Source organism: Jaculus jaculus, chromosome 3 (genome assembly GCF_020740685.1).
Source record: "Jaculus jaculus isolate mJacJac1 chromosome 3, mJacJac1.mat.Y.cur, whole genome shotgun sequence".
Taxonomy (NCBI): domain Eukaryota; kingdom Metazoa; phylum Chordata; class Mammalia; order Rodentia; family Dipodidae; genus Jaculus; species Jaculus jaculus.
In genome coordinates this window covers 176100755-176160830 of record NC_059104.1, presented here as the reverse complement: position 1 = coordinate 176160830, position 60076 = coordinate 176100755, and the positions used below count along the sequence as shown (strand labels likewise).

At 44.5% G+C, this 60076-nt stretch overlaps 1 protein-coding gene across 2 annotated transcripts; it reads left to right on the top strand.

Moving 5' to 3' along the window:
* The first annotated feature begins 41402 nt into the window (after nt 1-41402).
* Nucleotides 41403-57291, top strand: Tmem41b (transmembrane protein 41B). Of its 2 annotated transcripts, XM_004650877.2 has the most exons (7): nt 41403-41670; nt 45854-45971; nt 47819-47947; nt 51079-51172; nt 52087-52191; nt 54403-54541; nt 56100-57291. In XM_004650877.2, the coding sequence occupies exons 1-7, from the start codon at nt 41550-41552 to the stop codon at nt 56267-56269; spliced, it is 876 nt and encodes a 291-aa protein (XP_004650934.1). In that variant the 5' UTR covers nt 41403-41549; the 3' UTR covers nt 56270-57291. The 2 variants fall into 2 exon arrangements, 1 of the variants encoding a protein (XP_004650934.1); XR_006636240.1 differs by lacking the exons at nt 54403-54541; nt 56100-57291 and having other exon boundaries at nt 51072-51172; nt 52087-52105.
* The last annotated feature ends 2785 nt before the right edge of the window (nt 57292-60076 follow it).

The following is a 60076-nucleotide window of genomic DNA, read 5'->3' as shown; positions in this document are numbered from 1 at the left end:
AGTGTATTGTTGGGGGCGGGCTTATGGGCTTTATAGCCAGTTTCCCCATGCCAGTGTTTGGCACACCCTCCTGTTGCTGTGGTCCATCTTATGTTGGCCAGGGGGTGATGTCCACCTTCTGCTCATGCCATCGTTTTCCCCTACCATCGTGAAGATTCCCCTCGAGCCTGTAAGCCAAAATAAATCTCTTTTTCCCAGAAGCTACTCTTATTGGGTGATTTCTACCAGCAAGGCGAACCGGACTGCAACACATATATATATATATTTTTCACTGCTTACTATCTGGGTCTTAAATTCAATCTTTGTAAGAGAAAATTGGATTAGTCTGGTTAATTATTGTCATTCCTATTGAATCATCATTTACCAACAGGACAGTTGGCCTATGACTGGACTTGCTTAGGTCAGCTGGACGTGTCAAAGGTGACACAGTGCTGTGGTAGAGAACAAAGATGTAGCTCAGCTGGTGGCATGCTTGCCTAGCGTACACAAAGCTCTAGGTTGGATCCCCAGCACTGAGTGAGAACCAGGTGTGGGGACACATCCCTGTCATCTGGACATTCAGGAGGTAGAGGCAGCAGGATCTGAAGTTCAAGGTCATTTTAAGCTATATAGAAAGTTCCAGGCCAATCTAGGTTACATGAAACCGTCACAAAAAGTGAACTCAAATGGGGCTGTGAGAAGTGAGGGGCTCTAGCACCGAGAGTATCATGATTAGCACCTTGGCCTGATCCAAGGAGCGGCAAAGGGGACTAAAGCTGGGATGTGACAACGATGGCTGTGCCAGGATGAATCACTGAGATTTCTTTCAGAAGGACAGTACTTCTGTACTGTTCAGATTCCTTTCGTAATCTCTCTACCTTTTTTTTTGTTTTTTTTTGGCTTTTCGAGGTAGGGTCTAGCCCAGGCTGACCTGGATATCACTATGGAGTCTCAGGGTGGCCTCAAATTCAAAGCAATCCTCCTACCTCTACCTCCCAAGTGCTGGGATTAAAGGTGTGCACCACCACTCCTGGCTTTTCTTTTCTTTTATTTCTTTACTTTTCTTTACTATGTCACTATGTAGTCTGGTTTACGTGGGTTCTAGAGACTCAACCTGCACCAAGCCTTGCCTTTAAATAAAATATTTTTTTAAGTTTATTTATTTATTATTTGAGAGAGAAAAAGATACAGAGAGGAAGGGAGGGAGGGAAAGAGAGGGAGAGAATGGGCATGCCAGGACCTCTAGCCATTGCAAACAGACTCCAGACACATGTGCCACCTTGTGCATCTGGCTTACGTAACTACTAAGGAATCAAACATGGGTCCTTAGGTTTTGCAGGCAAGCGCCTTAACCACTAAGCAATCTCTCCAGCCCTCAACAACATATTTTTTAAAAAGAGGAAAAAAATATTTTACAGCTGGAGAGATAATAAAGCCAGATACACAAAGTGGTGTTTGCATCAGAAATTTGTTAACAGTGGCAAAAGGCCCTGGCACAACCATTCCATCCCCTTTCTCTCTCTCTCCCTTTATCTCTCTTTGATTAAGTAAAATTTTTTATTTTATTTTATTTATTTGAAGGAAGAGAGAGAATGGGTACACCAGGACCTCCAGCTCCTGCAAAGGGATTCCAGATGCATGCACCCCTTTGAACATCTGGCTCCACGTGATTACTGGGGAACTGGACTGGGGTCCTTAGGCTCTTAAGGCAAATGTCTTACCAGCTAAGCCATTGCTCCAGCCTTTAAATTTTTTTTAATTAGAGGAATACTTATTTAACGACACTTCAAAGTTTAAAGAACATTATCCCTCAGAAATGTAAGCTGCTAAGAAACCTTCTGGCAGGCAATTATGGTCAAGATAATTGGAGAAGTCGCTATTCAACTAGGAACAGAAATTCAACATAGAGAAGAGAAATTCACTTGACCCTGACTAGGAAGTTGAGCTACTTTTTACATACAAGGAGCACACAGGAGCATGAGTGAAGCCCAAATTCTTTTTCTCCTGTTTGCTTGCCCCACTGAAACATAAACCCATTTAGTAGCCATGGCTTCAAAGCATGTACTGCAAGATGACTAGATAGTATGTACTGTAAAAACGGAGGTGATATTGGAAAGAAAGACTTGACTTTTAGTATGTCATTAGTTGTGAGTTAATCATGGGAGAGGGCTCAGCCATACTAAACTGTCTTCTGTTCAAATGAATCTGTTTGCAGAGTGGCAAGGGCGAAAGTCTTTCTGTTGGCATAGGTTTTTTTTTTTTTTTTATTGAGGAGGAGGAATGCATGGAAATAGCCACAGTTCTTTCAGAACTAATTCTGTTTCTCAATAAGAAGCTGCATTCCTCTTTGAGCCAATCAATGGGTCTTGCCATTGTCTCCAAGCTGAACACTTCCACTGGCCGCCAGTTCCAGGGATGCAGGAAATATTTTGCTCTCTGCTGATTGTACTCCTGCAAAGTTGCAACAATGCCACCCCTCCTGGAAGGTAACTTGTCCAGCACCTACATCCTCAGCTACTAAGTGTACGGTGCAGCCAGTAATCATGACTCCAGCTTCCAGGACTTGCTCCTGAGCATTTGAACCCTTAAGTGATGGCAGTGAGCATGGGTGGATATTGAGCATTTTCCTCTGGTGGGGAAACCAGCCCTTTCTGCTTTCTCTAAGTTCTCCCTGCAGCTTTGCTGGAGATAACTACAACAATCTGTACCAAGCTACCTGGGTCCCAATTACAGTTCAAGGTTCGATCCTGTTGCAGATATCAAAACAAATTTATTTTTATTTATTTGAGAGAGAGGCAGATAGAGAGAAAGAATTTTTTTGTTTTGTTTTGTTTTTCGAGGTAGGGTCTCACTCTAGCCCCAGGCTGACCTGGAATTCACTATATAGTCTCAGGGTGGCCTTGAACTCATGGCGATCCTCCTACCTCTGCCTCCCGAGTGATGGGATTAAAGGCGTGTGCTACCACACCCGGCGAAAGAATAATTTTTGTTTTGTTTTGTTTTTCAAGGTAGACCTGGAATTTACCATGTATGTACTTCCAGGGTGGCTTTGAACTCTTAGTGATCCTCCTACCTCTGCCTCCTGAGTGCTGGGGTTAAAGGTGTCCGCCACCACGCCTGGTTTAAATTTAAAAAAAAAAATTTAAGTTTTTAAAATATTTTATTTTGGGGCTGGAGAGGTGGCTCAGGGGTTAAAGGCATTTACTTTCAAAACCCAATGGCAGCCAAAGGAAGGACAGGATTCCTTAAAATGAGCTCTTCTGGTCACAAAATGGCTTGGATATCCATGACCTTGCAGTGCCTGGTACTACCCATACAAGACTAGTATAATAGGAGGAAAAGATGATGATGGCAAAATAAAACAGAGACTAAGAGGGGGAGCGGATATGATGGAGATTGGAGTTGTGAAGGGGAAAGTGGGGGGGATTATCCTGGTTTATTGTCTATAATTATGGGACTTGTCAACAATAATAATAATAATAAACCTGATGGCTTGGCCTGGGTTCAATTCCCCAGTACCCACATAAAACCAGATGCACAAAGTGGCACATGCATTTGGAGTTTGTTTACAGTGGATCGAGGCCCTGGTGCACCCATACACACTCTATCTCTGCTTGGTTTTCTCTGTCTCTCTCTCTCTCTCTCTCTCTTATAAACAAATAAAAATAAATAATTTTATATAAAAGGGTTTTGAGCTGGGGAAATGGCTTAGCAGTTAAGACACTTGCCTGTAAAGCCAAAGGACTTGGGTTCGATTCCCCAGGACTCATGTAAGCCAAATGCTCAAGGAGGCACATGGGTCTGGAGTTCATTTGCTGCAGCTGGAGGCCCTGGTGTGCCCATTCTCTTTCTCCATCTCTGCTTCTCTCTCTCTCTTAAATAAATAAATGTTTTGCCTGGTGTGGTGGTACAGGCCTTTAATCCTAGCACTTGGGAGGCAGAGGTAGGAAGATCACCATGAGTTCCAGGCCACCCTGAGAAGATGGTGGATTCCAGATCAATGTATGCTAGAGTGAAACTCTACCTTGAAAAAAAAAAACGAAAACAAAAAAATACTAAAGTTCTTTTAAAGGTTGTAAAAATTTTTAGAGAACAAAAAAGAAGCAATATTTGCACATGGTTTCTAAGTAGTGCCAGTCAGCTGAGGGCTGAAAGGATGGCGTTCTGACGGTTGGCTCCTCCCTCCACATTCAGGCCCACTGCCCCTAAATATAAAACTGTTAGAAGATCGTGGGACTTTTAATCTATTTTCAGCTTTATCTATTTTTCCCTTTATGAAATCACTGACTGGATTAAGAAAGACTTGGACATTGAGCTGACATTCACAAAGTATGGAGAGTTTACAAGGAAACATTTGCACCATTTTAGCCTTGACAGCCATGCCTAACATGCCTGTCATTACTGCAAACCGGGTGTGGACACCAGTAATCCCAGCACTTGGGACAGGGAAGCAGGAGGATCAGGAGTTCAACTTGAGATTCAGCCTCATAAAAGGAAACAAAACCAACAAAGGCACAAACATTACTCACTGCCCAGCCATTGTTCTCATCAATAGCTTCCTCACTTTCACACAGCTAGTAAATGATGGCCTGAATTGATTACCAAAAGCTTCCTGGAAATCTATACGTGTCCCAATTCTGAATGCCACTTATGTCAGAATGTTTTATATATTATTTTTATTGACAACGTCCATAATTGTAAACAATATCCCATGGTAATTCCCTCCCTCTCCCCACTTTCCCCTTTGAAACTCCACTCTCCATCATATCCCCTCCCCCTCTCAGTCTCTCTTTTATATTGATGTCATGATCTTTCCTCCTATCATAATGGTCTTGTGTAGGTAGTGTCAGGCACTGTGAGGTCATGGATATCCAGGCCATTTTGTGACTGGAGGAGCACGTTGTCAGGAGTCCTATCCTTTCCTAGGCTCTTACATTCTTTCTGCCACCTCTTCCACAATGGACCCTGAGCCTTGGAAGGTGTGATAGAGATACTGCAGTGCTGAGCACTCCTGTCACTTCTTCTTAGCACCATGATGCCTTCTGAGTCATCCCAAGGTCACTGCCATCTGAAAATAGAAGGTTCTCTACCAAAAGTGAGAGCAGCATTGATATATGGGTATGAACATTAAGAGGCCTTACTGGGCAGTTTAGTAAGAACAGTATATATTTTTAGCCAGACAGAACATTATACCCCTAGGGCTCATGACTACCCCTGTTGTAGGTTTTCAGTATCAAGTATGTATTCCCTCCCATGGAGCCAGCCTCCAGTCAAATTAGAGGGCTGTTGTTTTCTCCCATAACAAACGTGCCATTATTGCACCAGTTGGCTCATTTGGTCTGGCTGGCCAAATATAAGGCTTGCAGTGTCCACTGTTGGGTATCTTCACTGGTGATTTCTTGCTCTCCCATTAAATTGCAAGCAGCGTAGCCTTTTCCATCTTTCTGTCAGCTGGTCTACATGGAGGAGGTTTTCTGCTCAGCTCCAGCAGGGTTTCTCAGTGACCATGCAGCCCAAGTATGTGGAGTCTTCAGCAATAGGGTCTTACCATCTATTTCTTGTGGGAAACCAAAGGCCTCGGCAATGTTATGTCAGAATTTTGAAGAGCTCCAGAGAGAGACAAAGAGAGGAAAAGTGAAAGAGATTGAGGAGAAGGCAGATAGAGAATGGGCATGCAAGCACCTCCAGCCACTGCAAATGAACTCCAGATGCATGTTCCACTGTGGTGGTGTGATTCAGGTGTCCCCCATAAACTTAGGTGTTGTGAATGCTAGCTCCCCAGCTGATGGATATTTGGGAATTAATGCCTCCTGGAGGGAGTGTACTGTTGGGGACAGGCTTATGGGCTTTATAGCCAGTTTCCCCATGCCAGTGTTTGGCACACCCTCCTGTTGCTGTAGTCCACCTTATGTTGACCAGGGGGTGATGTCCACCCTCTGCTCATGCCATCATTTTCCCCTGCCATCATGAAGCTTCCCCTCGAGCCTGTAAGCCAAAATAAATCTCTTTTTCCCAGAAGCTGCTCTTGGTTGGGTGATTTCTAACAGCAATGCGAACCCGACTACAACAGTAAAGTGGTACCGAGGAGTGGGGTTGCTGCTAGGCACCTGACTGTGTGTGGCTTCGGCCTTTTGGAGCTGATTTTCAAGAGGAATGTGGAAGGAGTTGAAACTTTGGCCTAAGAGATGCCTTGCAGTGCTGTAACTACAGCTTGATGGACTGTTCTGGTCTGAGCTGCAAGACCCGAATGCAGTAAGAACTATGGACTGTGAGGTTTGGCTCATGAGGGTGAGAAAGAGCTGTGCTTGGACTGGGCTGGCAGTTTGTGTGAGAAGCTTGCTCTTATGCCCGTGTCCTGAGAAGTTGTGCAGGGTTGCTTTGCATAGAAACGAACTGGTGTGTGCAGAGGGATATGGCACAGAAAGAAAAACCTTTGGGTGAACTGTTGCCCATTCAACTGCAACTGAGAGATTACAACCTTTGAGACTAGGCTAGCTGACCAGCACTGGGGCAACAAGAATGTACTCTTTTGAAAGGGCCTGAGTGCTCAAGGAGTGTCCTGTTCTTCAAAGTCTGCTTTATTCCCCCCTGGATTAACAAATTGGCACCCTACCTGTTATCGTGGAGTATAAGAAATGTTGGAAAGAGGGTCATTGAGTTTGCAACACGGTCTTGTGTTTTGGAAATGGCCATGGGCAGTGTGAAGCGGGTTTGCTGGTTGCCTGCATAGAGAGACCCCATGGGGCCATGAGGATGAACCGTGGCTTGCAGTGGAGACCCAGTGGAGATGCCGGGACCATGAGATGGCTGCCGAGGAGCTGCCGGCCCCAATGAAGTATTCCAGGACTGTGAGTAGCCTAGCTGGAGGGGTGGAATTGGAACTCCAGAGACTTGTTGCTGGTTAGAATTATCGGACTTGGAGATTTGTCACTGGCTAGAGTTGCTGGACTTGAAGCTACAGAGTTTGATGTTGCCCTGGTTGTTTTAAATCTTGTGTTGGTTGAATGTTTCTTTGCTATGCTCAATGCCATCTAATGCAGTGTGAATATTTATTCTGTGCCATTATGGGTTTTTTGAGATTATTTTTGGTATTACGGCTCAGTTAAAAGATCTTGAACTATGGGGATGTATGAACATCATTGGGATTGATAAAAACTATGGGAACTTTTAAAATGAGATGAATGCATTGCATTTTACATCATGTATGATTATCAGTTTATGGGGGCCAGGGGCAGAATGTGGTGGTTTGATTCAGGTGTCCCCCATAAACTTAGGTGTTGTGAATGCTAGCTCCCCAGCTGATGGATATTTGGGAATTAATGCCTCCTGGAGGGAGTGTATTGTTGGGGACGGGCTTATGGGCTTTATAGCCAGTTTCCTCATGCACACCCTCCTGTTGCTGTAGTCCACCTTATGTTGGCCAGGGAGTGATGTCCACCCTCTGCTCATGCCATCGTTTTCCCCTGCCATCATGAAGCTTCCCCTCGAGCCTATAAGCCAAAATAAATCTCTTTTTCCCAGAAGCTGCTCTTGGTTGGGTGATTTCTAACAGCAATGCGAACCGGACTGCAACATCCACCTTCTACATCTGGCTTATGTGGTTCCTGGGGAATTGAACTTGGGTCCTTAGACTTCACAGGCAAGCGACTTAATCGGTAAGCCATCTCTCCAACCCTCCAGGTTTTTTTTCTAAATTATTTTTATTTATTTGAGAGAGTCAGAGAGAGAGAGACAGAGACAGAGAGAATGGGCACGCTAGGGCCTCCAGCCACTGCAAACAAACTCCAGATGGATGAGCCACCTTGTGCATCTGGCTTATGTGAGGCCTGGAGAGTCATACGAGGATCCTTTGGGTTCACTGTCACACACACACTTGGGAGACAGAGGTAGGAGAATCACTGTTTGTTCAAGGCCACCCTAAGACTACATAGTGAATTTCAGGTTACCTGGGCTGGAGTGAAACCCTACATCGACGACCCCCTGAAAAAAAAATCATAGCAGGGTTGGAGAGATAGCTCAGTGATTAAGGCACTTGCTGGAGAGCCTAATGACCTGGGTTTGATTCCCCAGTACCTATGTAAAGCCAAATGCACAAGGTGGTGCATGCATCTGCAGTTGGTTTGCAGTGGCTGGAGTCTCTGACGCACCTATTCTCTCTATTTCTCTAGCTGGCTCTTTCTCTCTCTCAAAATAATAATAATAATAATAGCAGCCAAGAGTGGTGGTACTGGCCAATGCCTTTAATCCCAGCACTTGGGAGGCTGAGGTAGGAGGATGGCTGTGGGCTCCAGGCCACCAGAGACTACATAGGGAATTACGGGTCAGCAAGAGCTAGAGAGAGAGAGACCCTACCTCAAAAAACAAAAACAAATAAAAATACTTGTGCCGGGAATGCTTGTTTGTGAGTCCCTTAATTATTGTGCCTTTGATCATCTAACCAGTCTTTGAGGCCTCCTCTTTTTTTTTTTTTTTTTTTCCTCGAGGTAGAGTTTCACTCTAGCTCAGGCTGACCTGGAATTCACTATGTAGTTTCAGGGTGGCCTCTAACTCATGGTGATCCTCCTACCTCTGCCTCCCGAGTGCTGGGATTAAAGGTGCCACCACGCTCGGCTTCTTCTTTTCTAAATATATTTATTTATTTATTTGAGAGAAGGAGAATGGGCACACCAGGGCCTCCATCCAGCCACTGCAAAAGAACTCCAGATGCATGCGCTCCCTTGTGCATCTGGCTTACGGGGGGGGGGGGGGTGCTGGAGAGTCGAACCCGAACCGGGATCCTCTGGCTTTGCAGGCAAAACGCCTTAACCACTAAACCCATCTCTCCAGCCCGTTTCTTTTTCTCTCCTTCTCTTTTTGACAGTGTCATGTAGCCCAGGCTGGCCTGTCGGGCCCCTTCCACGAGTCCTGACTGCAGCCTCAGCTCCCCGCGGTGGGGAGGCGCTCTCCCCGACCCCAGCCCCGAGCCCCGAGCCCCGAGCCCCGAGCCCCGAGCCCCGAGCCCCGAGCCCCGAGCCCCGAGCCCCGAGCCCCGGGCGGCGTCGCTCGGCGGCTCCCCGCGCTGACTCGGCTCTTCCGGCCCGCGGCGTCGCGGTCATGGCGGCGCGTCACGGCCCAGGAACGCCGGAACCGCCGGCGTCGGGGCCCCGGCAAACAGGGCTGCATCCGGCGCCCGGCGTGACTCAGCCGCCCGCGGCGCATCACCTCCTGCCCTGACCCCGGCGGCCGCCCGCGGACCCTTCTGGAAGGCCGCGACGGGACCCGGCAGCTGGCGAGAGATGGACTCCGAGCTCCGGCGCCTGGGCCCTGGGCGGCTCTTCTGCGCGCACTGAGCCTTCGCGGCCTCCGTAGGGACCATAGGCGGGCAGGAAAGCTCCGAAATGACGCTTGCTCTTGGGTCACCCCAGAGTCATCTCATCGGCCCCGATTCGCACTTGGTACCTGCATGAAATAGGAGCCACATGTTGATATTGCTGGCATAACCTGGCACGTTGTAGGGATTCAGCGATCACTTATTTTGTGGTTACACCTATCTAAACGTCTGTTAGGGGCTGGGAAGATGGCTCAGCGGTTAAATGGAGTTACACCAATCTAAATGTCTTTTAGGGGCTGGGAAGGTGGCTCAGCAGTTAAAGGCGCTTGCTTTCAAGTGTCCTAGACTAATTTCTCCCTGTTGGTGGCCACTATGGCTTGCACTCTGTCTTGAACATCTCACTACAGAGTCATCTCAGAGATTTCCCAATTCCTCTTGTTGCATGCCCAATCCACTCCTTCACAAGTGACCAGGTTTTTATTTAAAACAAAAGTTGTTTTTTTAATTTTTTGAGGTAGAGTCTCATTCTGTAACGGGGAAAATGGGGTTCTGGACTGCTTCTTGGAACCCACAAGCCCTGAGTTCATATCTGCAAACTAATCAAAGAATTGGCAATTCCAGATTCAAGAGAATGATTTTTTAAATACCACATTTTATTCAGGTTTTACAAAGGAGTGCAGAAACATGAAGGCTGGGAAGTAAGGGGAGATAAAGTGGGGAGAAGTATACCATGTAAAGACCAAAAGCCCAGGTGGGCCACGTGTAGCTCAGGAGTCCAAGTGACTAGATAGGGATCTGGGAAAAAAGCCTGGGAAGAAAAGAGAAAAGAAAGTTCAAGAAGCTCCTGCCTTGTGGGGAGCTGGAGGGGATAAAGAACCCATGTAGAGAGTAAGGGCTGGGGGTCTCTCCCACCTGACCCTGGTCTAGGGCCTAGGCTGAGCCCCTCCAGGCTGGGTCAGGTCTTGAGCTTGGACAGAGCCAGTGGAGGGAAAACTCACCCACAGCTGGATGTTCCCATGTGATCAGAGAAAGCCTCTGCCCTCCCCTTGCAAAGGTATTTATAACCTTAGGGTGGGCTGTCTTTTGGCCCAGGTGAACCAGAAGGCCAGCTGCTTGGTTAGGGCTAGGGCCTGTCTCAGGAAGAGACTAGCTCTGGCACCAAGTTCTGGGGGCTGAACTTGACCACAGAGTTTAAATCCTATGAAAGACGTTCCTCCTAAGTGGGCTCCTGACTGTGGAAAAGCAGCCTACGGATCTAGGCAAAAGATAAGTCAGATGATCTTGGATTTTTTAGCAAGGGCAAACTTTCCTGCCCTTTTTATCATCAGGGGTTCAGTCACCCTAACTCTATGCGCCCCCTCAACTCTAGGTCAGGCTGACCTGGAATTCACTATGTAGGTCATTCCAGTGGAGTGAGCAGGCTTTTTGTTCATCTTTAACTTAATTTTTACTTATTTGCAAGCAGGGAGAGAGCGAGAGAATGGGCACCCTGGGGCCTCTTGCCACTGAAAATCCCAGCACTCAGGAAGCAGAGGCAGGAGGATTATTGAAGAAATAACATCTTTCTAATGTTCCTAGCTTATATTAATTTACATGGAGTATAATCACTGTATCTATAAGTTACATAAATATGGGCTGGATCTATGGCTTAGCAGTTAAACAGGCGCTTGCCTACAAAGCCAAAGGACCCAGGTTCAATGCCTCAGGACCCACATCAGCCCAATGCACGATGTGGTGTATGCATCTGGAATTTGCAGCTGCTGGAGGCATTGGCATGCCCAATCTCTCTATCTACCTCTTTTTCTCTATCTTAAATAAATAAGAATAATTAGAAAAGGCAATGTAAATGCTCCTAGGACTTCCAGTGAAGCGACAGACGTCGCACTTCCCTCTGAAGCTGCAGCAGGGGAGGTTCCTCTGATGGTAGTGAACAAGCCCGACCCCTTTGGACAATATGTAACTACGTTATCTCAGGAAATACAGTAGCCTTTAGCTCATCTTATTTCACAGAACCCTACCATAATGGATATAAATGTCTCCCCTCTCCAAGCACAGGAAAATTGTAAGAAGTCTTTAACTCCAATACAGTCTGATTCAGGGCCTCTGGCATTAGCTAGCAGAAGTTCACAGGTGAATAAAGGCTCTCTCCCTGTCTGATGTGGATTTTGCCTGATTACTCACTGACTCATTTAATTATAACAGGATAGCTGTGAGTTCAAGGCCAGCCTGGGACTACAGAGTGAGTTCCAGGTTATCCTGGCTACAGTGGGTCCTTACCTTGGAAATAAATAAATAAATAAAATAAAAATAAAAATTTAGCAGCACTTGGTGGCACATGCCTTTGATCCCAGCCCTCTGGAGGTAGAGGCAGGAAGAGCAATGTGAGTTGGAGGCCACCCTGATACTACATCGTGGATTGCAGGTCAGCCTGCACTAGAAAACAAACATCATCACCACCACCACCAACAACAACAACATGACTGTGGAGGGTGGAGGTGGAGAACTGACTTAACAGTTACGGCACATGCCTGCAAAGCTGAAGGACTCAGGTTCATTTCTCCAGTATCCACATAAAGCCAGATGCACAAGGTGACCCACATGTCTGGAGTTCATTTACAGTGGCTAGAGGACCTGGCGTGCCCATTCCCCCCAATCTTTTCTCAAATAAATAAATAAAGATTGAAAAGAAAGTAAAAGAGGGACTAGTTGGAAAGAAAAAAGATTACAACAGTAATAGGAGACAGAGGGGAAAAAAAGGGCAGTGGGATCAATGTGATCATATATATGTGTGTGTGTGTGTGTGTAAATATATGTGTTTATATATATGTATATGTATTTATATATATACACACACACACAGTTTGACTCCTGAATGATTATAAGAGATGCACTGCCATTCTTGGCAAAAAAATAATTCAACTGGGCATGGTGGTGCACTCCTTTAATCCCAGCACTCGGGAAGCAGAGTTCGAGGCCACCCTAAGACTACATAGTGAATTTCAGGACAGCCTGGGCTAGAGTGACACCCTACCTTGAAAAAAAAAAAGGTTTTTCCCCTTCTATATGCCCAGGGGTAGTCATGAGCTCTAGGGGTGTAATGCCTGCTGATGTCTGGCTAAATATACATATTATGTTCACCAAACTGCCCCGAGAGCACTTCTCTTAATGTTCACATCCATATATTAATGCTACTCTCACTTTTGGTTAGAGAAGCTTCTCTTTTCAGCTGATGGTGACCTTGGGATGACTCACAAGGCACCATGGTGCTGAGAAGAAGTGACAGAGGAATGCTCAGCACCTAAACATCTTTATCACACCTTCCAAGGCTCAGGGTCCATTGCGGAAGAGGTGGCAAAAAGAATGTAAGAGCCAAAGGAAGGGTAGGACTCCTTATAATGTGCTCCTCCAGACACAAAATGGCCTGGATATCCATGACCTCATAGTGCCTGACACTACCTACATAAGCCCATCATAACAGGAGGAAAAGACCATGACATCAAAATGAAAGAGACACTGATTGAGAAGGGGGGCGGGGTATGATGGAGAGTGGAGTTTCAAAGGGGAAAGTGGGGGGATGGAAGGATTATCATGGGTCTTTGTTTACAATTATGGAAGTTGCCAATAAAAAATTTTAAAGAAGGAAAGAAAGAAAGAAAGATGGAAGAAAGAGGCCTGGAGAGATAGTTAAGCAGTTAAAGTCACTTGCTTACAAAGCCTGACAGCCCAGGTTCAATTCCCTAGTATCCACATAAAGCCAGATGCACAAAATGGCACATGCACTTGGAGTTTATTTGCAGTGCTAGGAGGCTCTCGTGCACCCATACTCTCTCTCTCTCTACCTCTTTCTCTGTCTCTCTCAAATAAATAAATAAATGAAAGAAGGAAAAAGGGAAAAAAGAAAAGAAAGGATAAGAAGAAATAAAGGGCTGGGGAAATGGCTTAGGGGTTAAAGGCACTTGCTTCGTAAAGCATGATATTCCAGGTTCAATTCCCCAGTACATGTAAAACCAGACGCAAAATGTGGCACATGCATCTGGAGTTCGTTTGTAGCACCAAGAGGTCCTGGTACATCTATATTCTCTCAGTTTCAAAATAAATAAACATATAAAAGAAAAGGGGCTGGAGGCATGGCTTAGTGGTTAAGGTGTTTGCCTGCAAAGCCAAAGGACCCTGGTTTGATTCCCCACAACCCACGTAAGCCAGATGCACAAGGTGGTACATGCGTCTGGAATTCATTTGCAGTGTCTGGAGGCCCTGGCACACCCATTTTCTCAGTCTTGCTCTCTCTCTCTTTCCCTCTTTCTCTGACTCTCTCAAATAAATTAAAAAAAAAAAAACTTTTAAAAAAATCTATTTTGTTGTTGGTTTTGGTTCTTTCAAAATCTCGCTCTAGCCCAGGCTGACCTGGAAGCTCATACTGACTCATACAATAAAAGTAAACACATTGATTAATGAGCTAGAAATCCGTGGGTAGAATATTAGTTTCAGGACTGGATCAATGTCACTACAATTCTTTTTCTGTTTTGCTTTCCTTTGAGTTGACCTCATTCCCAGGCTCTATGTGTGATAACAAAGATGGTGACCAGCAAGGCCAGGCTCCATTCTACCAGCTTACTACCCAAGAAGAATGAACCTCTGTTGTAGCAGCTCCAGGTAAGACTGTCACTGGCCCCGGGTTGGGTCGTGCATGCATGCCTAACCATGTGTCCAAGTGGTTTGGTGGTACTTTTTAAAAAAATTTTTATTTATTTATTTGAGAGTGACAGACAGAGAAAGAAAGAGGCAGAGAGAGGAGAGTGGGCGCCCCAGGGCTCCCAGCCACTGCAAACGAACTCCAGACGCATGCGCCCCCCTGTGCATCTGGCTAACGTGGGTCCTGGGGAATCGAGCCTTGAACCAGGGTCCTTAGGCTTCACAGGTAAGCGCTCAACAGCTAAGCCATCTCTCCAGCCCTGGTGGTACTTTTTGTTGTTGTCTTTTCTTCGAGGTAGGGTCTCATTCTACCCCAGGCTGACCTGGAATTTCCTATGTAGTCTCAGGGTGCCCTCGAACTCATGGTGATCCTTCTACCTCTGCCTCCCATGTGCTGGGATTAAAGGCGTGCACCACCTCCCGTGCTTTGGGGTTACTTTGACCAGAGCTACAGCTGTGGCCTGGGTCAAACCTATCCGAACACTATGGATTGAAACAGGGAAGGAAAATGATAGACTTAAACAAGGAATGCTGGGTGGGCAAAATGGAAGCCCCTCACATACACTTTCACTGCGTGGAGGAGTCCATGACTCAACAGTCTGATCCAGGTTTTAAGTAGATGTTGCAGGTGACTGTGTGACCTGCCAGCATGAATATTGTCCTCCTAGGGTTCATTACGCGGGGTTATGCTTTTTCTGGTTTGGTTCCAACGATCACACTGTTCTTCAGAGCAATTTTGTATTGAAACATTGCACTCAGGGGAAATGGCTCACACGTCTTGGCTGGAGTCCTGGGTGGCCTGGGGCCAGGTAAGAGAAAGGACTGGTGTCTGCTGCCACAAAAGGGACATGGATGTCAACTGCAATGGCTCTGGGCAGGTTCTATCAGCTAGTGGGAGCTCACCATGAATAATAGCATAAACTGGGTGTGGTGGCACCCACCTTTAGTCACAGCACGCGGGAGGCAGCAGTAGGAGGAGCTCAAATCCACCCTGAGAATACATAGTGAATTCCAGGTCAGCCTGAGCTAGAGACCCATCTTCAAAACAAAGCAAAACAAAAGGCCAGGCGTGGTGGCACACGCCTTTGATATCAGCACTTGAGAGGCAGAGGCAGGAGAATTGCCATGATTTCAAGGCCACTTTGAGATTACATAATGAATTTCAGGTCAGCCTAAACTAGAGTGAGACCCTGTCTCAAAAAAACAGAAAAAAAAAAAAAAGAAAGAAAAAGAGAGGAAGGAAGGAAAGAAGGGAAGAGGGGGATGGAAGAAAGAAAGACAGTGGCAAAGATAACTTGTGGAAAATCAGGAGACTGGGAAAAGTAATCCTGATTGGATGTAAGGCTCTAGGCAGAAATTTATGCACTGGATCTGAAGCTGAAGTTTCAAAAATGAGGCTGAAGGTCAGTTATCTGATAGACCTGGGAGCTAAGTTCAGACTACCAACTCTCTTAATAGAAAAAAACCCAGACTTGCCTCTAGGCAGAATTTTGTTCAGTGCCTAGATGGAGACTCCACCTATAAGTGGCATTGGGTGTTCCCTGGTCAGGGAAAGGAGAGAGGCAGAACTGGCTCTGTTAGAGCCTGACAAACTCAAAACTGTAGGAGAGGGCTAGAGAGATGCCTTAGTGGTTAAGGCACTTGCCTATGAAGTCTAAGGACCCCGTTATGATTCCCCACAGCCCACGTAAGCCAGATGCACATACCAGTACATGTGTCTGGAGTCATTTGCAGGGCTAGAGGCCCTCATGTGCCTATTCTCTGTACATCTATCTTCCTTTCTTCCTTCCTTCCTTTCTATTTGTGAGAGAGAGAGAGAATTGGTACAACAGGGCATCCGCATCCAAACTTTGTGCTCTTTGTTCTTTTTTTTTTCTGGTTCTATAATATTTTATTTATTCATTTGAAAAGCGTCTGGCTTACATGGGACCTGAAGAGCCATACACGGGTCCTTAGGCTTTGCAGGAATGTGCCTTAACCACTAAGCCATCTCTCCAGCCCTCTCTCATGCTTTTTCTAATAAATAAATAATAAAATAAGTATTTGCAAAAAAAATCTGTACCTAAGTTTATGGAGGACACCGAAATCAAACCAACATAGTGGCACACACTTTTTTTTTTTTTTTTTTTTTGGTTTTTCGAGGTAGGGTCTCTCTCTAGCCCACTATGCAATCTCAGGGTGGCCTCGTACACTTGGTGATCCTCCTACTTCTGCCTCCTTAGTGCAGGGATTAAAGGCGTGTGACACCATGCCCAGCTGGTACACATCTTTAATCCCAGCATTTGGGAGGCAGAGGTAGGAGGATCACTGTGACTTCAAGGCCACTCTGAGACTACATAGTAAATTCTAGGTCAGTCTGGTCTAGATCGAGACCCTACCTCAAAAAACCAATCAATAACTAAATTAAATTAAATTAAAAATTCCACAAAGAATTCAGAAATATTCAATCTAGGAATTAGAAGTTTTCTTTCCACAAAGCTGGAGAGATGGCTTAGCAGTTAAGGTGTTTGCCTGCAAAGCCTAATGACCTAACCCTGGTCGCTCCCCCAGTGCTTATGTAAAGCCAGATGCATAAGGTGGTGCATGCATTTGGACTTTGTTTGCAGCGACTGGAGGCCTAGCATGCCCATTCTCTCTGTCTCTTTACTATCTATCTCTGCTTGTAAATAAATAAATTAAAAAAATTTTTTTGTTAAGTAAGTTTTCCACAAAGCTACCTACCAGAGGTAACCAGCAAAGGGCCTTTCTCATAGCAGGAAATCCTGCTCTTAACAAAACAAAGGACTTGAAATACCTCACAACCGGCTCTCATAGGCAAAGCCATGCTCAGGTTCCCTGAAGAGTCAAAGGTGGGCGGCCGCTGGGAGAAGTGCACAGAAATGCGCAGGTGGAAAAGGTCAAGGGTTTAAAGAGCTTTCCATTTCTCACTCACGTTTTCTGCACAGGGGCTTCGTTTGCCTGAGGCCTCTGGGGTGCTTGACTAAATGGGTGGCTAGTGTTTTACTTCTGTGGCTAAATAAATTCTGGAAGGTTGGTTAATTGTTAATAGGTGGCAGGCAGCTTTCTTTTTGAAAAAGAACTAGGACAGGCATGGTGATGCACGCCTTTAATCCCAGCACTCAGGACGCAGGGGTAGGAGGACCTTTGAGAGCTCAAGGCCACCCTGAGACTACATAGTGAATTCCAGGTCAGCCTGGGCTAGAGTGAGACCCTACCTCAAAAAAAAAAAAAAAAAAGAGTTAGGCAGGAGAGTTGGCTTAGTGGTTAAGGCACTTGCCTGATAAGGACCCAGGTTCAGTTCCCTAGGACCCATGAAAGCCAGATGCATAAGGTGACACATACATCTGGCTAGAAGCCCTGGCACACCCATTCTCTATCTACTTCTTTCAAGTAAATAATAAATCAACTGCAAATGAATTTCAGAAGCATGATTCACTTTGTGCATCTGGCTTTATGTGGGTACTGCGGAACTGAACCCGGGTTGTTGAGCTTTGCAGCCAAGCACCTTAAGCACTAAATCATCTCTCCAGCCCATTTTATTTTATTTTATTTATTTTATTGTGGGGGAAGGGGCTTCAAGGTAGGGTCTTGCTCTATCCCAAGCTAATCTGGAATTTACTATGTAATGTGGGGTGGCCTTGAACTCACAGCAATCCTCTTATTTTTGCCTCTGCTGGGATTAAAGGCATATGCTAGTATGCCAGGTTCATTTTATTTAGTTATTTTTATTTATTTATTTATTTATTTATTTATTTTTAGCTGTTTTTAAATTCTTTCTTTCTCTTTTGATTTTTCGAAGTCAGGTCTCACTCTAGCCCAGGCTGACCTGGAATTCACTATGTAGTCTCAGGGTGGCCTCAAACTCACAGTGATCCTCTTACCTCTGCCTCCGGAGTGCTGGGATTAAAGGCATGTGCCACCATGCCTGGTTTATTTCTTTATTTGGGGAGAAAGAGAGACAATGGACACACCAGGGCCTCCTGCTGCTGCAAATGAACTCCGGATGCATGCATCACTTTGTGCTTCTGGCTTGATGTGGGTCCTGGGGAATTGAGCTCAGTGAATTAGGCTTTGCAAGCAAGTGCTTTTAACTATTGAGCCATCTCTCCAGCCCCCTTATTTGCTTTTTGTTTGTTTGTTTGTTTTTGAGGTAGGGTCTCTCTAGCTCAGGCTGACTTGGAATTCACTACGTAGTCTCAGGGTAGCTTTGAACTCATGGCAATTCTATTTCTGCCTCCCAAGTGCTGGGATTAAAGGTGTGCACCACCATGCAATTGTTTTCTTTTCATTGCATGTGCATGCATGCATGTCTGTGGATGTACATGTATGTATGGGTGTGCATCCACATGTATTTGTGTGAAGATTACCATCCACCTTTTAAAAAAAATTTTTTTTAGTTCATTTATTTATTTATTTATTTGAGAGCGACAGAGAGAAAGAGCAGACATAGAGAGAGAATGGGCGCACCAGGCCTCCGGCCACTGCACAAGAACTCCAGGCACATGCGCCCCCTTGTGCATCTGGCTTACGTGGATCCTACGGAATAGAACTGGGATCCTTAGGCTTCGTAGGCAAGTGCCTTAACTGCTAAGTCATTTCCCCAGCCCCCATCCACCTTTAGAAAAATATTTTACCTATTTATTTGAGAGAGAAAGAGGGAGAGAGAGAATGGGTGTGCCAGGGCCTCCAGCCACTGCAAATGAACTCCAGAGGCATGCACCCCCTTGTGCATCTGGCTTACGTGGGTCCTGGGGAATTGAACTGAAGTCCTTTAGCTTAGCAGGCAAATGACTTAACCACTTAACCATCTCTCCAGTCCCGCTTTTTTTTTTTTTTTTTTTTTTCAGACAGGATCTTTCATTGGCCTGGACCTCACCAATTAGCCTACACTGGCTGGCTAGAATGCTCCAGGGATCCTTCTGTCTCCACCCCCCAGTGCCAGGGTTACAGAGGACTGCCACCATTCCCAGCATTCATGTGGGTACTGGGGATCAAACTGAAGTCCTCAGGTTTGTGAGGCAAGCACTTTACCAACTGAGCTATCTTCTTCTTTTCCTCTTCCTCTTCCTCCTCCCTCTTCTGTTTTTGGTTTTTTGAGGTAGGGTCTCACTCTAGCCCAGGCTGACCTAGAATTCACTATGGAGTCTCAGGGTGGCCTTGAACTCACAACAATCCTAGTACCTCTGCCTCTGCTGAGATTAAAGGCGTGTGCCCCCATGCCTGGCCTGAGCTATCTTCTTATTAGCCCCCTGCCCCTGCTTCTTTTTGAGCTAGTTCATGATGTAGCTCAGGCTGGCCCCAAACTCCCAGTGAGCCTCCGGCTTTAGCTACTCCCGAGTACTGTGGTTAACCAGACTCATCTCTGGTAACTGAATGTTTCTGAGGTTAAGTAGAGAACGAGAACACCCACTTAGCTTTCTTTCTTTCTTTTTTTGATTTTTCATCTTTTCATTTTTGAGGTGGGGTCTTACTCTAGCCCAGGCTGACCTGTAACTCACTCTGTAGCTCTGTAGCACAGGTTGGCCTGTGATATTCCTACCTCTGCCTCCCAAGCGTTGGGATTAAAGGCATGTGCCATCATGATTGGACACTTACAGCTTTCTATATCATGTGTGGTAGTTTGAAGGCATGTCCCCCAATAGATGCTGTTTATTTTATTTTATTTTTTATTATTTTTTTATTTCGAGGTAGCATCTTGCTGACCTGGAATTTACTCTATAGTCTCAGGCTGGCCTTGAACTCACAGTGATCCTCCTTCTTCTGTCTCCAAAGTTCTGAAATTAAAGACCTGCACCACCATGCCCAGTGCCTTTTTAAATTTTTGTTTTGTTTATTTTTATTTATTTATTTGAGAGCGACAGACAGAGAGAAAGAGTGGGCGCGCCAGGGCTTCCAGCCACTGCAAACGAACTCCAGACGCCTGCGCCCCCTTGTGCATCTGGCTAACGTGGGTCCTGGGGAATCAAGCCTCAAAGAGGGGTCCTTCAGCTTAACAGGCAAGCACTTAACTGCTAAGCCATCTCTCCAGCCCTCAGTTCCTTTTTTTTTTTTTTTTTTTTAATCCAAGAGAGAAGGAGAAAGAGGGTTGGAGCGCCAGGGCCTCCAGCCACTGTAATTGAACTTCAGATGCTTGCGCCCCCTTGTGCACACGTGCAACCTTGTGAGCTTGCATCGCTGCGCCTGGCTAATGTGGGATCTGGAGAATTGAACATGAATCCTTAAACTTCATAGGCAAGCCGCCTCTTAACCACCAAGCCATCTCTCCAGCTCTAGATGCAGTTTAATTAAAGCTTCTTGGATTGCTAGCTGCCTGGCTGTAAGAGGCATCACTTTGGTGTAATCTAGGGCCCAGCTCCAAAGTGTTACTGGGGGTGGATCTGGAATTCCAGCCTAAAGTGTGCAGTGTTTGAGCTCTGCCGGAGCTCCTGGTATGTGCTTGCTTGTGGTGGTATGGTGGTGGATTCTTCTCTGTGTGGATCTGCAAAAGGGGGCCAGCTTCTCCCATCATTAGGGAACTTCCCCTGGATCTGTAAGCTTCACCACTTTTTTTTTTTTTTTTCTTTCTCAAGGTAGGGTCTCACTGTAGCCCAGGCTGACCTGGAATTCACTCTGTAGTCCCAGGCTGGCCTCAAACTCACAGTGATCTTCCTACCTCAGCCTCCCAAGTGTTGGGATTAAAGGTGTACACCACCATGTCCAGCCAAGAACTGTAAGCTTCAAATCAATCCTTCCTCCTATAAATTGTGTCTGGTTTGGAGGTTCATCCCAGCAATGTGAAGCTGACTATGACGTTGTGCTTCTCAGAAGAGATCCTAGAGTCAACTTTCTGCTTGTAGTAAACTGCTCCAGGGCAATAAAAATAGTTTTCATCTGATTATGTTTTTGGAAGTCTGATGTAAAATGTGTTTTCACTTAGTGAGTTTGGTGTGACAGCTGCAAATCGCCACATTCCAGGTTCGTGCTTCAATACTGTATTCTCAGTATGACTGGGTGGCTCATTTCTTCTGGCTTTGATTGTCTTTTCCACAGAGCTCTGTCCCTCAGACAAATCCCCTGAGAAACCCTCACAAAGACGTGGGTCATGCCTCTCACAGATCCATCCAGACACATGGGGCAAAAGCGTGAGTATCTGTGCGTGGCCTGTGAGAGGGGCTTCTCGTGCATCGGACTGGGAGCCAAGAGGGATAAATAACCCCTGGGGAGAGGAGCTCTGTCTTGGGGCTGGCATGTCTTGGTAAGGCATTGGGCCAGTTTAATACGACAAATTCTTCTCCTTCTCCTTCTCCTTCTCCTTCTCCTTCTCCTTCTCCTTCTCCTTCTCCTTCTCCTTCTCCTTCTCCTTCTCCTTCTCCTTCTCCTTCTCCTTCTCCTTCTTCTTCTTCTTCTTCTTCTTCTTCTTTTTTGATTATTGACAACTTCCATGATTGTAGACAATAACCCATGGTAACCCCCCCACACTTTCCCCTTGCAATGCCACTCTCCATCCTACCCCTTCCCCCTCTCAATCAGTCTCTCTTTTTAAAAAATATATTTTATTTACTTATTATTCATTTATTTGAGGGAGAAAGAGGCAGACAGTGAGAGAGAGAGAGTGAGAGAGAGAACGGGTGTGCCAGGGCCTCCAGCCACTGCAAATGAACTCCATCCAGATGCGTGCGCCCCCTCGTGCATCTGGGGCCTGGAGAATCAAACCAGGATCCTTAACTGCTAAGCCATCTCTCCAGCCCCATTCAGTCTCTCTTTTATTTTGATGTCATCATCTTTTCCTCCCATTATGATGGTAGGACAAGCTCTTACTCAAGGTAAATGGGGTGGTGTAGCTGACTAGAGACTCAAATTTTTCCTCTATAGTTATGGTTGAATCATTGTGTAAGTGCTCAATAAAAAACTGGTACAGTATCCAAGCAGATCCTGGGTATTTTATTTATTTAATTAATTAAATAATACATTTTATTTATTTGTTATTCATTTATTTGAGAGAGAAAGAGGCAGATAGTGGAAGAGAGAGAGACAGAGAGAGAGAGAGAATGGGCACACCAGGGCCTCCAGCCATTGCAAATGAACTCCAGATGCGTGCACCCCCTTGTGCATATGGGGGCCTGGAGAATCGAACCAGGATCCTGTGACTTTGCAGGCAAATGCCGTAACTGCTAAGCCAACTCTCCGGCCCCATTCAGTCTCTCTTTTATTTTGATGTCATCATTTTTTCCTCCTACTATTATGGTAGGACAGGCTCTTATTCAAGGCCAATGGGGTGGTGTAGCTAACTAAGTTTGAGGAGACTCAAACTTTCCTCTGTAGTTATGGTTGAATCATTGTGTAAATGCTCAGCAAATAACTGGTACAGTATCCAAGCAGCTCCTGGGTATTTTATTTATTTAATTAATTAAAATATATTTTATTTATTTATTTGAGAGAAAGAGAGGGAGGGAGGAAGAGAGTCAGATAGAGAGAGTGAATGGGCATTCCAGGGCCTGTAACCACTGCAAACGAAATCCAGACAGATGTGCCACTTTGTGCATCTGGCTTATATGGGTACTGGGGAATCAAACCTGGGTCCTTAGACTTCATAGGCAAGTGCCTTAACCACTAAGCCATTACTCTAGGCCCTAATTAATTAACTATTTAATGAGAGAGAGAGAGAGAGAATGAGTAACATAGTCATTTTATTTACTTATTTTTAGTTTTGCGAGGTAGGGTGTCATTATAGCCCAGGCTGACCTGGAATTCACTGTGTAGTCTCAGGCTGGTCTCAAACACACAGTGATCCTCCTACCTCTGCCTCCTGAGTGCTGGGATTCCAGGCACGTACCACCATGCCCAGGCCAGTTATTTAATTTCTTAAAATATATTTATTTAGGCTGGAGAGATGGCTTAGAGGTTAAGGTGCATGCCTGTGAAGCCTAAGGACCCTATTCCGATTCTCCAGGTCCCACGTTACCCAGATGCACAAGGAGGTGCATGCATCTGGAATTTGTTTGCAGTAGCTAGAGGCCCTGGCATGCCCATTCTCACTCTCTCTCTTCCTCCTTCTCTGTCTCTAACAAATACATAAATAAAAATAAAATCTTTAAAATATATTTATTTGCATGAAGAGAGATACAGAGAGGTGAGAGAAAGAATAGAGAAAGCAGAAAGAATGGGCATGTCAGTGCCTCCAGCCACTGCAAATGAACTCCAGATGCATGAGACACCATGTGCACCTGGCTTACATGGGTACTAGGGAATCAAACCTGGGTCCTTAGACTTCGAAGGCAAGTGTCTTAACTGTTAAGCTATCTCTCCAGCCTCCCCCTTTTTATTTTAAGATAAGGTCTCACTGTAGTCCAAGATGACCTGAAACTCATTTTTTAGTTCCAAGCTAACCTAGAACACACAGTGATCCTCCTACCTCCACTTCCCAAGAGCTAAGATTAAAGGCATGTGCCACCACATCTGGTCCAGTCAGGCATTCTTAATTTTTTTTTATTTATTTTTATTCTTTTGGTTTTTCGAGTTAGGGTCTCACTCTAATCAAGTATGACCTGGAACTCACTATGTAGTCTCAGGGTGGCCTTGAACTCATGGCGATCCACCTACTTCTGCCTCCCAAGTGCTGGGATTAAAGGCGTGTGCCACCACACCTGGCTATTTTTATTTTTATTTTATTTGAGTGAGTGAGTGAGAGAGAGAGTAAGAGAGAGAGAGAATGGGCACACCAAAGCCTCTAGCCACTGCAAACCAACTCCAGACACATGTGCCCCCCCGTGTGCATCTGGCTTTATATGGGTACTGGGGAATTGAACCTGGGTTCTTAGGTTTTGCAGGCAAGGACCTTAACCACTAAGCAATCTCTCCAGCCCCATTCTTAATTTTTAATTCTGTGTGTGAATGCACGCATGTGTGTAGTGAGCATGATGTGGTCTGTATGAGTGTGTGCATGCACATGTGTGTGTAGTGTGATGTGGTCTGTGAGTGTGTGGTATATGCATATGTGTGTGTGTGTGTGTGTGTGTGTAGCTGCAGTGCCCTATGCACATGTATTTTGGCTAGAGGAGAATTTCAGGTGTCTGCGTCTATTGCTCACACATTTTTTCCTTGAGATACAGTCTTTCCATTGATTCCAGAGCTGCAGTTTTCACGAACCTCAGCAATTCTCCAGTCTTGACTCACAGAACTGAGGTGACCAAGTGTGTGGCCATACCCAGTTGTTTATGTGCATCCTGGGGAATCAAACTCAGTGGTCTCAGAATGCCTCAGGCTTGTGCAGAAAGCACTCTTGACCACTGAGCCATCTCTCCAGACCTACTGTTTGTTTTAAAATATTTCTACTATTCGCAAGTGGGGGGAAGGAATTGATTTTGCAAGTGGGGGGAGGGAATTGATATGCCAGGGTCTTTTGCCACTGCAAATAAACTGCATGGATAAGTTTGTGCATCTGGTTTTGTGTGGGTACTGAGGAATCAAATGCAGAGGGCCAGGCTTTGCAAGTAAGCACCTTTAACCACTGAACCATCTCTTCAGCCCTTATTTTTTTTCTCAATTTTTATTAACATTTTCCATGATCATAAAAAATATCCCATTGTAATACCCTCCCTCCCCCCACTTTCCCCATTGAAATTCCATTCTCCATCATATCCCCTCCCCATCTCAATCAGCCTCTCTTTTATTTGATGTCATGATCTTTTCCTCCTCTTATGATGGTCTTGTGTAGGTAGTGTCAGGCACTATGAGATCATGGATATCCAGGCCATTTTATGTCTGGAGGGAGCATGTTGTAAGGAGTCCTACCCTTCCTTTGGCTCTTACATTCTTTCCGCCACCTCTTCAGCAATGGACCCTGAGCCTTGGAAGATGTGATCAAAATGTTACTCAGTACTCCAGTCACTTCTTTCCAGCACTATGATGCCTTCTGAGTCATGCCAAGGTCACTGCCATCTGAAAAGAGAAGATTCTCTACCCAAAGTGAGAGTAGCATTAATATAAGTGTATAAATACTAAGAGAAGTGCTTTCTGGGCAATTTGATAAGCATAGTATATACATTTATCCAGACATCAGCAGATGTTACACCCCTAGGGCTCATGACTACCCCTGTTTTGGGTTTTCAGTATCAGGGATATATTCCCTCCCATGGAGCGGGCCTCCAGTCCAATTGGAGGGCAGTTGGTTTCCACCATGACAGATGTGCCACTGTTGTATCCATTGGCTCATTTGGCCTGGCTGGTCAGCCCTTATTTTTACTTTTTTATTACTTTTATTTTTTATAACATTTTTATTTATTTATTTGAGACACAGAGAGATAGTGAGTGAGGATGGGCGTGCCAGGGCCTCTAGCCACTGCAAAGAAACTGCAGACACATGTGCCACCACATGTATCTGGCTTGCGTGGGACTTGGAGACTCGAATCTGGGTCCTTAGGCTTCACAGGAAAATGCCTTAACTGCTAAGCCATCTCTCCAGTCCTATTTTAATTATTTTGCTTTTTGAGGTAGGGTCTCACTCTAGCTCAGGCTGGCTTTGAACTCATGCACTCCTCCTACCTCTGCCTCCCAAATGCTAGGATTAAAGGCATGTGCCACCATGCCCAGCCCTGGCCCTATTTTTCTTTTTCCAAGGTAGGGTCTTGCTCTGGCCCAGGCTGGCCTGGAATTCAAGATGTAGTCTCAGAGTGGTCTTGAACTCATGGCGATCTTCTTACCTCTACCTCCTAAGTGCTGGAATTAAAGATGTGTGCCACTATGCCTGGCTTGGCCCTATTTTTAAAATTTTTTTTTATTATTTTTCCTCAATTTTTATTAACATCTATCATGATTATAAAAAATATCCCATGGTAATGCCCTTCCTTCCCCCAGTTTCCCCTTTGGAACTCCATTCTCCATCATATCCCCTCCCTGTCTCAAACAGTCTCTCTTTTATTTTGATGTCATGATCTTTTCCTCCTATAATGATGGTCTTGTGTAGGTAGTGTCAGGCACTGTGAGCTCATGTATATCCAGGCCATTTTGTGTCAGCAGGGAGCACGTTATAAGGAGTCCTACCCTTCCTTTGGTTCTTACATTCTTTCTGCCACCTCTTCCGCAATAGACTCTGAGCCTTGGAAGGTGTAATAGAGATATTGCAATCCTGAGCACTCCTGTCACTTCTTTCCAGCATCATGATGCCTTCTGAGTCATCCCAAGGTCACTGCCATCTGAAAAGGGAAGATCTCTACCAAAAGTGAGAGTAGCATTAATATAAGGATATGAACATTAAGAGAAGTGCTTACTGGGCAGTTTGATAAGCATAGTATATACATTTAGCCAGACAGCAGCAGACATTACAACCCCAGGACTCATGACTACCACTATTTTAAGTTTTCAGTATCAGGGATGTATTCCCTCCCATGGGGTGGGCCAATTAGAGGGCAGTTGGTTTCCACCATGACAGACGTACCACTATTGCACCCATTGGTTCATTTGGCCTGGCTGGACAAATATAAGGCTTGCAGTGTCCACTGTTGAGTATCTTCACTGGTGATTTCTCTCTTCCCCCACTGAACTGCATGCAGAATGGCTTCTTCCAGCTTTCTGTAGTTGGTCTACATGGAGGAGGTTTTCAGCTCAGCTCCAGCAGGATTTCTTAGTGACCTTGCAGCCCAAGTATGTGGAGTCTTCAGCAATAGGGTCTTACCATCTATTCCTGGTGGGGAACCAAAGGCCTCACAATGGCCTATTAATGTTTGGGGGGCATCAGGGACTTTCCTGTTGGCCCTATTTTAGAAATTATTTATTTGAGAGAGAGAGAGAGGCCGGGCGTGGTGGCGCACACCTTTAATCCCAGCACTTGGGAGACAGAGGTAGGAGGATTGCCGTGAGTTTGAGGCCCCCCTGAGACTACATAGTGAATTCCAGGTCAGCTTGGGCTAGAGTGAGACCCTACCTCAAACAATCAAAAAACCAAAAAAAAAAAAAAAAAAGAGAGAGAGAGAGAGAGAGAGAAATGGAGGGAGAGAGGGGATGGGCATGCCAGGGCCTCCTGCCACTGCAAATGAACTCCAGATGCATGTGCCAGTTTGCATGTTTGGCTTTATGTGGGTACTGGGGAATCAAACCGGGGCCATCAGGCTTTGCAAGCAAGCACCCTTAACTGCTATTTAAGCCTTCTCTCCAGCCTCCCTAGTTATTGGTTTTCTTTTTGAGGTCCGGTCTCACTCTAGCCCAGGATAACCTGGAACTCACTTTGTATGTATTACATATATACATGACATTGTCAAAAATAAAAATAGCCGGGCGTGGTGGCTCACAACTTTAATCCCAGCACTCGGGAGGCAGAGGTAGGAGGATCGCCATGAGTTCAAGGCCACCCCTAGACTATATAGTTAATTCCAGGTCAGCCTGGGCCAGAGTGAGACCCTACCTCCAAAAACCAAATAAATAAATAAAGACATAAAGTTCTCTCTCTCTCTCTCTCTGAGACAGTATCTTGCTATGTAAACCAGGCTGGCCTCCAACTCTTGGCAGCACTCCAGCCTCAGCCTCTTGAGTATGGGGATTACTGGATGAGCCACCATGCCTGGCTTAAAGCCGAAGCAGTTTGAACTCCTGTCCCACATAAACGCAAAGGCTGTGGAAGCTGCCTGCGCTCTTTTGGCACACAAGTGGGGTCAGTGAAAGCTATTTGACCTGGCTGGTTGCCCTTAACTGGAGTCCTGTCGAACTCCCCCACCCCTACAGTTTGAGTACAGAATGCACTGCTGTGCCCATATTTGACGGTGCCAACCCTGTCTACCCTGTGTTCATTGTCTGCTTCTGCTTGCCAGCTCCACCAGCTGGTTTCCCGAGACCTGGTCCCACTGTCTTCTGGTCTACCTTGTCTGACGGCTGCCTGAACACTGGCCCTTAAAAATGAGTTCTAAAGCTGGGTGTGGCGGCACATGCCTGTAATCCCAGGACTCTGGAGTGTGGAGGTGGAGACAGGACTCTGTTTAAAGAAGATATAAATGCCTAGCTTGGGCCACCACATTCTGTTCTATTTTTAGGGCAACGTCCTCTTTTATTTGGCTGAGAAAACACTTTTGCTTCTCTATTCTTAACCTCCTTTAGACTGAGGTCTGTCTACATGGGAACACAAAGTTGAGGGGTTCCCATTCTTTCCCACAGCCAAGGAGAAGGTGGACACTAAATTTCTTTGGTTGAAAAGGTAAAATAGGGGCTTAGTTGTTAAGGTCCTTGCCTGCAAAGCCAAAGGGCCTAGGTTCAATTCCCCAGGACCCACGTTAGTCAGATACACAAGGTAGCACAAGTGTCTGGAGTTCATTGCAGCAGTTGGAGGCCCTGGCACACCCATTCTCTCTACCTCTCTCTCTCTCTCAAATAAATAATTAATAAATAAAAATATTTTTTCTGCTTTTTTTTTACTGACAACTACATAGTGAATTCCAGATCAGCCTGGGTACAGCAAGACCGTACCTAAAAAAAAAAAAAAAAAAAGGGGGGCTGGAGAGATGGCTTAGTGGTTAAGTGCTTGCCTGTGAAGCCTAAGGACCCCGGTTCGAGGCTCAATTCTCCAAGGTGCACATTAGCCAGATGCACAAGGGGGTGCATGCATCTGGAGTTCGTTTGCAGAGGCCAGATGCCCTGGCACACACATTCTCTCTCTCTATCTGCCTCTTTCTCTCTCTCTGTCCATCACTTTCAAATAAATAAATTAAGGAAGAAAGAAAAAAAGAAAAGAAAAGAAATAAGGAAAAGCAAAAGAGGGCTGGAGAGATGGCTCAGCAGTTATGGCACTTGCCTATAAATCCTAAAGATCCAGGTTCGATTCCCAAGGACCCTCACATAAGCTAGATGCACAAGGTGGCACATGCATTTGGAGTTTGTTTGCAGTAGCTGGAAGCTTGGCACACCCATTCTCTCTTTTTCTCTCTGCCTTTCTCTCTCTCTGTCAAATAAATAAATAAATTTTTTAAAGAAGGGCTGCAGAGATGACTTAGTTGTTAAGGCATTTGCCTACAAAGCCAAAGGACCTAGGTTTCATTCCCCAAGACCCATGCAAGTCAGATGCACAAGGTGGCACATACTTCTGGAGTTTGTTAGCAGTGGCTGGAGGCTCCGGTGCATCCATTCTTTCTCTCTCTCTCCCTTTTTCTCTCTCAAATAAATAAATAAATAATAAAAGCCTGAAGAGATGGCTTAGCAGTTAAGGCCCTTACTTGTGAAGCCTAAGGACCCATATTCAATTTCTCCAGATCTCATGTAAGCCAGACACACAAAGGTGGTACCAGCACAAAGCTGCACAGGCACTCTAGGAAGCACAAGTTTCTGGAGTTTGATTGCAGTGACTGAGGCCCTAGTTTGCCAATTCTCTCTTTCTTTTAAATAAAAAAAAGGTAAAATAAGCTGGGCTTGGTAGTGCACACCATTAATCTTAGCACTCGTGAAGCAGAGCTAAGAGAAACCCCCCCCCAAAAAAAAAGAAAGAAATAAAAGGTAGCTGGCCAGATGTGGTGGCGTACACCTTTAATCCCAGCACTTGGGAGGCAGTAAAAGGCTCACTGTGAGTTCAAGGCCACCCTGTGACTACATAGTGAGTTCCAGCTCAGCCTGAGTTTGAGCAAGACCCTACCTAAAAAACAAACAAACAAACAAACAAACAAAACCAGGGTGGGAGAGATTGCTTAGCAGTTAAGTGCTTGCCTGTGAAGCCTAAGGACCCCGGTTTGAGGCTCAATTCTCCAGGACCCACGTTAGCCAGATGCACAAGGGGGCGCATGCATCTGGAGTTCGTTTGCAGTGGCTGGAAGCCCTGGCGTGCCCATTCTCTCTCTCTCTCCCTCTCTATTTGCCTCTTTCTCTCTCTGTCACCCTCAAATAAATACATTAAAAAAAAATGAACAACCAAAAAAAAAAAAAAACCTCTTAAGGCTTGGGAGATAGCTTAGTGCTGTCCCCCTTTTGATTTTCCAGTGCCCACATAAAGGTTAGAAGCATAATGTGGTGCATGTTTCTGAAGTTCTTTTCCAGCAGCAAGAGGTCATGCTATGACCATACTTTCTCTCTCAAATATTTTTTTTTTTTTTGAGGGGGTAGATTGAGGTAGGGTCTTGCTCTAGCCCAGGCCTACTCAAATATTTTTTTTTCTATTTGTTTGTTTGAGAGAAAGATAAAGAGACAGATAGAGAGAGATATAGAGGGAATGGGCACACCAGGGCTTCCATCCACTGCAAACTCCAGGTGCATGCACCACAGTGTGCATCTGGCTTTACATGGTTACTGGGGACCTGAACCCAGGTCATTAGGCTTGTCAGCAAGCACATTAACCGCAGGGCCCTCTCTCCAGCAATTAAGCTAAAAAAATTATTTGAGGGGGGCTGGAGAGATGGATTAGCAATTAAGGTGCTTGCATGCAAAGCCAAAGGACCTTGATTCAATTCCTGAGTAACCATGTAAAGCCAGATGCACAGGTAGTACATGCATCTGGAGTTTGGAGTGGATGGAGGCCCTGGTGTGCCCATTCTGTCTGTCTGTCTTTTATATCTCTCTGCTTATAAATAAATAAATAAATAAATAAATAAATAAATAAATAAATAAATAAATAAAAACCCATTTAAGCCAGGCCAAATGAGCCAACGGGTGCAATAATGGCACATCTGTCATAGTGAAAACCAACTGCCCTACAGTTGGACTGGAGGCCCGCTCCATGGGAGAGAATACATCCCTGGTACTGAAAACCTACAACAGGTAGCCATGAGCCCTGGGGTGTAACATCTGCTGCTATCTGGCTAAAAGTATATACTATGCTCATCAAACTGCCCAGTAAGCATTTCTCTTAATGTTCATACCTATATATTAATGCTACTCATACTTCTGGTTGAGAACCTTCTCTTTTCAGATGGCAGTGACCTTGGAATGACTCAGAAGGCATCATGGTGCTGGGAAGAAGTAGCAGAGGAGTGCTCAGTACTGCAATATCTCTATCACACCTTCCAAGGCTCAGGGTCCATTGTGGAAGAGGTGGTGGAAAGAATGTAAGAGCCAAAGGAAAATTAGGACTCCTTACAACGTGCTCCTCCAGACACAAAATGGCCTGGATATCCATGACCTCACAGTGCCTGACACTACCTACACAAGACCATCATAATAGGAGGAAAAGATCATGACATCAAAATAAAAGAGAGGCTGATTGAGACGGGGAGGGGATATGATGGAGAATGGAGTTTCAAAGGGGAAAGTGTGGGGAGGGAGGGCATTACCATGGGATATTGTTTAAATCATGGAAGTTCTTAATTAAAAAAAAAAAAAACCCACCTAAGCCAGATGCACAACGTGACACATGTACAAGGTCACACACAGGTGGCACATGCATCTGGAGCTTGACTGCAGTGGTTGGAGGCCTTCGCATGCCAGTTCCTTCTCCCTCTCTCTAATAAATAAATAAGTAAATAAATAAAAATTGTCATAAAAGAAAAGAAAGAAGCCAGGTGTGGTGGCACATACCTTTAATCTCAGCACTCAGGAGGCAGAAATAGGAGGGAAGGTCACTATGAGTTCAAGGCCATCTTGAGATCACATAGTAGATTCCAGGTCAGCCTGGGCTAGAGTGAATTCTCTCTTTCACTCTCTCTGTCTCTCTCTCTCTCACATTAAAAAAAACAACAAAAAAAAAACAAAAAACAAAAAAACTCTATTCCTAAAAGCAATGGATTAAAAAAAAAAGTATGAGGGCTGGAGAAATGGCTTAGCTGTTAATGTGCTTGTCTGCAAAGCCAAATGACCCAGGTTCAGTTCTCCAGGACCCACGTAAGCCAGATGCACAAGGGGACACATGTGTCTGGAGTTTGTTTGCAGTGCCTGGAGGCTCTGGTGTGGCCATTCTTTCTTTCTCTCTCTCTGCCTCTTTCTCTCTGTCACTCTCAAATAAATAAAGAAAAATAAAACATTTGTTTAAAGTATGAGGTTTCATGCCCAGCTAATATGTTTTGGGGCAGGGTTGTATGTACTATGTTGTATAACACTGACCTCTGGCCATGATATTCATTACCATCTTCATCACAGCAGCTGTGACTCTTTGCAAGAGCCACTCAAGATGCTGATGCTCAGAGCAGGAGTGAGTAGGAAGGTTCATCAGATCCTCACGTGAGAGTTCACTGTCCTCTCCTGCATGGCTCCGCCAACTCTATGTAATTCTGCCTCAGCTGCACATGGTCTCAGGAGGTGCTGGAGTATACAGAGTGTATATAGATAGAGTGTGGAGGGTTACCTGAAGGGGTACTCCATTTATGCAGCTACAGAGAAATGGTCATCCATGCTGCGGTGGGACTTTGTGATGATGGAGTCATTCATGCTCTCATAAGTAAACCCAGCAAACTTGTTAGTTCACCAAGCTGGAATCTTTACTTTTGGTCTGTAATTATCACCTTATCTTGGGTGAAGAGCTGTTTTATTTTATTTTTTTGAGGTAGGGTCTCGCTCTAGTCCAGGCTCACCTGGAATTCATTATGTAGCCTCAGGGCGGCCTTGAACTTATGGCGATCCTCCTACCTGTGTCTCCTGAGTGCTGGGATAATGGCGTGTGCTACCATGCCTGGCTTCTTTCTTTCTTTTTAAATTTTTATTAGCATTTTCCATGATTATAAAAAAATATCCCATGGTAATTCCCCCCCACACTTTCCCCTTTGAAATTCCATTCTTCTTTCTTTCTTTTCAGTTGTTTTGACAAATATTTATTTATTTATTTATTTATTTATGAGAGAGAGAGAATTGGTATGCCAGGGCCTCTAGCCACTTCAATTGAACTCCAGACGCCTGTACCACTTTGTGGGCATGCATTACCTTGTTTCCATGAGTCACTTTGTGCATCTGGCTTACATGGGTTCTGGGGAGTCAAACCTGGGTCCTTAGGTTTCACAGGCAAGTGCCTTAACAGTAGGGCCCTCTCTCCAGCCCTTTCTGAATCTATGATTGTCCTGCCTCCACTTCCCAAAGGCTAGGATGACAGGTGTGCCCAATAGTGCTTGGCTTGCCTTTCCACCTTCAGCCATGCAGAGATGCTGAGCAGAGACCTTCACAAAATGCTCACACCTTGATACTGTACTTCCCGTGTGTCCAGAACCATCAGCCTAAATGAGCTTTGTTCTTTATAAGGTAACCAGCTATGATAATCTGTTACAGCAACCAGACACAGACTAAAACAGGAACTAGGGAGATGCCTCAGTCAGTTAACTGCTTCCGTCGTTCAGGCATCAGAACCTCAGTAACATGCTAAAACCTGGATGTGTCTGTAATCCCTGTGCTGGGGAAGTGGAGATAGGAGATCCCCAGGGCTTGCTGGCTAGTTAGACTAGTTGAGTCAGTGAGTTTAAGGTTCTTTAAGAGACTGTGCTTAAAAAAAAAAAAAGAGAGAGAGAAGCCTGGTGTGGTGGCGCACGCCTTTAATCCCAGCACTCAGGAGGCAGAGGTGGGAGGATCGCCATGAGTTCGAGGCCACCCTGAGACTCCATAGTGAATTCCAGGTCAGCCTGGGCTAGAGTGAGACCCTACCTCAAAAAAAAAAAAAAAAAAAAAAGAGGCTGGAGAATGATAGAAGACACCTGACATCTACCTCTGGCTCCACATACACATGCACACAAGTTGCCCCTCCCCCCAGCATATGCCTACTTCCCCAACCCCGAAAAAAAATGGATTAAAGCTGGGCATGGTGGTACACGCCTTTAATCCCAGCACTCGGGAGGAAGAAGTAGGTGTATCACTGTGAGTTTAAGGCAAGCCTGAGACTACACAATGAATTCCAGGTCAGCCTGGGCTAAAATGAAACCCTACCTCGAAAAACCGAAAAATAAAATAAAATCAAGTTTAGTCCCAGCCCTTGGAAGGCTGCTGTAGGAGGGTCACTGTGAGTTTGGGGCCAGCCTGGACTACAGTGAGATCCTGCTTCAAAATTATATATATTGGGGCTGGAGAGATGGCTTAGCAGTTAAGCGCTTGCCTGTGAAGCCTAAGGACCCCAGTTCGAGGCTCGGTTCCCCAGGTCCCACGTTAGCCAGATGCACAAGGGGGCGCATGTGTCTGGAGTTCATTTGCAGTGGCTGGAGGCCCTGGTGTGCCCATTTTCTCTCTCTATGCCCCTTTCTCTCTCTGTCTGTCCCCCTCAAATAAGTAAATAAAAATAAACAAAAAATGTTTAAAAAATTATATAGTTAGTGCTGGAGAGATAGCTCAGTGGTTGAGGCACTTTCCTGCAAAGCCTAAGAACCGATGTTTTTTTAATTTTTTTTTTGTTGTTGTTGTTGTTTTTCGAGGTAGGGTCTCACTCTGGTCCAGGCTGACCTGGAATTAACTATGTAGTCTCAGAGTGGCCTTGAACTCTCAGCGATCCTCCTACCTCTGCCTCCCAAGTGCTGGGATTAAAGGTGTGCGCCACCACACTCGGTTTTTTTTTTTAATTTTTTATTTATTTATTTGAGAGCGACAGACACAGATAGAAAGACAGATAGAGGGAGAGAGAGAGAATGGGCGTGCCAGGACTTCCAGCCTCTGCAAACGAACTCCAGATGCGTGCGCCCCCTTGTGCATCTAGCTAACGTGGGACCTGGGGAACCGAGCCTCGAACCGGGGTCCTTAGGCTTCACAGGCAAGCGCTTAACTGCTAAGCCATCTCTCCAGCCCCACACTCGGTTTTTTAAAATATTTTTATTTATTTATTTATTTACTTGACAGAGAAAAGGGGAGAGAGAGAATGGAAGTGCCAGGGCCTCCAGCCACTGAAAATGAACCTCAGACATGTGTGCCCCTTGTGCATCTGGCTATTGTGGGTACTGCGGAATCAAACCTGGGTCCTTTGGCTTTGCAGGCAAATGCCTTAGCTGCTAAGCTATCCCTCCAGCCCCAAGAACCCATATTTGACTCTCCAGATCCCATGTAAGCCAGATGCACAAGGTCGCATATGGACAGAAGGTGGAACACACATCTGGAGTTCAACAGTGGCTGGAGGCCCTGGCATGCCAATTCTCTTGCATGAGCATGTAAAAATAAATAAATAAATAAATAAGAAGGGCCAGTCTATTGGGCTTACCTCAAAAACCTACACACACACACACACACACACACACACACACACACACACAGTTTTGGTCAGGCGTGGTGGGCGCCTTTAATCCCAGTATTTGGGAGGCCAAGGTAGGAGGATCTCTATGAGTTCGAGGCTACCTGAAGTACAGGTCAGCCTGGGCTATAGTGAGACGCTACCTAAAAAAATAAAGAAAAAGAAAAAGAAAAAGAAATAGAAAGAGAAAGACGGGCTGGAGAGATGGCTTAGCGGTTAAGCGCTTGCCTGTGAAGCCTAAGGACCCCGGTTCGAGGCATGATTTCCCCAGGATCCACGTTAGCCAGATGCACAAGGGGGTGCACGCGTCGGCGTTCGTTTGCAGTGGCTGGAAGCCCTGGCGTGCCCATTCTCTCTCTTGCTCTCTGCCCCCCCCCCCCTGTCGCTCTCAAATAAATAAATAAATAAAAATAAACAAAAAAGAAAAAAATAGGTCCGGAGCTCGCCTCTCGAGGCTGCCTCTGGCGCGAGTGAAGGCCTTGGTGAAGGTGGACCCTGAAGTGACGCTGGCGGGACAGGAAGCCATCTTCGCGGGCTGCGGAACTGTTCGTGGAGACCATTGCAAAAGATGCCTATGGCTGTGCCCAGCAAGGAAAGAGGAAAACCCTACAGAGGAGAGATTTGGATAATGCAATAGAAGCTGTGGATAAATTTGCTTTTCTAGAAGGAACTTTGGATTGACTGCTGAGCTGGGTATTTTTGTGAGTTTGTACTGCATTTTTCAGCTCACCCCTCTGCAGGCTTCAGCTTTGAAGAACAGAGTCTGCACGTATACACTCTGCCTTTTCTACCTTTACCAAAGCTGGGATAAGAAGAGATCACATCCAATAGCTTTCTCTACAAGATCTTCCACTAGTTAAGTCTGTCTTCCATTTCAAGCCTGGATGTAGCTGCTACTGCTTGGGGCAGAAATGAAGAAACTGTTCTATATAAGTGGCTTAATGAATGAGGTAGACCAGAATAAAGGTCTTTGATAACTTCATTCTAGTGTGTTTTATAATCTCACCTTTGCTCTTGCTCTGTAACTAGATGACCGCTGTGGCCAGGTGCACAGATCTTCCTGATCTTTCCTGCCAGCCATTAAACCATCTTTAAGTTAATTTTGTTCTTCATTTCCCCAGCATGTCACTGGCGTGTGGGGCCACAATTTGTCAAGTACTGCTTATTCAAAGAAACATGGTTCTAGATTGAAAACCATTAAAAGTACTTTTTCCTAGAAGTTTAATTGAAGTATATAATTCATGTATCATACACAATTCAATGTTTTTTCTATGTATTCACAGACATATACAATTATCACCATAGTGAATTTTTTAATATTTCCATTTAAATGGAATCACATGAACTCTTTTTGTCTGTAGATAATGTTATTTCTATTTTATCTTTGTGGACTAGTGCTGTTGCAGTCTGGTTCACATTGCTGGTAGAAATCACCCAACCAAGAGTGGCTTCTGGGAAAAAGAGATTTATTTTGGCTTACAGGCTTGAGGGGAAGCTCCATGATGGCAGGGAAAACGATGGCATGAACAGAGGGTGGACATCACCCCCTGGCCAACATAAGGTGGGACACAGCCACAGGAGGGTGTGCCAAACACTGGCAAGGGGAAACTGGCTTTAATACCCATAAGCCCGCCCCCCAACAATACACTCCCTCCAGGAGGCATTAATTCCCAAATATCCATCAGCTGGTAACCTAGCATTCAGAACACCTAAGTTTATGGGGGACACCTGAATCAAACCACCACAAGTGCGTATTGGTAACTCCCTCCCTTTTAAGCTATGGTAAAATATACATGGTATGGAATTTACTATTTTAGCCATTTATAAGTGTACAACTCAGTGACATTAAGATACTCATATTGTTATGTAACCATCACCATCTTTCACCAGAGCTTTGTAATTGTCTCAATCTAAAACTTGATACACATTAAACAGTAGCTCCCTTTTCCTGAAAAAAAAAAAAAGAAATATATATATATATATATATGTGGTATGCACACATTTAATCTCAGCACTTGGGAGGCAGAGGTAGGAGGTTTGCTGAGAGTTAGAGGCCACCCTGAGACTATTCCAGGTCAGTCTGGGCTAGAGCGAGACCCTAATTCAAGAAAACAAACAAAAACGTGTATGTGTGTGTGTGTGTGTAAAATGAACTAAGAGACCATCCCTTGTCATCTATGTAAGTGTAAGTGACTATGGCCGTCATGGCCAAGATTGCCTAGAAGATGCTATAGGCTGAGAAGACAGTGGACAGATATCTCTGGGAAAATAGCTGTATCTAAGTGGAAGGGATGGAGGCATGCGTTCCTTGAAAAATGTCTACTGTGGGGCCGGGGAGATGGCTCGTCAGTCAAAAGCACTTGCTTACAAAGCTCGCCAGCCCGGGGTTCATTCCCCTGGCACTCGTGTCAAACCAAAATGTGGCGCAAGCACTTGGCATTTATCTGCAGCCAGAGACCCTGAAATGCCCGTATACACATATGTGCAACTAAATAAACAAAGAGAAAAGATGAAATGTCAAGAGTCTCAGAGCTCTCTACCCGTCCGTATCCGTCTCTTCCCCTGCCATCTGAGCAGGCCAGCCCTGGGACGCTAGGACTGCCTCCTGTCATGGTAATTGAGGGTTCCTCCAGGCTTAGAGGAGGGATCCGCACATTTCCCCGGCCTCTACCTCACAGGCCAGTTTCCCTCTTCTCCCATAATATCCTCGCCATGATCCTTATCCTCTCTCTCAACTTTTTTTTTTTTCAAGTTAGGGTCTCACTCTGGCCCAGGCTGATCTGGAATTCACTATGAAGTCTCAGGGTGGCCTTGAACTCACAGAGATCCTCCTACCTCTGCCTCCCCAGTGCTGGGATTGAAGGCGTGCGCCACCACGCCCAGCTCTTATACTCTGTCTTGAGGCTCTCCTGCTCTAGGTGTGCGCACACCCTTCCTCCCCTTTCCTCTTCCTCCTCTTCTTCTTCCTCCACTCCTCCCCTCCCCCTTCTCCTTTTTTTTTTCTCTCTCTCTCTCTTTCTGGTGCATGAACCCCTTCCTTTTTCCCTGCCCCCTTTTTCTTTCTCTCCTGCAACAATAAAGTCTTCCAACCTCTGTCTTGGTCCTCCATTGTAAACCTCAAGACCTAACACTAAATATCAAGAAATTATCCTGAGGGCTGGAGAGATGGCGTAGCGGTTAAGCGCTTGCCTGTGAAGCCTAAGGACCCTAGTTCAAGGCTCGGATCCCCAGGTCCCACGTTAGCCAGATGCACAAGGGGGCGCACGCGTCTGGAGTTCGTTTGCAGAGGCTGGAAGCCCTGGCACGCCCATTCTCTCTCTCTGCCTCTATCTGTCTTTCCCTCTGTGTCTGTCGCTCTCAAATAAATAAATAAAAATTAATTAAAAAAAAAAGAAATTATCCTGAAAACCATGAAGGGTGGGGCAATCAATATATTAAACAATAGAGAAAGATAGTAAAGAACTAGAACGTTAGAACGTAACCCCTGAGCCCAACAAGAAGCTCACTCTTGACCATACAAGAGCAGTACCTGAGGGCTGGAGAGATGGCTCAGCTGTTAAGGTGCTTGGCAGCAAAGCCAAAGGACTCAGGTTCGGTTCCCCAGTACCCACTTATAGCCAGATGCACAAGGTGGCACATGTGTCTAGAGTTAGTTTGCAGTGGCAAGAGGCCCTGGCGTGCCCATTCTCTCTCCCTCTCTCTGCTTTTCTCTCTTAAATAAGTAAAATAGTACTTAAACAGAGGTGGTAGAAATCAGTATGTAAAGAATATCTCAAGTGAAATTCAACACTTTTTCCTCCAATCTAATTCTTTCTGCTTCCTATGATCCCAGCATCCTTTCTATGGCCTGCATCCTGAACCAGCAACTTCTTATCTAGTACTAATATTCTTGTTTATTTAGGACTTGTTACTAAGTCCTTCTGATTTTACTTCCTCTAACTTTCCTAAATTCTAGAAGAAGAAATGTCAAATACTATAATTATCTGTGAATGATATCAGTTGGCATTACTGTTCATCTGGCAATTTACTTTTACATTATTATTACTACTATTATTTTGATATTTTGAGGTAGGGTCTTACTCTAGCCCAGGTTGAGCAAAAGCTTATTTCTTTTTCTTTTTTTATGAGAGAGGGTGTGAGAGAGAATTGGCATGCTAGGGCCTCTAGCCACTGCAATCAAACTCCATATTCATGTGCCACCTTGTATGCATCCATCACTTTGTGTGACTTATATGGGTTCTGGGGAATCAAACCTGGGTCCTTACGCTTTGCAGGCAAGTGCCTTAACTGCTAAGCCATTTCTCTAGGCCCCTGTTTTCTTTTCTTTTTCTTTCCTTCTTTTCTTTTCTTTTTTTTTTTTTTTTAGGCAGGGTCTCACTCTTGCTCAGGCTGACCTGGAATTCATTATGTAGTCTCAGGGTGGCCTTGAACTCACAGTGATCCTCTTACCTCTGCCTCCCCTGGGATTAAAGGTGTGCGCCACCACACCCGGCTTTCTTTCTTTCTTTCCCTCCTTCCTCCTTCCTTCCCTTCCCTCCCCTTCTTCTCCCTTCTTTCTTCTTCTTCTTTTCTTTTCTTTCTTTCTTTCTTTTTTTTTTTTTTTGAGATACACAGACTCATGTAGGCTAGGCTAGCTAGCCTCAAATTTGCTATATAGCCAAGGATGATCTTAACCTCTTAACCTTTATTTTCCTTTCAGGCAGGTTTCATTTTAGGCCAGGATGATCTGGAACTCACTCTGGAGCTCCATGCTGGCCTTGAACTTACTGTGATACTTCTACCTCTGGCACAAAAGGAGTGCCCCACCACATCCACCTAACCTTGAATCTTGATCCTGCAGCTTTTACCTCTCAAGTACATGTGAGCCATAATGCCCAGCTCTCATTTTTTTTCCCCCCCGGGGGGTAAGGTCTTGCTCTAGCCCAAGCTGACCTGGAATTCACTATGTAGTTTCAGGATGGTTTTGAACTCTTAGTGATGCTCCTTCCCTCTGCCTCCCCAGTGCTGGAATTAAAGGCATGCACCACCACACATGGCTTTTATTGCTTTTTAAAAAATTATTTTTGGGCTAGAGAGATGGCTTAGCGGTTAAGCGCTTGCCTATGAAGCCTAAGGACCCCGGTTCGAGGCTTGGTTTCCCAGGTCCCACATTAGCCAGATGCACAAGGGGGCACACGCGTCTGGAGTTCGTTTGCAGAGGCTGGAAGCCCTGGCGCACCCATTCTCTCTGTGTCTCTCGCTCTCAAATAAATAAATAAATAAATAATTTAAAAAAAATTATTTTTATTTATTTGACAGAGAAAGAAGGAGAGAGAAAAAGAGAGGGCGAGATAGTGAATGCCTTATGAATTTTTGTTCTTTAACTACAAAAACTTCATAAAGCTGGGCGCGGTGGCACAGGCCTTTAATCTCAGCACTCAGGAGGCAGGAGGATGGCCATGAGTTTGAAGCCATCCTGAGATACCTAGTGAATTCCAGATTAGCCTGGACTAGTGTGAAACCGTACTTCAAAAACCAACCAACCAAACAAACAAAAAAAGCCTTCATGAACTTGTTTCCACATTGCAACATTATTTGGGGCATCCTGAGTTTGTTCCTATTTGCTGGGATAAAGGCAAGGTGCCACCACGGCCGTCTAAATTTCTACCTTTCTGAAATGTGGGTGAGTTTGACACTCCTCACACCAAGCATTTTTTAAAAATATTTTTATTTACTTATTACAGTCAGTGAGAGAGAGATAGAGATAGAGATAGAGATAGAGAGAGAGAGAGAGAGAGAGAGAGAGAGAGAGACACGGAGCGCCAGGGGCTTCTAGTCACTACAAACAAACTCCAGACGCATGCACCTCTATGAGCATGTGGGACCTGGAGAATCGAACCTGGGTCCTTAGGCTTCACAGGCCTGTGCCTTAACTGCTAAACCGCCTCTCCAGCCCACACCAAGCATTCTTGTCCCCTTTCCAGATCTGACTGGACAGAGTTTCCGGACCTAGTTAGAGAGTTAGCAGCTGAGAGCATCGTCACCGGGTCACCAGCCAACCGTCACCTAAAACGCTCCCCCCCAGGCACTTCCGGGCGGCCGGAACAAAGACTCCGCAGTCCTCGGGTTCGCACTTCCGCACGATGAAAGACGAAGCGCACTAGCCCTCAGTGGGCGAGCCGCCGCCGCGTGACTCGGCGCCGCCAACTGCGCACGCGTGGCGCGGGCGGAACCCTTGGACGGGGCGGGCCGGGCCCCTGACGTGTCTCGCGCTTACTGGGCGGGCGCGAGCGCGCGAGGCTCGGGGGCGGGGCGGCGCGCCGCGGGGCGGGGCCTAACCCGAGCGGGCGCCGCGGGGCTCACGGTGCTGAGGGTCGGCCCGCGGAGGTCGCCTCGGGCGGGGCGGTCGCGCCGGAAGTGGCTCTGGCCTTGGTGCTTCGGTGTGGGTGAAAGGAAGCTGCGGCTGGAGTTGGGCTGCTGAGGGGCCGCGCGGCTCGGTCGGGCTCTTCCCCACCTTCCCTTGCTACAGCCATGGCGAAAGGCAGAGGCGCCGAGAGGTCGCCGACGGAGCCACTCCACGCGACCCCAGTGGGCGACCCGACATCGGGGACGCGGGGTTCCGCGGCACCCGGCAGCCGAGACCACCTGAAGGGTGAGTGGATGGACCTTGGGGTCCCGAGTGGGCGCGGAGGCGTGCCCGCCCTAAGCTTCCCCGTGCCGGGAGGGCCGCCGCCGGGTCTCGCGGCGGGGAGGGCCATGGGGTCCTGCCCGCCCCAGGCGACGCGAGGGGGCCGGCCGGGGTCCCCGCACGGCACGCCGCGGGCGCTTTTCCCATTGACTGTAGTTGAGGAAGGACACTGGCTTGTGGACGCGCGGCGAGACGGCGGGGAAGGTCGATAACCAGGCTCGACGGGACCCGAGCATCCGTCGCAATTGTTTATACACCTGAAAACATTGAGGGCCCCTGTGGGGGCCGTGCCAGATTCAGAAGGTAGCAATTAAGCGGAAGGACTTGCTCTTCCAGGTGCCACTTGGCTGGTGGCATCACAACCTGTCCTGTCACTGACCTGGGGACCTTGGACGTGTAACTGACAAGTTCAGCGCCGGGACTGCAAAGTGTGGATAGTGATGTGCCTGTTTAACCGGTTGCTGTACTGATTAAACGAAATAGTCCATGCAAATGACTGGCTTAATTGGAGGCTAAGGAAATGTTAATTTTAGTGATTTAAAAAATATATATATATATATCTATTTATTTGATGAAAGAGTGAGAGCGATGGGGCCCGAGAGGGCCTCCATCTGGGGCAAACGAACTCCAGATGCATGTGCCACCTTGTGCATCTGGCTTATGTGGGTCTTGGGGAATCGAACGCGGGTTCTTTGGCTTTGGAGGCAAACACCTTAACTGCTAAGCCATCTCTCCAGCCTAGTGTTAGTGATTTTTAAGGTCATTCATTTCAAAGCTTTTCTTCTACACCATCCTGGAATTTCTCATGGCTTTTTAATGTTGTTTTAAAGGAAAAAATTGTACCCAGCAATTAAGTTGATTCAGTCGTGGCATGAAATCATTATTATTATTATTATTATTATTATTATTATTATTATTATTATTTTCGAGGTAGGGTCTTGCTGTAGCCCAGGCTGACCTGGAATTCACTATGTAGTCTCAGGGTGGCCTCGATCGAACTCATTGCCATCCTCCTCCCTCTGTTTCCCAAGTGCTGGAACTAAAGGCATGAGCCACCACGCCCGGCTTAATGTTTTTGTTTGTTTTTTCGGGGTAGGGTCTTACTCTGGCTCAGTCTGACCTGGAATTGACTATGTAGTCTCAAACTGGCCTCAAATTCACTGTGATCCTCCTACCTCTTAGAGTGCTGAGATTAAAGGTATGCAACCACCATGCCTGACATCTCTCTCTCTTTTTTTCCTTTATATTTGTTTATTAGAGAGAGAGAATAGCCTCACCAGGGACCTCAACCACTGCAAACATACACCACTTTGTGCATCTGGCTTAGATGCGTCTTGGGGAGTTGAACTGGGGTCCTTTGGCTTTTTGCAGGCAAACACCTTAATCACTGAGTTTGTAGGGTAGGCACGTTCTGGTGACTTTCTCCATCAGACCTTTGGCCTGTGAGGAACATTGGTGAAGCAGATTATGTGATAATCAGGAAGTATGATGAGAGATTTGGAAGTTAATGTATAAAGAACCAGTGCCAAAGGCACATGTGTCTGATGTCACCAAAAGAAGACACATTGCCCATGTGAATGCTGTAAATATAGGTGGAAGCTATTAAACAAGATTTAGCTATGTTCAGAACTGTAAAGGAATTACACACTAGCCTCTAGGTTTGTTAGAGTGACACGAAGCATTGTTGAATCATTGTCAACACTCCCTTTATGAGAAAAAAGAGCCTCAGCAATGAATATCATTCAGTCTTTTGCTTTCTTTTAGCTGTTTTCTTATGTTGCTATTGAACATACTGCCTAGAAGAGGTTGTCTGATTTGAGAGTGAAGAAAATAGGTATCAGGTGAAACCTAGAAGTTAGTTTTGCTCAAGTCTGTATGTTTGTTCATCCAGCTATAAACAAGTAGCAATTAGAAAGATTTGTACTAAGGGCTGGAGAGATGGCTCAGTGGTTAAGGCACCTGCTTGCAAAGCTTAAGGACCCATGTTCAACTTTCCAGATCCCAGGTAAGCCAGAGCACAAAGGTGAGGCAAGTGCAAGGTCGCATATGCCCACTAAGTGGCACAAGTGTCTGAAGTTTGACTGCAGTGGCTGAAGCACTGGTGTGCCAGTTCTCTCTCTTGCTCTCTCTAAAAGTAAAAAAAAAAAAAGAAGAAAAAATAGAAAGATACATACTCAGAGAAAACTCAAGTTAGGGCTAGAGAGATAGCTTAGCAGTTAAGGTGTTTGCCTGCGAAGCCAAAGGACCTTGGTTCGATTCCCTGGGACCCATGTAAGCCAGATGCACAAGGGGGTGCATGTATCTGGAGTTTGTTTGCAGTGGTTGGAGGCCCTGGCACGCCCATTCTCTCTCCCTCAATCTCTCTTCCTCTGCCTCTTTCCCTTTCTCTCTCAAATAAATAAATAATTTAAAAAGAAAACTCAAGTTAATATTCTGCAGTCTAGTTAAGCAGTATCTGGCTGTTTCTCCCATTTTGAAATGTAACTTGAGGACAGGAAAATTCATAATGTTGAGAAAAGTAGTTTAATTTGAGGGACAGCATACCTAATGCCTTCTTTGATTTTTTTTTTGTTTATTTTTATTAATTTATTTGAGAACCACAGAGAGAAAGAGGCAGATAGAGAGAGAGAGAATGGGCGCGACAGGGCCTGCGGCCACTGCAAATGAACTCCAGATGCGGGTGCCCCCTTGTGCATCTGGCTAACATGGGTCCTAGGGTGTCGAGCCTTGAACTGGGGTCCTTAGGCTTCACTGGCAAGCGTTGAACCACTAAGCCATCTCTCCAGCCTCTTATTTGATTTTTAAATTAAAAATTAAATGTATAAACTGTTTATAGACTGTTTAAATTCTTAAAAAAATATATATTTAGGACTGGAGAGATGGCTTAGCAGTTAAGGCGTTTGCCAGTGAAGCCAAAGGACCCAATGTTTGCAGTGGCTAGAGGTTCTTGAATGCCCATCTTTATCTGCCTCTATCTGTCTCTCTCTCTAATAAATAAATAAAATATTTAAAAAACAGCTGGGTGTGGTGGCACACGCCTTTGATCCCAGCACTTGGGAGGCAGAGGTAGGAGGATTGCCTTGAGTTCGAGGCCAGCTTGAGACTATATAGTGAATTCCAGGTCAGCCTGGGCTAGAACAGACCCTACCTCGAAAAACAAAACAAAATAAAATTTAAAAAACAAATCCCAATTTATAGTTACTGTATTTTTACATTGCCTGCTATCAGTACATACTTAGGACAGTGGTAAATGCAGGCTTTCACAGTGGAATCCCTCCCTGCTGCTGCTTTCCTAGTGAGCTGTGTTGGGTTGGGCTTCTGGCCTCTTTCAGCTGCTGACTCCTTCCTGGAAAGACAGCTCTTACTCTGTATTCTCATTTTGTACCTTTGTGTACATACAAGGTTTTATTTATTTATTTTTTTTGAGGCAAACCTAACAGACTGGCCTTTTTTTTTTTTTTGTCATGAGAGTGAGCAAGGGTGGTGGAAATTGGCACACTAGGGCTTCCATCCACTGCAATTGAACTCCCTTGTGTACACGTGTGACCTTGTGTGTTTGCATCACTTTGTGTGTCTGGCTTACATGGGAGCTGGAGAATCGAACATGAGTCCTTAGGCTTTTCAGGCAAGCGTCTTAACCACTAAGCAATGTCTTCAGCCCTACATACAAAGTATTATGGTACACTGAGATTACCTTTTAAGGTGATGCAAATATTTGCAAGACCAGTGAAAACATTTGAGGTTAAGCTTATTTTTTTCTTTTTTCCCAGACTGTTATTACACTATAGCCCATGTTCCTGGCAGTCCTGCCTCAGCCTCCCAAGTGCTAGGATTATAGACATGAGTCACTTCAACCACCCAGCATCTCCTTTAGTTTAATGTCACTATAATTAGGCAAAGTATGAACCATTTTCTTTTCTTTTCTTTTTAAGGTAGGGTCTCACTCTAGCCCAGGCTGACCTGGCATTCACTGTGTAGTCTCAGGGTGGCCTCAGACTCATGGCGGTCCTCCTACCTCTGCTTCCCAGGTGCTGGGATTAAAGGTGTGCACCATTTTCTGAGAGGAAAGCATTGCGGAAATTAATTGTTGGCTTGAAATTCTATCTTCAAGTGTATTTGTCTAATTCTGCTTTTGTTTTTCTTTCAGAAAAAGCCTCTGTAGAAGCTGGATCTGCAAGAATGTCACTTCTTATATTGGTCTCCATCTTCTTATGTGCAGCTTTTGTTATGTTTTTGGTATATAAGAACTTTCCTCAGCTTAGTGAGTAAGTATACCAAGAAAGAAATGGAAAATGTCTAGATATTTCAGAGATGAAAGTAAATTAAAAGGTAAATTTGCCGGGCGTGGTGGCACACACCTTTAATCCCAGCACCTGGGAGGCGGAGGTAGGAGGATTACTGTGAGTTCAAGGCTACTCTGAGACTACATAGTGACTTTCATGAGACCCTACCTCAAAAAAAAAAGGTAAACTTAATAAATTATTATTAAATTAAGTCATTAATAAAAGATTAGAGGGCTAGAATGATGGCTTAGTTGTTAAGGTGCTTGCCTGTGAAGCCTAGGGATCCAGGTTTGATTCGCTAGTACTCACATAAGCCAGATACACAAGATGGCACATATGTCTGGATTTTGTTTGCAGTGACTGGATGCCCTGGTGCAAACATTCTCTCTATCAGCCTCTTCCTCTGTCTGTTTCTCAAAAAAAAAAAAAAAAAAATCTATATGTAGATATATAATATATTTTTTTAAAGATCAGCCGGGCATGGTGGCACACGTCTTTAAATCCCAGTACTCAGGAGACAGAGGTAGTATTGCTGTGAGTTTGAGGCCACCCTGAGACTACATAGTGAATTCCAGGTCAGCCTGGGCCAGAGTGAGACCCTACCTCAAAAAAACAAAACAAAACAAAAAACTTGCTGGGCATAGTGGTGCATGCCTTTACTCATAGCACTTGGGAGGCAGAGGGAGGAGGATTGCCGTGAGTTCGAGGCCACTCTGAGTTTACACAGTGAATTCCAAGTTAGCCTGGACTAGAGTGAGACCCTATCTTGAAACACCCCCCCTCCAAAAAAAAAAAAAAAAAAGTAGTATGTGGCTTAATCCCAGCACTAGGGAGGCTGAGATAGGATTGCCATGAGTTTGAGGCCAGCCTGTGCTAGAGTGAGACTTTGCCTTGAAAAAACAAACAAACAGAAACGTACCTTCTTTGGGCTGCCAAAATGTCTAAGTGGTTAAAGAGACTTGCAGATTAATTACAGGATTGTGCATCTGAAGCATAATTTAGGGCAAAATACCTCAGGGTGTTTTACTAAAATAATGCAACCCTTGTAGATTACATAAACAACTGTAAAATGTAATTAAAGATAGTAGATAATAAAATAGGATTTCAGGGTGTCAAAAGCTTTGTGTTTTCTCTAAATTATGCTTGGAATTATTTAAAAAGAAATTGCTGGGCCTGGTGGCTCACGCTTTTAATCTCAGCACTCTGGGAGGCAGGAGAATCTTAAAGAGTTCAAGGTTACCCAAAGACTACATAGTGAATTCCAGGTCAGCCTGGGCTAATGTGACATTCTACCTTGAAAAATAGAAAATAAATAAGATTTAAACCATTATTGGAACAGATGTTTTTAACCTTTAATTTGGGTAGTTCTGAGCTGAAACACATACACACAGATATTATATATCTCAGGAATCTATATTAAAGAATTGAAGAACAGTTACAGCAGCTGGAGAGGTGGCTCAGAGTTTAAGTGTATTTCCTGCACAAGTATGAGAGTTCCTGAGACCAAGTTCAGGTCTCCAGAACCCACATAAGCAGCTGGGCATGGCCACACATGTCTGTATCCCCAGTTGGGAGGGGAGCAGAGACTGAAGAATCAGTGGGACTCACAAACAGCAAGGTCCACCGTGAGGAAGGAGAGTGAAGAGGGGACACCAGATGTTTTCTAGTCACCACAAGCCAGCTCAGGAGGCACTGCAGGTGAACTTGCAGGATGCCACATAAGCACATATTTATCATTTTGGACAAAACTCTTTATGTCTTGAACTTGCTTTGATTCCATCATGGTGAAATTGTGTTTTAAGTATTTTCACTTTCTCTCATTTCCTTAGTGAAGAAAGAGTGAACATGAAGGTTCCCCGAGATATGGATGACGCCAAGGCTCTGGGAAAAGTGCTGTCCAAATACAAGGACACCTTCTACGTACAAGTGCTTGTAGCTTATTTTACTACATATATTTTGTATCCTTTTAACTGCAAAATGTTTCAAGTGTGTTTAAGAAATGACATAGAAGCTCTGCTATTCAGTTATACATGACTTCTTTTCCCTGTAAAAATTGTTAACACATGCTGGGCATGGTGGCACATGCCTTTAATCCCAGCCCTCGGGAGACAGAGATAGGATAACTAAGAGTTCAAGGCCACCCTGAGAGTACACAGTGAATTCCAGGTCAGCCTGGGATAGAGCTAGACCCTACCTCTAAAAACAAAAACCAAATCAAAACAGCAATGACAAGAAATTATTAATACAGGGTTACAGCATTAATCTGCTGATAAAGTAGAAAGTGTTCTCCATTTTAGTAATATCTCCTCAACTCTTTTTTTTTTTAAGATAAGCCCAATCAACTGGCCTTTTGTTTTGTTTTGTTTTTAACACAGAAAGAAATTGGCACCCTGGGGCCTCTAGCCACTGTAATAGAACTCCAGACATTTGTGCCACCTTGTGCATCTGGCTAATGTGGGACCTGGAGAGTCAAACATGGGTCCTTAGGCCTTGCAGGCAAGCACCTTAACTGCTAAGCCATCTCTCTAGCCCAGGGTTTTTTTTGTCTTTTTTTTTGTTTTCTGAGGTACGGTCTTGCTGTAGCCCAGGCTGACCTGAATTTCACTATGTAGTCTCATGGTGGCTTTGAACTCATGGCGATCCTCTGAGTGCTGGGATTAAAGGCGTGCACCACCATGCCTGGTGAGATCTCATATTTGAGGGGAAGACATGATCTATAGTATAGAAGAAAATAGTTTGCTGCAGATTAAGTATCATGAGAGGAGATTTCATCTAGTGCAGGAATGCTTTGTCATGTTAGAAAAAAAGGTCCAATCAAAACTGGTAATTTGGGGCTGGAGAGATGGCTTAGCTGTTAAGGCACTTGCCTGCAAAAGCTAAAGGACACAGGTACAATTCCTCAGGACCCATGTAAGCCAGATGTACAAGATGACACCTGTGTTTGGAGTTCGTTTGCAGTGGCTGGAAGCCCTGGTATGCCCATTCTCTCTCTATGTCTCTGTCTGCCTCTCTTTCTCAAATAAATAATAATAATAAATCTTTTTTGATAAAAAACAAAAACTGGGAACTTGTCATCAGGTATGGTAGTGCCTGCCCTTATTCCTAGCACTTGGGAGCCAAAGTCAGGAGGATAGCTATGACTTTGAAGCCAGCCTGAGATGACACTACATAGTGAATTCTAGGTCAGCCTTGGCTTGAGTGAGATCCTACCTTGAAAAACAAAAGGAACCAGAAGAAAGTATATTTTTAAATTAAAAAAAATTTATTTTTAGAGAGAGAATTGGCGTGCCAGGGCCTCAGCCACTGAAGTAGAACTCCAGACACTTGTGTGCATTTGCGACCTCGCTGTTGCCTCACTTTCATGCGTCTAGCTTTACGTGGGATCTGGAGAGTCAAACCTGGGTCCTTAGGCTTCACAGGCAAGCGCTTTAACCCTAAAGTCATCTCTCCAGCCAGAAGAAAGTTCAAAAAATTGTATGAGTACTTTGTTGAGGTAAATTTCAGTTAAATTAGAAGTCTGGCCTCATGTGGTAGTGCAGGCCTTTAAACTTAGTATTCGGGAACCTGAGGTAGGAAGATCACCATGAGTTCAAGGCCATCCTGGAACTACACAGTGAGTTCCAGGTCAGCCTGAGCTAGTAATACCCTGCCTCAAAAAGGAAAAAAGAAAGAATTTGCCTAATACAAACCTATATTTCCATAGAAATAATGTTTTCTGAAAACACTTGGGAATAAATTGAGCATATTAGAGTAATACGTTATTTAAAACATTACTGAAGAAAATTTTTTTCACACTGCTGTATTCTCTATTTGGTGTGTGTTTGTCTCATAACTTTGAATAGCATAATCTTTTTGTTTCCTTTTCAGAAAGGGTTTCACTCTAGTCTAGGCTGACCTGGAATTCACTATGTTGTCTCAGGGTGGCCTCAAACTTAGGGTGGTCCTCCTACCTCTGTTTCCCTGGTGCTGTGATTAAAGTCACGTGCCACCATGCCCGGCCGAATAGCATAATCTTATTAGTATTAGTGTGTTTTGTTTTTTTAACCAATGGTCAGCCAAGAATTGGAGGCATTTTAGCTATCAAATTATAGTTATAATTTCATACTACCTTTCTTCCCCCCCACCCCCAACATAGGGTTTCGCTGCAGCTCAGGATGACCTGGAATTCACTATGTAGTCTCAGGGTGGTCTCGAACTCAGTGATCCTCCTACCTCTGCCTCCCGAGTGCTGGGATTAAAGGCGTGCGCCACCATGCTCGGCCTCATACTACCTTTTAATACAAGTTGAGTATCCCTAAGCAAATAAAAACAACAACAAAACCCAGAAATCTATAGCCTCCAGAATCTGTAACTTTTGTAGTATAGAAGTGACACCTCTTAACCTCTTGTGACAGCTTTTTGTCAACTGCAAGGTATGCTAAAATACTACATAAGATTGCCTCTAGCTTAAATGTATAAGTTATATGTGAAACAGATGAGTTTATCTTTAGATTTAGTTTTTGTTCTTAAGATGTCTCATTATGTGACTCCTGAAATTTTATTCTTTTGTTTTGAGGCAGTGTCTTACTCTTGCCCAGGCTGACCTAGAACTCACTCAGAAGTTCAGGCTGGCCTTGAACTAATACAGATCCTCTGACTTCAGTCTCCTGAGTAGTAGGATTAAAGAGTAAAGGCTAACATTAATATTTGGAAATAACCACTAAATTTAGTCACAAATACAGATATTCCAAAATCTAGCTGGGCGTAGTGGTGCACGCCTTTAATCCCAGCACTCAGGAGGCCAGGCCAAGGTAGGAGGATTGCCATGAGCTGAAGACCACCCTGAGACTACATAGTGAATTTCAGGTCAGTCTGAGCTACATACAGCAAGACCCTACCTTGAAGAACAAACAAACAAACAAATATTCCAAAATCTGAAAATATCCAAAACACTTCTGGCCCCAAACATTTTGGGTGAGTGATAACTCAGTCTTTCCATTGCCTCATTATCATGATGATTGCTATATTTTGCAAGTTTTCTGAAATGTTAGGTTTATCTGTTTAAAATTTCATTTAATTATGTTTTAATCCTTAACTTAGAAGTTAACAGTTTGCAAACATTTGCTATTCCAGGCTCTATATTTCTCAGTATACTCTCGGGGTTTCTTTATCCCTTTCCACTAGCCTTATTCCTTGTTTGTTTGGTAAGTATATAAAATGAATTGGGAGACTAGAAAAAATATGATGAAGTGATGATAATGGCATCCTGTGGCTAGATGCATTAGTCCCTGAGTGTACACTCAGTAGTTGTGGAGGCATTAATCCTTAAAATGTTGTCTGTTAACCCCTGTTAGGAAGTGACATAGATATTCTTTTTTCTAAAATGGGTATTGTAGACTTACTACTTACATTATAAGACCTGTTTTTATCCTTTTCTTTCTTTCACTTTATTTATTTATGTATGAGAGAGAGAGACAGAAAGAGGCAGATAGCAAGCCACTGTAGACAAACTCCAGGTGCATGTGCCACCTTATGCATCTGGCTTATGTGGGGTCTGGAGAATCAAACCTGTGTCCTTTGGCTTTGCAGGCAAGCACCTTAACCACTAAGCTGTCTCTCCACCACCCCCCCCCTTTATATTTATTTTGTTTGAGGGGGAAGAGCAGAGAAAGTGTGTATGGGTACACCAGGGCCTCGTGCCACTGCAGACAGACATATGTACCACTTTGCGCGTCTAGCTTTATGTGGGTATTGGGGAATTGAACCCTGCTGGCAGGCTTTGCAAGAAAGCACCTTGAACTGTTGAACCATCTCCCCATTCCCTCGCCTTTCTTTAGTTCATATAGTCTTAAGAGTGTGGGTGGGCACAGTGAATATTATGGCTGTAGCAAGTGTTTGCATGTGTAGCAATTCTTAGGTTATCAGTTTATTTTAGCTGCCCTCATTTGAGTTTTAGTTTTGTTTGAGAAAGGACTAGATCAAATGAGTTCTCATTCTTCTGAGCATGAGATGTAATATCTCTAAAAGAAGTAAACTGGTTGAGCTTTTCCTGAAGTAAATATATTCCACATGAATGAGATGGGGAAAGATAAAATTCATGTGGCTTCTGTTTTCCTAGTGTTCCGGACTTGGTGCCTCATTCTGCTATATGCTCTCCTACTTAGTTGGAAGACCAGTTGTATATAAATACCTGACAGAAAAAGCAATAAAATGGTCACAGCAGGTAAACAAGAATTTTTGTTTATTTTTCTTTTTTGCATGGTCTCAGAATGTAATCCTGGCTGGCCTGGAACTTACTTGTTGACCAGACTGGCCTCAGATTTACAGTGATCCTCCTGAGTGCTAGGACCACTGGTGTGCGCCACAGTGTCTGGTTCTTTTCCTTCCAAGGTAGGGTCTCACTCTAGCCCAGGCTGGCCCAGAATTCACTCTGTAGTCTCAAGGTGGTCTTGAACTCATGACGATCCTCCTACTTCTGCCACCCAAATACTGGGATTAAAAACAGTATACCACCACACCTGGCTTAATTTTTTGGTTTCTTGAGGCAGGCTTTCACTGTAGCCCAGGCTGACTTGGAAGTCACTCTGTAGCCCAGGCTGGCCTCAAACTCATGTCCTTCTGCCTTAATCTCCAGAGTTATAGGATTACAGACATGACACCACATCTGGATTGGATTATTTATTTTATTTATGTGAGAAAGAAAAGACGTAGACATAATGAACACCAGGTACATGTTCCACTTTGTGCATCTGGCTTTACATGAGTACCGGGGAATTGAATCAGGGCTGTCAGCCTTTAACAAGCAAGCACCTTTAACTGCTGAGACATCTTACCAGCCCCTCAATTTTCTTTCTTTCTTTGGCTTTTGTGAGGTAGGGTCTCGCTCTATAGTCTAGGCTGACCTGGAATTCACTATGTAGTCTCAGGGTGGCTTTGAACTCATGGTGATCCTCTTGCCTCTGCCTCCCAAGTGCTGGGATTAAAGGTGTGCTAAATATAATTTGATTGCAAGCCCAGTGCTTCTATAACCTCTGATGTCCATAGTACTGGGGTTGTAGATGTGCATGTCTATTCCCAGGTGTGTATGTGTGTGGGTTCTGGGGAATCGAACTCAGGGCTTGTTCTCAGGGCTTCATTCTTGTTTTGGAAGTGCTTACTCACTGAGCCATCTCTTTAGCCCGGGCATGTATATTTTTCTTTTCTCTTTTCCTGTCCCCTTCTTTTTTATTTGAGTTCCTTTTTTAATCGTTTCCCCTCCTCTTTATTCTTTTCTATTTTAGAGAAAGAGACAGTTAGAGAATGGATGTGCCAGGGCCCCTAGCCATGGCAAACAACTCCAGATGCATGCACATCTGGCTTATGTGGGTTCTGGGGAATCGTACCTGGGTCCTTTGGCTTTTCAGGCAAGCACCTTAACCACTAAGCAATCTCTCCAATCCCCATGTAAATTTTTTTTTTTTTTTGAGGTAGGGTCTTGCTCTAGCTCAGGCCCGACCTGGAATTCACTATGTAGTCTCAGGCTGGCCTCAAACTCATGGTGATCCTTTTACCTCTGCCTCCCACATGCTGGGATTAAAGGTGTGTGCCACCACACACTGCTCATCTTTGCCTTTTTTGAGAAAGGGTCTCTTGCAGCTGCAAATGAACTGCCTTTTTTGAGAAAGGGTCTCTTGCAGCTGCAAATGAACTATCAGACTGCAGACCACTAGCTGGCCAGCTAGATTGGAATTCTCCTGGCTTTACTTCCCGTTATTGAAGATGCCTTGGGATCACAGATGCCTGTGCTACTTTGCACCTGGCTTTATGTGGGTGCTGAGAAATTGAATCTGGGCTGGCATACTTTGCAAGCAAGTGCCTTTAACTAGTGAACCATCTCCCCAGCCCATATATAAATTTTAAGATGAAGTCTCACTAAGTTTTGCAAGTTGACCATGAGCTTGCTCTGTAGTACAGGCAGATCTTTAACTTGATCCTCCTGCCTGCAGAATGCTGGGATTAAAGACGTGCATCATGCCCAGCTTTTAAAAATTTGTTTATTTAGTTTTGGTTCTACAAGGTTGGGTCTCAGTCTAGCCCATGCTCACCTGGAATTCATTATGTAGTCTCAGGATGGCTTTGAACTCTGGGCAGTCTTCTTACTTCTGTCTCCTGAGTGCTGGGATTAAAGGCATGTACCACCATGCCCGGCTTTAAAAATATGCCTTTAATCCCAGCACTCGGGAGGCAGAGGTAGAATTGCTATGGATTTGAAGCCACCTTGATCCTACCTTGAAAAAGTATAGGTTGGGCATGGTGTTCCAGGATAGTTTGTGCTAGAGTGAGACCCTACCTCAAAAAACCAAAATAACAATAGTAATAATGGATGATAATAATTTACCAACTTAAATTCAAGATTGGCCTAATCTGATACTAATTGTTTTCTTTCTTATGACAGGTTGAACGTCATAGAGAACATCTCATTAACTACATTATATTTTTGAGAATAACACCATTTCTGCCTAATTGGTTTATTAATATTACATCTCCTGTGATAAATGTGCCACTGAAAGTATTTTTCATTGGTACTTTTCTAGGTAAGGTCTCTGGTTCATGTGTGAGAGCTCATTGTGTACATGTCTAACTGTCCACTTGGTGCATTTTGCATGCTCTGTACACAGTCACCAGTACCAAGCACAAAGCCTAGCCTGTGGAAGTGGGAGTGCTGATCCATTCATTGTGTTAAGTATTTTTTTTTTCAAGGTAGCATCTCACTCTAGCCCAGGCTGACCTGGAATTCACTATGTAGTCTCAGGGTGGCCTCGAACTCTTGGTGATCCTCCTACCACACCTGGCTTGCCAGACAGAACTTTATACAAGAAAGTGTCTTTAATCCCTAGTCACCTTCCCAGGCCCTAAGCATAACTTAAATTTTTTTTTTTTTTTAGAGACAGGCGGGGGGGGGGGAGGGAGGGAGAGGGAGAATGGGTGCACCAGAGCCTCCAGCCATTGTAAATGAAGTACATCAGGCTTTATGTGGGTACTGGGGAATCAAACCCAGAAGTCAAACTTTGTAAACAAGTACCTTTTACCACCAAGCCATCTCTCCAGAGATAAAAGAAAAGACAAAAAATTCATTATTCTTAAAAGGTGATTAAGATTGAATTTCTGTTTTTTGCTTTTTGACTTTTTTCAAGGTGGGGTCTCACTCTAGCCCAGGCTGACCTGGAACTTGGGTGACCTCAAACTCATAGTGATCCTCCTACCTCTGCCTCCTCCTGAGTGCTGGGATTTAAGGCATGCACCTGCCACATGTCCGACTGGATTAATTTTTTTTTTTTTTTTAATTTTGAGGTAGGGTCTCACTCTAGCCCAGGCTGACCTGGAATTCACTATGGAGTCTCAGGGTGGCCTCAGACTTATGGCGATCCTCCTACCTCTGGCTCCTGAGTATGGGATTTAAAGGCGTGCGCCACCACGCCTGGCCTTGGATTATTTTTTAAATATTCATTTATTTGAGAAAGAGGCTGATAGAGAGATAGACACACCAGGGCTTCTAGCCACCGCACACAAACTCCAGACGCATGTAAACACTACCTTGTACATCTGGCTTATGTGGGTCCTAGGGAATTGAACCTGGGTCCTTTGGCTTCACAGGCAAGCACCTTAACTGCTAAGCCATCTTTCCAGCCCTGGATTGAATTTTATTTTTTATAATATTATTTGAGAGAGAAGGAGGCAGTGAGAGAGAGAATGGGCATGTCAGGGCCTCCAGCCACTGCAAACAAACTCCAGATGTATGCACCCCTTGTGCATCTGGCTTATGTGGGTCCTGGAGAGTTGAACCGGAATCCTTTGGCTTTGCAGGCAAATGTCTTAACCGCTAAGCCATCTCTTCAACCCCCTGGATTGAATTTTTTGTATGGGACTAAACTTGAAATTTAAGAGTTTTTGTTTGTTTTTGGTTTTGCAGTACTCAGGGCTTTTGTGCATGTTAAGCAAGCAGTACTAATGAGGCAGAGCCTCAGTAAGCTTTAGGTTCTTTATGATCTTTCACATGGAAATAGCTGTGTGTTCTTATAAGAAATTTTATGTACACAGTGATTTTTAAAAGCACTTGGTGGCTTTTAATTGTATGTTTTTACTTTCTTTTAGGTGTTGCACCTCCCTCTTTTGTAGCAATTAAAGCAGGAACAACGCTGTACCAGCTTACAACAGCAGGGGAAGCTGTTTCCTGGAACTCAGTGTTTATTCTGATGATTTTGGCTGTTCTTTCTATTCTGCCAGCCATCTTCCAGAAAAAACTAAAACAGAAATTTGAGTGAAAAAATCCCCGGGAATTTAGTTCTCATGTTACCACCGCCATCCTCGTCATCTCAGGATTCTCAGGCGCATCCGTGTTACGTTTGTAAATCGCCTCTTCAGTAACTGAAAGAAGCACTTTAAAGTAACACATTAGAGTGGCAAGGGCGAACAGAAAGTCCAAGTGGAAATTGGCATACTCTTGACAAGTGCTGTCCTTGCTACTTAACGATAAATACTTTGCACATGCCTATACCAAGAGCAGCTACAGGTAGATCATTCATAGTGGCTTGGTATGAAATTCTTGATCTAAGAGATTTATTAAATTTGTTGTTTTGCTCTTTCATGTCTAATTGCTAACTAAAATGTGAACCTGGGTGCAGTAGTACATGCCTGTAATGCCAGCTACTCGGGATACTGAGGCCAGACGCTTGTGTAACTAGCTTGGGTAACACAGCAAGAAAGTAAAATAATGTAAAATGAAATAATAAAAATACAGAGCACAAACTGGACAAGTGATGCATAAAAGAGATTTGTATTTTCTTCCTCTGGTTACTTTTGGGGTAATGAATTTGGTGAGAAGTTATATCTTCTTAGACCAATGAATATAGAAAGGATATTAAGTTAACTATTTTGTGAATTTTTAATTATATTTTTTCATTGTAGACTTTTATCATGAATTAGCCTGGTAATTTAAATTCTAGCCAATTTGTTTTCATCCTTTCTCTAGGTTTTACAATATTTCCACAGTGTATATATAATATGCAATGAGAATTATATAACTGTATCATATTGGTGTTGATAATGTATATTCAGATAATATTTTGTTACAGTGTCTCTTTAATATCTCAAAATAGGTTCTAAAAGGTAAATACTCAAAGCAGGTAGTTTTTAGACATCAGAATAATTATCTTGTAAACAAACTGACAAGAGGACACTAGTGTTTAAATATAGTTTATTCCAATGACTGTACATTTTAAATCCTCATTTGTCTGGTCATTGAAGAATGTATTATGTAATTATCCTTTTTTTTTTTTTTTTTTTTTTTTTTGCAGGGTGAGGAGTTGAGGTAGGGTTTCACTGTAGTTCAAGCCGACCTGGAATTCACTATGTAGTCTCAGGCTGGTCTTGAACTCAAGGCGATCCTCTTACCTCTGCCTCCAGAATGCTGGGATTAAAGGTGTGCATCACCACGCCCAGCTGTAATTATTCTTTTTTATGCATGGTACATCTAGAAGAATGCATTGTTTCATTTCTATCAGTGGCTTTTTTAGGGATGGCTTTGATTAAAGCATTTTTCCAGTTCAGAGCTTTCATTACCCTAATTTACAAAGTGAAATTCATTTCTCACATGGTAACTATTTAAATAGTTTTGGGGAAGCTAAACTCCTTTTTGCTGCTTGCTTATGCCCTTGATTCCATGCAGGGACAGAGCCTATCTAAAGTACTCACTGTTAGACTTTTGCCCCAAGACTGTTGTCATGATGCTGAAAAGTGCTTAAAGTATAAAGTCTTAAAAGTGAGAAGTCTTGTTTCATCCTGTGTGACTATCTCAACTCAATGCCTGTTTCTACCACACATTGTGGGCTGTTATTTTTCTTGTTCAGTGTTAACAAGTGGATGTATGATAAATACAAAAAAAAAATGATATTAATACAGTAGTCTGTGTGTCCTGGTGTTCTATGTGAAATTGTTTATTATTTCTAGCAAGGTTTTATTTTTTATTGACCAGAGACTGAGCGGTAAAACTTTTTATTTTTGGAAGGTTTGTTTGTTTGTGTTAGATAGTCTCCCTATGGAGCGAGCCCTTGCTGACCCTGAACTTGCAGCAGTCCTCCTGCCTTTGCCTCTACCTCCACCTCCCAAATGTTGGGATTACAGGAATGAGCCACCATGCCCTGGTTAGTTTTTGTTATTGTATTGAAATGGCATAGGCCATATGCCTATAATCCCCACACTTAGGAAAGTGGAGGCAAGAGGATCAGGAGTTCAAGACTAGCCTTGACTACATAATGAGTTTGAGGACAACCTGAGCTATATGAGACTTTCCCAAAATTAAATACACACATAATTGAGCAAATTTTGTTTGTTTTTCAAGGTAGGATCTCACTCTAGCCCAGGCTGACCTGGAATTTGGTTTGTAGTCCTAGGCTGGACCTTGAAGTCACTGTGATCTTCCAATCTCTGTCTCCCAAGGGCTGGGATGAAAAGCGTGCACCATTATGCCCAACTTGTGTTAATTTTTATTGACTGTTTAAAAGAAAAATGTAAGTGGTTGGATTGAGGAGAAACCCTATATTTTACTCCCATTTGTTTATATGGTACTTACTCTATTTTCAGAGTATTTTCTTTATCCTTACTCTGAATTCTTTGCCTTTGCTAATTTATTTTTCCTGTAGACAACCCTAGCTGCCACTGTGGTGGAATATGTTTTCTTCCCCAGAAGAATAGACAGTCTTTCCAGAGTTGGTTGTCAGGAAGAGCTTGCTCTGAGTACAGTGGCTACCATTTGTAATCCCAGCACTTGAATGGCTGAGGCAGGAGGATCAGGTGCTCAAGAACAGCCTGAGATACCCGAGACCCTGTCTTAACAGGAAGAAGAAGAAAAGAAAAGGAAAAAAAAAACTTGATAGTAGATTGACCATAACTACAGTTTGGTGGCCTATGTTCATGGCGTCAGACTTGACCTAATGGCCAAATGTAAATCCCAAGTTCCAAGCACTCCCTCCTCTTTATTTTTGGTGCTAGGGATGGAACCAGCTTTGTCCCTGCTAAGGATGCACCGCACAAGCGAGCTCCGCCCCGGCCACATTTCGTAGACAGGTTGAAAAGTGCAGGAGAGCAGGTTATGGTGGAGGAGCAAGTGGGCGAGCTGGGCAGTTGACGCATGAGACTTTAATTCTCAGCTAATGGTCCTTCTACTCTAGTGCTCTAGTACTTTGAATGTGATGAAGAAATGTGAGCGCAAATGGGATAATACTAAATTGTACTGTAGAAACATATTTAGGATTTATTTCATTGAAGTACTTATGTTTAAAAAACTTCCTTGAATAAAAATACATTGTCTTGAAATTCTGTTTTTTTTTTCCCCTCCCCCCCTTTTGGTATTTAGAGTCTAAACTTGGTTCATGCATGCTTGGTAAGTGTTCCCCTGTATACCCAGCTGTCTTAAACTTCTGATGTAAAGTTTTACCATTAACTTTTATTTGGGGCTGGGGAGATGGCTTGGTAGTTAAGATGCTTGCCTGCAAAATCAAAGGACCCAGGTTCAGTTCCCCAGGACCCACTTAAGCCAGATGCACAAAGTGGTGCATGCATCGAGAGTATATTTAGAGAAAAAAAAAACTTTATGAGACTGCAAACAGATTCCAAAGCCTGACAGCCCAAGGCCCAGATTTGATTCACCAGTATCCACATAAGGTCAGATGCATGCAGTGGCAAGAGGCCGTGGTACTCCTTTCTCTCATGAAACAAAAATACTAAAGGGCTATGGAGGTGGCTTAGTGGTTAAAGGCACTTTCTTGAAAAGCCTGACAACCTGAGTTCAGTTTCACAGTGCCCACTTAAAGCCAGATAAAGTGGCATATGCATCTGGAGTCCACTTGCAGTAGGAGGTGGCCCAGACATACCCAGTCATTCTCTAATAAATGGAATTTTTTTTTGTAACTACTAAAAAAATAAAAATATGTAGCCGGGTATGGTGGCACATGCCTGTAATTCCAGCAGAGGTAGGAGGATCACTATGAGTTCAAGGCCATCCTGAGACTACATAGTGAATTCCAGGTCAGCCTAGGCTACAGCAAGAACCTACTTCAAAAAGTGTGGGAGGA

Bases quoted from the DNA above. Each gene is read 5' to 3' on its own strand.
- Tmem41b (XM_004650877.2), top strand. From the start codon at position 41,550: ATGGCGAAAGGCAGAGGCGCCGAGAGGTCGCCGACGGAGCCACTCCAC. The intron at 47,948-51,078 runs GTATCCTTTTAA...AGAAGTTAACAG, and splicing joins TATTTTACTACATATATTTT to TTTGCAAACATTTGCTATTC. The intron at 51,173-52,086 runs GTAAGTATATAA...CTGTTTTCCTAG, and splicing joins CCTTATTCCTTGTTTGTTTG to TGTTCCGGACTTGGTGCCTC.